This window comes from Schistocerca americana, chromosome 1, assembly GCF_021461395.2.
Source record: "Schistocerca americana isolate TAMUIC-IGC-003095 chromosome 1, iqSchAmer2.1, whole genome shotgun sequence".
NCBI classification, from domain to species: Eukaryota; Metazoa; Arthropoda; class Insecta; order Orthoptera; family Acrididae; genus Schistocerca; species Schistocerca americana.
The window spans coordinates 944,247,291-944,319,379 of NC_060119.1; the positions used below are offsets into that span (position 1 = coordinate 944,247,291).

At 42.5% G+C, this 72,089-nt stretch overlaps 1 long non-coding RNA gene across 1 annotated transcript; it reads right to left on the reverse strand.

Annotated features, from left to right (window-relative positions):
• Positions 1 to 7,009: 7,009 nt before the first annotated feature.
• Positions 7,010 to 23,511, reverse strand: LOC124593799. The gene is made up of 2 exons (XR_006978148.1): positions 23,435 to 23,511; positions 7,010 to 7,590 (listed from the first exon to the last, which is right to left on the reverse strand). It is a non-coding gene; the product is annotated as an uncharacterized LOC124593799 (long non-coding RNA).
• Positions 23,512 to 72,089: the final 48,578 nt, after the last annotated feature.

Sequence of the window (72,089 nt, forward strand, 5' to 3'; positions counted from 1 at the left end):
TGTGATTTAATTACTCGTTATTCAGTTAATCGTCATTTAATTTGCTGTTACTCAATCGATGCTTCCAAATTAATTGTTCAGTTAATCATTAATAGATTGACTGTTATTATTTAATAAGTTTTCTCATTGATCGTTGCTTACTATTCAAGTAATGATTACTCATTAAGTTAACTATTGTGTTTGTCTGGTCCATAACGCTAACAGTTGTATGACAGTATGTGCGAATATAGCTCCCATCATTGACACACTATCTCATTTATGGAAACAAAGTGGCTTATTCAAGGCAAATCTAAGGCATCGCTTAGCAACACCTAGTCTCCATCCACATAACTTTATGTTGTCATCTGGGTGAGAAACCTGGAATTGCTCAGGTATTTATCTACCAGGTGATCAAAAAGTCAGTATAAATGTGAAAACTTAATAAGCCACGGAATAATGTAGATAGAGAGGTAACAATCGACACACATGCTTGGAATGACATGGGGTTTTATTAGAATAAAAAAAAATAATAAAGTTCACAAAATGTCCGACAGATCTCTTGCGCGCGTCGTTTGGTGATAATCGTGTGCTCAGCCGCCACTTGCGTCATGCTTGGCCTCCCAGGTCCCCAGACCTCAGTCCGTGCGATTATTGGCTTTGGGGTTACCTGAAGTCGCAAGTGCATCGTGATCGACTGACATCTCTAGGGATGCTGAAAGACAACATCCGACGCCAATGCCTCACCAAAACTCCGCACATGCTTTACAGTGCTGTTAACGACATTATTTCTCGAGTACAGCTATTGTTGAGGAATGATGGTGGACATACTGAGCATTTCCTGTAAAGAACATCATATTTGTTTTGTCTTACATTGTTATGTTAATTATTGCTATTCTGATCAGATGGAGCGCCATCTGTAGGACATTTTTTGAACTTTTGTATTTTTTTGTTTCTAATAATACCCCATGTCATTCCAAGCATGTGTGTCAATTTGTACCTCTCTATCTACATTATTCCGTGATTTATTCAGTTTTCAAATTTATACTGACTTGTTGATCACCCAGTACATCTGTGCCTGAGACTTTGTGCACATTGCATTTATTTTTGACTTATAAAGATTGTTTTTATGCAACACTTGAATTAGTATCACTGGGGATGAGAATGAGCTTGTTGCTTCACTAACAGGGAAAAGAGCGACAGAGAGTTGGCCAGGCAAAAAACAACTGACACCAAGGTCCAAGCCCAAAAAACTCAGCGTCTGGTCTTGTGCGTTGTTTGCGGCCATAGCATAACGTAAGCTCACGGGGAATTACTTACATTTCTTAAAGCAAAATGGTAATTTTTTGTGAACAAGCAGGATTCAAGGTACAAAAAACTAGTTCACCCGCGTCACTCCCCATAAAAATTTCCGCTTCTATGGTGATACATTGGAGAAAAGTAACTTTAAGCCTCTGTGAGTGAAGGGTTCCGAGAGGCGAGATAATGCGTGATGCTATCGATGAGGAGCTCCCAAAGAGTAAGTTAAAGCCTGATGTTCTCTAGCTGCAGTGAGTCTCGCCTCACGATCTTCATTGGATTTTTGAGACTGCATAGTTCTCAGTCTTTTGGCCTTCCTGATGTATTCAAAAAGACTTGAATGTTTTCTAGGAATTTTTATTTGTAAAAATTGAAATAAAAATGTAATGAATAGGCACCCAAATCACAAAGGGAACTTAATAAATTCGGTTTGCTTAGCATAACTAACACTTGGTTTAAGAATCATGAAAGAAGGTTGTATACATGGAAGAACCCTGGAGATACTAAAAGGTATCAGATAGATTATATAATGGTAAGACAGAGATTTAGGAACCAGGTTTTAAATTGTAAGACATTTCCAGGGGCAGATGTGGACTCTGACCACAATCTATTGGTTATGACCTGTAGATTAAAACTGAAGAAACTGCAAAAAGGTGGGAATTTAAGGAGATGGGACCTGGATAAACTGAAAGAACCAGAGGTTGTACAGAGTTTCAGAGAGAACATAAGGGAACAATTGACAGGAATGGGGGAGAAAATACAGTAGAAGAAGAATGGGTAGCTTTGAGGGATGAAGTAGTGAAGGCAGCAGAGGATCAAGTAGGTAAAAAGACGAGGGCTATTAGAAATCCTTGGGTAACAGAAGAAATATTGAATTTAATTGATTAAAGGAGAAAATATAAAAATGCAGTAAATGAAGCAGGCAAAAAGGAATACAAACGTCTCAAAAATGAGATCGACACCAAGTGCAAATTGGCTAAGCAGGGATGGCTAGAGGACAAATGTAAGGATGTAGAGGCCTATCTCACTAGGGGTAAGATAGATACTGCCTACAGGAAAATTAAAGAGACCTTTGGAGATAAGAGAACGACTTGTATGAATATCAAGAGCTCAGATGGAAACCCAGTTCTAAGCAAAGAAGGGAAAGCAGAAAGGTGGAAGGAGTATATAGAGGGCCTGTACAAGGGCGATGCACTTGAGGACAATATTATGGAAATGGAAGAGGATGTAGATGAAGATGAAATGGGAGATATGATACTGCGTGAAGAGTTTGACAGAGCACTGAAAGAACTGAGTCGAAACAAGGCCCCCGGAGTAGACAACATTCCATTGGAACTACTGACGGCCTTGGGACAGCCAGTCCTGACAAAACTCTACCATCTGATGAGCAAGATGTATGAAACAGGCGAAATAACCTCAGACTTCAAGAAGTATATAATAATTCCAATCCCAAAGAAATCAGGTGTTGACAGATTTGAAAATTACCGAACTATCAGTTTAATAAGTCACAGCTGCAAAATACTAACACGAATTCTTTACGGACGAATGGAAAAACTAGTAGAAGCCAACCTCGGGGAAGATCAGTTTGGATTCCGTAGAAACACTGGAGCACGTGAGGCAATACTGACCTTACGACTTACCTTAGAAGAAAGATTAAGGAAAGGCAAACCTACGTTTCTAGCATTTGTAGACTTAGAGAAAGCTTTGGACAATGTTGACTGGAATACTCTCTTTCAAATTCTAAAGGTGGCAGGGGTAAAATACAGGGAGCGAAAGGCTATTTACAATTTGTACAGATACCAGATGGCAGTTATAAGAGTCGAGGGACATGAAAGGGAAGCAGTGGTTGGGAAGGGAGTAAGACAGGGTTGTAGCCTCTCCCCGATGTTGTTCAGTCTGTATATTGAGCAAGCAGTAAAGGAAACAAAAGAAAAATTCGGAGTAGGTATTAAAATTCATGGAGAAGAAATAAAAACTTTGAGGTTCGCCGATGACATTGTAATTCTGTCAGAGACAGCAAAGGACTTGGAAGAGCAGTTGAATGGAATGGACAGTGTCTTGAAAGGAGGATATAAGATGAACATCAACAAAAGCAAAACAGGGATAATGGAATGTAGTCTAATTAAGTCGGGTGATGCTGAGGGAATTAGATTAGGAAATGGGGCACTTAAAGTAGTTAAGGAGTTTTGCTATTTGGGGAGCAAAATAACTGATGATGGTCGAAGTAGAGAGGATATAAAATGTAGGCTGGCAATGGCAGGGAAAGCGTTTCTGAAGAAGAGAAATTTGTTAACATCGAGTATAGATTTAAGTGTCAGGAAGTCATTTCTGAAAGTATTTGTATGGAGTGTAGCCATGTATGGAACTGAAACATGGACGATAAATAGTTTAGACAAGAAGAGAATAGAAGCTTTCGAAATGTGGTGCTACAGAAGAATGCTGAAGATTAGATGGGTAGATCACATAACTAATGAGGAAGTATTGAATAGGATTGGGGAGAAGAGAAGTTTGTGGCACAACTTGACCAGAAGAAGGGATCGGTTGGTAGGACATGTTCTGAGGCATCAAGGGATCACCAATTTAGTATTGGAGGGCAGCGTGGAGGGTAAAAATCGTAGAGGGAGACCAAGAGATGAATACACTAAGCAGATTTAGAAGGATGTAGGTTGCAGTAGGTGCTGGGAGATGAAAAAGCTTGCACAGGATAGAGTAGCATGGAGACCTGCATCCAACCAGTCTCAGGACTGAAGACCACAACAACGACCACAACAACATAGCAAAGAATGTAAATGAAGTCCCTTGAAAGAAGCAAAAGAAGTGTTAAATTTCTAACACACGCGGTGAAATCAGTAAATTCGTATATACTAGCCAAGTAAATTATCTGTTAGTGTGTATTCATGAATATAAGATTGTGGTGCTTAATGATATCACTGACTAAGCTTCCCAAAATACATCTTGACACTAAGTTAAAAATCCCTAAAAACGCCATCGATTGGTTCTTTGGTGTACTAGAAAATTAACAGCGCTTTCTGTTGGTTCTTTGGTGTACTACACTATGAAGATTAAACGTATAAACCAAAACTCTGGGCATTCGATTTTAGATAAAGTGTTAAATTACGATACCTTTCTTCCGTGTTATGATTCTGATTAAATAAAGCCTCTATTTTGCCTCAAGCTAAGCTTATCTGTGAAAAACCCCATGAAATTTTTTTTTATGTTTTTGGAGATAGTGTGTTCAGACAGATAAAGACACACGATGGTTTCACAGTTTCACCATTAGCATAGAATAGATACAGATATGACAAAATGATGTGATTGCTCATACTTTCCAATGATTGCTGCAGAAATTTTCTAATTATCAGTGTAGCACCCTGACGTTTCAATCATTAATATGCCAATTACAAGAACATAGTGAAAATATTACCTTCTTTCACTGTAGCTTTGTGTCTTCGTGGAACAACTCACAACTAAGATGGTGAATCATTGGCAACATGTGGTACGCTTAATGACCACCAGATTGCACCTATTTTCAATATGGACAGAGAAACTGAGTTGGCCTATTGACAGCAACCGTACCCTACTATGTGGCCACTGGAAACAGTTAAATCATTAGCAGTCTAAGGGTATGCGTATGGTGCGATTTAAAATGAAACGGCCACATGAAACGAATTGTAGGAATGACAGATGCTGGACTGACGTTCCTTGGGGACAATCGTAGTCCACCCTTGAAGGAGACAGTTTACATAACCTTCATATGACCGATACTTCTGCTTCTTGTTTTGGGACACTTACCTATTAGCCTTGATAAAAGTTTGTAAGCTGCGCGCTTTGCCATGGGGTGGTTTAGCAAGTGCGAAAACATTGCTGAAATGCCCATCCAACTCCAATGGAATACGGTACAAGAGAAGCGTGTAGTGCATCACGTCATGGGTTACTAGTACAACTCCGAGAGCCTATGTTCTTAGAAAGGTCAATCAGTATCTTGCTTCGTGCTACATATGTTTTGCTAAAAGAACGTGAAAGTAAAAGTAGGACAGGTATGAGGGCTCATTGTGATATACGAAGAACCCACTGTCACATAGCCCAAGGCGGTTGTGGAATCTAAATCTCCTTCTACACGATTACTCTGCAATTCAGGGTTAAGTTCCTGGCAGAGGGTTCACGGAATTACCTTCAAGGTATTTCTCTACCGTTCCACTCTCCAACATCGTGCAAGAAAAAAAGCACTTAAATTCTTTCGTGTGAGCTTTGATTTTTCCTATTTTGTTACGATGATCATTCCTCCGTTTGTAAGTGGGGCCAACAAAATATTTTCAGACTTTGAGGAGAAAGTTGATGATTGAAATTTCATGAGAAGATCCTGCCGCAAGGAAAACCTTCTTTGTTTTAACGATTGTCACCCCAATTTGCGTATCATATACGTGGCCCTCTCTTTCCTATTTGGTGGTAATACGAAACGAGCTGCCCTTCATTGAAATTTTTCGATGATCTTCGTTAATCCTACCTGATGCGTATTCCACACCACACAGCAGTACTTCGGAAGAGGGCGGACGAGTGTAGTGTAAGCAGTCTCCACACATATTATAAAAGTGCATATGTGTGTGTGTGTGTGTGTGTGTGTGTGTGTGTGTGTGTGTGTGTGTTCCACATCACCTTTTAGACCACTGGACCAATTTCAACCGAACTTGGTACAAATATTCCATCCTGTCAGGCAACGATCGTTGTGAAGATAAGAACCACCATCCCCACCTAGTTTGGATCTGGAGATGTGACATCGTAAGTACTGAGATGCGTGAAAAATTGCCGCTATGCATGTCTTCTAAATTTATTATTACTTTGCTATTAACTCCATTTGCAACATATTTTCTGATAGTATCGAAACGTGCTGCTGAATATACCTACACGAATATGTTATTGCACAATATATAGTTCAAAAGATACATGAAAAAATGCTGCATCATGCGTAAGCTGCATGCTGCAGCGGAGTCAACTTAAGGAAATCCCTGACTCCTGGGAGAACGTTGACAGCTTTCAGCTGTGAAGTGCAAACGGCTACGGGCGAAAACTATAGTTGTCTATAGAGCTATAAAGAGGCGTTGTCATAGAACGCGCGAAACAACTGCTCACAGCCTACATGAACTGCCTGGGACAATATTTCTTAATTTGGATACAGTACTTACACGTCTGTACATTATGCATATTTCTTTGTACACCTATTTCATAATTTCAATGGCGTTTTCACCAATAGGCGGAAATGAAATATTCTGGATACTTCGCTATTAACACAGTTTTTTGTTTTGTTTTCGTTTCTAATAGAAAACTGTGTAATTTTACCACCAGGAAATACGTTTCTTGCTTCCGCTTGGTGTTACCATTAGTCCATATTGAGGAAAAGTTGAAAGAAAAGTCTATTCCTATCTACGGGAAACCAGTTGCAAGAGCACAGGGATGGAAAGCATGTGCCTGGAATGACAATCTTTCATACTGAAATTACGGGAATTCCATTATGTCCACAGTGTGTGTTCCTTAAGTTTTACGACTCCCTCTCCTGAGAAGAAATGTTATTACTACGATTCATCCATTGTAGGTGAACGTTGCGAGTGATTTCCTCCGAAATAGGGCACGATACAGTGCAGCCAGCGGTACTAGACGCACACTTCTTTTGGCTGGCGTCTTGAGTTTGCCCGACTGCTGAAAATGCGAGCGACACTTCAAAAGGATAGCTAAAACAATATGAGTGTTGACAGTTTACTTTATTCCAGAAAATCTTTGTGTGACTTACTTTTGCTTTCTAATGGAAATAAATTATATATTATGGTACATGCATTACTTGGTCAGATGTCTTAATAAAATGTTGTAGAGATTTTTCAGTTTCATATGAACAATTATCTCTATTACATGCGAAAAGTTCTGTCGCTCTCTGTATAAAATCTAGTAAACTGCATAAATAGGTACAATCAAAGCATTACCACTGAACAATTACTGGAAAACTAATGTATCCCTCCGCTGTTACAGAGCATATGTAAAAGACTGATGTTATTGAACAAATTGTACTCAGAACAGAATTTCTTCTCATAAATACGAGCTTAGTATGCTCGTACACTGAGACATTGTCTTTCATGGTTTCACAATACCCAAACGAACAACCGTTACCGAATTACATAAATTTCTGTGTGGTACGTTGACTTTACGTTATCCGTCTCTTGGTCTGAGGTTCCTCAAAAGGGTCTGTTGTGCATCAGCCGGTTCCGCTGTGGTTTCAGTTCTTTTTCGAATCTCTGCAGCGTAGAAGGCGGCAATCACCAGGATGGATAACTGAAACACCAGAACAAAAAGGTTAGCCACACTGTTAGCAGCAGAAGTGAAATTTGACACATATCCTAAGTTAAATAAATTAACTATTAATAGTATTGCATTAACTGACGGTTCCGTTGGTTCTTGAGAGAATATTTTATATATTATCACTGAAAAAACACTTGACACTGGTGTGTTATCCTACAGTTTGTATGACGTTACTCTTGTGTGTCTTTTCAGTAATGTTAATAACATTTATAAAAATATTACGAATTCGTATTCACGAATTATTAAGCGAAGTAGCACCTCTCCACCTTTATTGAACCGCTTATGAAACGAAGACTCACGGATTTTGAAGCCTGTTCCACGCTGCCACAGTTTTTCTTAAAGTTCAGACATAATGAGCATGATAGAAATCTTAAAAAATTAGTTTCCAAGACAGGAAATCATTCACTTTGATGCTATTCATGTTCTCGACAGCACCACTCTGCAAACGCAACACATCACTAACACGTATTATCTGTCAAAATACATATGTTCTTACATAACCAAGGCCACACTTTGTAAACAGTGGCCAGTTACCAGTGATACCTGGAACATCCAGTTAGAAGTTGTGAGCTGATATTGTGGAGAGGGACAGCTTCCCGTCTCCATAAGCACACACAACCACACAACGGTGGTTCACAGATGGTTAAAAAAAATTATTAGTATCCTCCTTACAGAGCTCCAGCATCACAATTCCAGTGTATAAATTGTAAATCTATAAATAATTAAAATTTGCTCTCTGTATCACACGAAACCCTTCCACATTGCCGGCCGAAGTGGCCGTGCGGTTAAAGGCGCTGCAATCTGGAACCGCAAGACCGCTACGGTCGCAGGTTCGAATCCTGCCTCGGGCATGGATGTTTGTGATGTCCTTAGGTTAGTTAGGTTTAACTAGTTCTAAGTTCTAGGGGACTAATGACCTCAGCAGTTGAGTCCCATAGTGCTCAGAGCCCCCTTCCACATTGTGATAGATATCACAATATTTGACCGTCTACTGACCATACTGGTGCCGAAACGGAAGATGACATAGCAGACTGAAATCCTGAATTCAGTTTTCAGAAATTTTTTCACTACTATAGTAAAACCTCTCCTTTCAGTCAAGGCATTAGCCCTGAAATGGTAGATATTGAGTAAATTGTTCATGGAATAGAAAGTCTACTAAAACGGCTTTTCAGTGAAGGGATCTTGAACGGATGAGATAGCCATAAATTGCTACACACGTCAAGCAAGAGTACTTGCTCCCTTTCTAGCAGATTAATGGAGCATTGAAGAGTATCGAGTGACAGGAGCAAAGTGCAGGTAATTTCTGTTTTCAAAGAGGGTCATCTGACAAATCTTCCAGCCAATAATGCCATATGATCATTTCTTTTTTTTATAGCTGAAATCATTCTATTGCATAATTTTGGGAAACTTTTATGCTCACATATGATGACATTTTTGCAGAACGAAACTTCCATGGATAGACATCATCATGGACTGAGGAAAACAAGATCTTGCAAACTTCAATTCGCCCTGTTCATGCATGAGACTCAGAGCGAGGTAGGCAACGGCGGGAACTCCAGACGATATTGTTGCCCATAAGACATTTGCAATGCCAGAGGACTCTATCGAAATGCGGACATACTTGCAAAGTATCGTCAGTTGGTGTAAGGACACCAAGTTGAACATTAAAAAAAATGGCAAAAAGTTACTGGAAACCATAACAATAACAAAATACCTATAATTACCCGTCCAGAGCGATCTAAAGTGAAATGATCACATAGGTCATAAGTAGGAAATGGAAGTACCAAGCTGAGATGGATTGCAAAGCCTTAAGGAAACGCAATTCATCCATGGAAACAGAGGGACACACGTCAAGGTAAGACAGTATCTGCTTTGTTTCACAGCGTACAATCTAGGACAGCCTCAACCCCTCTGTCAGCAATCGCTGGTTCGAGTTGAAAATACTAATCAGCATTCATCAGTAATCACCTGAATATTGCGACAACAATTTTAATCAAAAATAAGTTCAGAACCAACGACTCAATCCGGCAGAACACCTGAGAATTTGAAATGCAATCCATTATTAAGGAAAACGTCTGATAGAAAATCATCACATCTTGTGTAGAAGCTAATAATGACTTTTGTTGCACATACAGGCTTGAGTAGTAGTAGTAGTGGTAGTAGTAGTGGCGGCAGTGGTGGTGGTGGTGATAGTTGAGGTGGTGGTGGTGGTGGTGGTAGTACTAGTATTAGTAGTAGTAATAGTAGCACTATGCCTGTTTTGGGCCAGTTAGAAACGTGATAGTCCCACTACCTGGGCATCCTGATGCACTTTGACCTTGAATGCGATCATAAATTTTCAAGGTTATCACATTGTTATCAGTTACTTAACTGCATGTTCCATAAATCAGTTGAACGATTCTTTTATCTAAATGATGTAGAATGAGTCAATTTACAGGCTGTGTATATGTTCAGTGGGTTAACATTAATGAACACACTATTTTTTTAGTGCTACTCATTCTACTACATTGTCCAGGACAAATGATTTTAACTTACATCCAAAATTTGCTCTGTGATCTGTCAGACGTTTTATGTTATTGGGCAACAGCTCACAGATTTTTCTGCATATTGAACTCCTTCCTGTGCCCCTGATTGCTTTAATAGTGTGAAATTAAGGTCATTTTTTTGCTCTAGTGTTCTAGATATGGATCCCAGCATTATTTTAAAATTTCGATGGACTGTTTGTGACAAATTTCATTAGTGAATAAAGCAAATATGTACACTCCTGGAAATTGAAATAAGAACACCGTGAATTCATTGTCCCAGGAAGGGGAAACTTTATTGACACATTCCTGGGGTCAGATACATCACATGATCATACTGACAGAACCACAGGCACATAGACACAGGCAACAGAGCATGCACAATGTCGGCACTAGCACAGTGTATATCCACCTTTTGCAGCAATGCAGGCTGTTATTCTCCCATGGAGACGATCGTAGAGATGCTGGATGTAGTCCTGTGGAACGGCTTGCCATGCCATTTCCACCTGGCGCCTCAGTTGGACCAGGGTTCGTGCTGGACGTGCAGACCGCGTGAGACGACGCTTCATCCAGTCCCAAACATGCTCAATGGGGGACAGATCCAGAGATCTTGCTGGCCAGGATAGTTGACTTACACCTTCTAGAGCACGTTGGGTGGCACGGGATACATGCGGACGTGCATTGTCCTGTTGGAACAGCAAGTTCCCTTGCCGGTCTAGGAATGGTAGAACGATGGGTTCGATGACGGTTTGGATGTACCGTGCACTATTCAGTGTCCCCTCGACGATCACCAGTGGTGTACGGCCAGTGTAGGAGATCGCTTCCCACACCATGATGCCGGGTGTTGGCCCTGTGTGCCTCGGTCGTATGCAGTCCTGATTGTGGCGCTCACCTGCACGGCGCCAAACATGCATACGACCATCATTGGCACCAAGGCAGAAGCGACTCTCATCGCTGAAGACGACACGTCTCCATTCGTCCCTCCATTCACGCCTGTCACGACACCACTGGAGGCGGGCTGCACGATGTTGAGGCATGAGCGGAAGACGGCCTAACGGTGTGCGGGACCGTAGCCCAGCTTCATGGAGACGGTTGCGAATGGTCCTCGCCGATACCCCAGGAGCAACAGTGTCCCTAATTTGCTGGGAAGTGGCGGTGCGGTCCCCTACGGCACTGCGTAGGATCCTACGGTCTTGGCGTGCATCCGTGCGTCGCTGCGGTCCGGTCCCAGGTCGACGGGCACGTGCACCTTCCGCCGACCACTGGCGACAACATCGATGTACTGTGGAGACCTCACGCCCCACGTGTTGAGCAATTCGGCGGTACGTCCACCCGGCCTCCCGCATGCCCACTATACGCCCTCGCTCAAAGTCCGTCAACTGCACATACGGTTCACGTCCACGCTGTCGCGGCATGCTACCAGTGTTAAAGACTGCGATGGAGCTCCGTATGCCACGGCAAACTGGCTGACACTGACGGCGGCGGTGCACAAATGCTGCGCAGATAGCGCCATTCGACGGCCAACACCGCGATTCCTGGTGTGTACGCTGTGCCGTGCGTGCGATCATTGCTTGTACAGCCCTCTCGCAGTGTCCGGAGCAAGTATGGTGGGTCTGACACACCGGTGTCAATGTGTTCTTTTTTCCATTTCCAGGAGTGTATTTGTGGTGGTCTGGCTCTTTGAACAGCGACCTACAAGATGTCCATGGACGAGCACCTCATATTATCCTTACTGGTCACTTTGGTACAATCAGCACTCTCTTTCTAAGTGGTGAGTTACTGCAGAAAATCATTCTGTAAGACACTGTTTAGTGGAAATATGTAAAATATATTAGGAGATTAATTTGTTTGTTTCCAAGATTAGCAATCTCGTGAAGAGCAAAAGTAGCTGAACTTCATTGTTTGAAAAGTTCTGTAATATATTTCCTCCAGTTCAAGTTTTTATCAATACATACAGTCAAAAATTTGATGCATTCTATCCTATTTGCTGACTCTTGTTCATATGCTATATCAGTTGCTGGTATGACTCCATTTGTTGTGCAGAACAGAAGTGAATATAGTGTGTTTTTCAAAATTTCGAGAGAGCCCACTTTCTGAGAACCACTCAACCCATCTTTGAGAAAATTCATTTACAATTTCTTCTGTTGTTTCCTCTGAAGGGATTCTACATCTACATCTACATCCATACTCCGCAAGCCACCTGACGGTGTGTGGCGGAGGGTGGATTGAGTACCTCTATCGGTTCTCCCTTCTATTCCAGTCTCGTATTGTTCATGGAAAGAAGGATTGACGGTATGCCTCTGTGTGGGTTCTAATCTCTCTGATTTTATCCTCATGGTCTCTTCGCGAGATATACTTAGGAGGGAGCAACGTACTGCTTGACTCCTCGGTGAAGGTATGTTCTCAGAACTTCAACAAAACCCGTACCGAGCTACTGAGTGTCTCTCCTGCAGAATCTTCCACTGGAGTTTATCTATCATCTCCGTAACTCTTTCACGATTACTAAATGATCCTGTAACGAAGCGCGCTGCTCTCCATTGGATCTTCTCTCCCCCTATCTGGTACGGATCCCACAATGCTGAGCAGTATTCAAGCAGTGGGCGAACAAGTGTACTGTAACCTACTTCCTTTGTTTTCGGATTGCATTTTCTCAGGATTCTTCCAATGAATCTCAGTCTGGCATCTGCTTTACCGACAATCAACTTTATATGATCATTCCATTTTAAATCACTCCTAATGCATACTCCCAGATAATTTATTGAATTAACTGCTTCCAGTTGCTGACCTGCTATATTGTAGCTAAATGATAAGGGATCTTTCTTTCTATGTATTCAGAGCACATTATACTTGTTTACATTGAGATTCAGTTGCCATTCCCTGCACCATACGTCAATTCGTTGCAGATCCTCCTGCATTTCAGTACAATTTTCCATTGTTACATCCTCTTGATATACCACAGCATTATAATACCAGCATCATCTGCAGAAAGTACCAACTCTGCTTGGTGAACGTTAAGTTGAAAGTCATTCACATATACAAGGGGTAGGAGTGGACCCAAAATTGAATACTGTAGGACTCCATTTGTGATTCCTTCCCAGTCATTAATATTTTCTATCCATCCAATATTGTCTGCCTCAATTAGTGCAACTTTCTGCATTCAGTTTGTTAACTATGATTCAAACCTGCTGTATATAAAGCTTTCAACTCAATAAAATTTGAGTTTTTCTTAGAGAGTAACATGATCTAAATAATCAAACGCCTTGGAAAGATAAAAAAAATACCAGCTGATGATGATTTATTATTTAAGACTTGTTCTATTGGAAGAGTGAATGTATAAATAGAAATTTGCCAAGCAAACGTCCTTGAAGCCAAACTGAGATATGCTAAGTAAATTGTTTCTACTTCACTGTGAGACTATTCCTGAATACATTACTTTCTTCGAATATCGTGGAAAAAGATGTGAATAAGGAAAATGGGTAGTAATTACTCAAGTCTTTGTTGTCACCTTTCTTATGAAGAGATTTAACAACTACATATTTTAAGGGGCTCCGGAAAGGCTCAAAATCATGAAAAGCTCAATTTTTACTTTTTTGCGTTTTCTGAATCTGCAGACTATTACCTTTTAATAGATATATAATTTATTCAATTCTGAAGACTACAACTATTTTTAAATTTTTTTTGAAATGTGTTCTACATGGGCATGACCCACTGTGGCGCTGTTAAACTGCTGTCAAATGGTGTTATTATTAACGTTCGTGTTCATCAGGTACATTTTAGTGATGTGAGATAAAGTATGTGTTGTGGCTAACCTGTGATGGTTCAATATATATCGCTGGTGTGATTGTCGATTGTTTCATGTTTATTTACTCTGTCGTTATCTCGAAAATATTCGTAATTAATTCTGTTTCTTGAGTCTCTGTTTTGTTGAAGTATAATAAAGAGTAAAAGTACAGTTATTATAAATCCTCTGAAGGCTTTTAAGAAAAGGAGAAATGTTGGAAAGCCAAAGGTATGTGTTATTACTGTAAACAATAAAGACGATAACCAAGTGAGTGAACCTAACCTCTCAAGTACACCAGCCCATAGCGGTCAAAGTGGGAAAGAAAATACTTCACAGAAGAAGCTTGGTTCAATGAGTGAAAACTATGAATGTTTTATGGGCGAATCGGATGTGAATGAAATATTTGATATGTCGGTTCTCAAAGGAATTTTTTCAAACTGTGTAAGATGTATTCATTGTAGTGAAGTTGGTCTGGAACTCTCCATAATAAAGCACGTAGGACTTGCTAGTGAAATACAACTGAAATGTGATAAGTGTTCATACATGACCACCTTTTGGAACAGTGTTGCAGTAACTGCAACTGAAGAAAATGGTAGCAAAATCTACGAACACAACAACGAGCGATGCTTGCTTTAGACAAGGAACGCCTTCGGGCTGCAGACAGGGCTGTAAAGAGTCTAGAAATACAAGCAAGAGTAAACAGGAGGAGGAACAAGAGGAAGCTGGAGGAGGAGTTTGCAGAGGATGAAGATAATCCATCCTATGGACCTGGAATGCACTAAAAAGTTAATCCAATCTTTGTCGCTCGATTCCCAAAACTTTTATTTTCTCATACTAATTACATGTTTTCTAAGGATCTTCCAAACATATTTGTTTCAAACTTTCAGTAAATGTTACACAGTACCTTCTGCATAATTTAACACAGCCTTTTCCCAAAAAACTATATATTTTTGAATATATAAATAAAAAATTTCAAAAAATGTTGTGAATTTCCATTACAATTGAAAAAAGTCATCTTTAATAACTGAACTAAAATTTTCTAAAATCCCTGTGTTAAGTTGTAGCCCACATTCCAATAAATAATCTGTAAAAAGTTCAACTTCCTACCTCAAATACTTTGTGAGGAAAGATGTAATTTATAAGCGTTATTTTAACATTGCAAGTATAGGGCGTTCCGGAGCCCCTTAACCTGTCTGTAAAGAATGCATCCATCAGTGATGTATCACAAACATCACTAATGATATTACTTATTGTGTTGACATAATTTTTCAGAATTCGGTCTGTAATTCCATCAGTGCCACATGAGCTTTGGTTTTTTAGAATTTTTATATCTCTATTAATTTCTAGTTGCTTCATGTTTTGTGGAATTACATTTTTAATATATTCTCTTGCTTCTTCAACTGAAACATTTAATCACATTTTTGCTCCAACATTTGGAAAGTGATTGTTGAAAGTACTCACAGCTTGTGAATTATCAGTCACACATTGTCATTTAGCTTAATTATCACAATATCTTGTACACTGACTCGCTGTCAAGTCTCCTGTTTGACAATACCCAATATAGTTTTAATCTTATTATCTACGTTATTAATTTCCATATGTTCTTCTTGACATTTTAATGACCTTTCTTAAAATATTACAATATTTTTGTAGTATGCAGATAATGTCAGATCTGGACTTAGTATGGCCTTTATATAAATTTATTTCTTCCTCTTACATTTTTTCTGTTTAGCAAAAGTGACAAAAAGCAGATTTCAGGGAACTTGACAGTTCAACAGAAAAGTTTTATCTCAAGTACAGATAGAGTTGAGGATCAATGGACAAAGTTCAAAACCTTCGTACAAAATGCATTAGATGAGTATGTGCCAAGCAAGATCATAAGAGATGGAGAAGATCCACCATGGTCCAATAATCAAGTTAGAAAACTGCTACAGAAGCAAAAGGAACTTCACAGCAAACATAAATATAGCCAAAGCATTGCAGACAAACAAAAACTACATGAAGCGAAATGTAGTGTGAGGACGGCTATGCGAGAGGCGTTCGACGAATTCAAATGTAAAGTTCTATGTGCTGACATGGCAGAAAATCCTAAGAAATTTTGGTCTTATGTCAAAGCGGTAAGTGGATCAAAACAAAATGTCCAGACACTCTGTGACCAAAATGGTTCCGAAACAGTGGATGACTGACTGAAGGCCGAAATTCTAAATGTCTTTTTCTAAATATATCTCACAGAGGAAGTAGTTCCTTCTCTAGATTGTCGCAAACATAACAAAATGGTAGATATCGCAATAGATGACAGAGGGATAGAAAACAATTAAAATCACTCAAAAGAGGAGAGGCCGCTGGACCTGATGGGATACCAGTTCGATTTTACACAAAGTACGCGAAAGAACCTGCCCCCCTTCTTGCAGCGGTGTACTGTAGATCTCTAGAAGAGCATAGCGTTCCAAACGATTGGAAAATGGCACAGGTCATCCCCATTTTCAAGAAGGTAGGTCGAACAGACGTGCAGAACTATACACCTATATCTCTAAAGTCGATCAGTTGTAGAATGTTGGAACACGTATTATGTTCGAGTATAATGACTTTTCTGGAGACTAGAAATCTACTCTGTAGCAATCAGCATGGGTTTCGAAAAAGACGATCGTGTTAAACCCAGCTCGCGCTATTCGTCCACGAGACTCAGAGGGCCATAGACATGGGTTCCCAGGTAGATGCTGTGGTTCTTGACTTCCGCAAGGCGTTTGATACAGTTGCCCACAGTCGTTTAACGAACAAAGTAAGAGCATATGAACTATCAGACCAATTTTGTGACTGGATTGAAGAGTTCCTAGATAACATAACGCAGCATGTCATTCTCAATGGAGAGAAGTCTTCTGAAGTAAGAGTGGTTTCAGGTGTGCTGCAGGGGAGCGTCGTGGGACCGTTGCTATTCACAACATGTATAAATGACCTTGTGGATAACATCGGAAGTTCACTGAGGCGTTTTGCGGATGATACTGTAGTATATCGAGATGTTGTAACAATAGAGAATTGTACTGAAATGCAGGAGGATCTGCAATGAATTGACGCATGGTGCAGAGAATGGCAATTGAATCTCAATGTAGCCAAGTGTAATGCACTACGAATACATAGAAAGAAAAATCCTTGATCATTTAACTACAATATAGCAGGTCAGCAACTGGAAGCAGTTAATTTCATAAATTATCTGGGAGTAGGCATTAGGAGTGATTTAAAATGGAATGACAGTATAAAATTAATCGTCGGTAAAGCAGATGCCAGACTGAGATTCATTGGAAGAATCCTAAGGAAATCGCATTCGGGAGGACGACGGTTCAGTCCCGTCTCCGGCCATCCTGATTTAGGTTTTCCATGATTTCCCTAAATTGCTTCAGCAAATGCCGGGATGGTTCCTTTGAAAGGGCACGGCCGATTTCCTTCCCCATCCTTCCCTCACCTAAGCTTGCGCTCCGTCTCTAATGACCTCGTTGTCGATGAGACGTTAAACACTAATCTCCTCCTCCTCCTCCTCCTAAGGAAATGCAATCCGAAAACAAAGGAAGTAGGTTAGAGTACACTTGTTCACCCACTGCTTGAATACTGCTCACTGGTGTGGGATCCATACCAGATAGGGTTGATAGAAGAGATAGAGAAGATCTAACCAAGAGCAGCGCACTCTGTTACAGGATCACTTAATAATCGCGAAAGCGTTACGGAGATGATAGAGAAACTCCAGTGGAAGACTCTGCAAGAGTCTCAGTAGCTCGGTACGGGCTTTTGTTGAAGTTTCGAACATACCTTCACCTAGGAGTCAAGCAGTATATTGCTCCCTCCTACGTATATCTCGCGAAGAGACCATGAGGATAAAATCAAAGAGATTAGAGCCCACACAGAGGCATACCGACAATCTTTCTTTCCACGAATAATACGAGACTGGAATAGAAGGGGAAACAAGGAGGTACTCAAGGTACTCTCCACCAAACACCGTCAGGTGGCTTGCGGAGTATGGATGTAGATGTAGATGTAGATGTGGAGTGGTGGCCACCTGGTAGGAGAATGGCATCTGAGCAAAGTGGAGAATGGTGGCCACCTAGGGCAATTGGTGGTCATCCACAGATGGGATAGTGACCAACCCAAGGGATAATAGTGGCCATCCAAAGGTGGAATGGTGACCACCTAGGGGGTTTAGAGTCCAAAAATGGAATGGTGGCCATCTATGGGGATTGGCGATCACCCAAATTGGTAAATGGGGTCACCTGGGGGAGTTGTAGCTACCTAGTACGAGAATGGTGCCCACCCAGAGGGAATGGTGTCCATCAAACACAGGAATAATTGCCATTGAAAGGGGGAATGGTGGCTACCTGGGGGGTTGGTGACCACCCCAAGGGAAAATTATGGTCACCTAGGGAGAATTGTGGCCACCTAAAGGGGAATGGTGATCAACCAAAGAGGAGAAAGGTGGTCACCTAGGAATCGTGGACATCTAGTACAACGATGGGAGCCACCTAAGAGATTTGGCGAAGACCCAACGTAGGAATTATGGTCACCCAGGGGGAGATATGGCTACCTAGCAGGGGAATGGCGACCACCTACAGAGTAATGGTGACCAACCAAAGAATTGCCATGGAAAGTGGGGATGGTGGCCACCTAGGAGGATTGGTGACAACCCAAAAGGGGGATGGTGGTGACCAAGGGGGAATGATGACCCTCTAGTAGGGGATTGGTGGCCACCTGAAGGGGAGTGGTGACCAATCAAAGAGGAAAAATGTGGTAACCTAAAAATGATGGCCATCTAGTAGAGGAATGGTGGCCACCTAAGGGGATTGCTGCCTATCCAAAGGAGGAATGGTGGCCACCTAGGGGGACTGGCGCCCACCCAAAGGAGGAATGGTATCACCTAAGGGGAATGGAGAACAGCCAAAGGGGGAGTGATGGCCAGCTAGAAGGGGAATGGTGGACACCTAAAGGGGTGATAGTGGCTATCCAAAAGGGGAATGGTGGTCAAGTAGTAGGAGAATGGTGATCATCCAAAGGGGAATGGTGACCAACCAGAGGGCAGAGTAGTGAGGGTCTGATGGGAACCAAAAGTGGGGATGATGGTCACCTAGCAGGAATGGTGACTAACTGAAGGAGGAATGGTGACAGTTCAGAGGGGGATGGTGGTCACAGTGGCCACCCAAAGGGGAACGCTGGTCACCTAGGGAGAATGGTGGACACCCTGTAAATTGTGTATCATTTTCCAAAAAGTATACTTCTTTATGTTTCACAAGGGTAAAATATACACTCCTGGAAATGGAAAAAAGAACACATTGACACCGGTGTGTCAGACCCACCATACTTGCTCCGGACACTGCGAGAGGGCTGTACAAGCAATGATCACACGCACGGCACAGCGGACACACCAGGAACCGCGGTGTTGGCCGTCGAATGGCGCTAGCTTCGCAGCATTTGTGCACCGCCGCCGTCAGTGTCAGCCAGTTTGCCGTGGCATACGGAGCTCCATCGCAGTCTTTAACACTGGTAGCATGCCGCGACAGCGTGGACGTGAACCGTATGTGCAGTTGACGGACTTTGAGCGAGGGCGTATAGTGGGCATGCGGGAGGCCGGGTGGACGTACCGCCGAATTGCTCAACACGTGGGGCGTGAGGTCTCCACAGTACATCGATGTTGTCGCCAGTGGTCGGCGGAAGGTGCACGTGCCCGTCGACCTGGGACCGGACCGCAGCGACGCACGGATGCACGCCAAGACCGTAGGATCCTACGCAGTGCCGTAGGGGACCGCACCGCCACTTCCCAGCAAATTAGGGACACTGTTGCTCCTGGGGTATCGGCGAGGACCATTCGCAACCGTCTCCATGAAGCTGGGCTACGGTCCCGCACACCGTTAGGCCGTCTTCCGCTCACGCCCCAACATCGTGCAGCCCGCCTCCAGTGGTGTCGCGACAGGCGTGAATGGAGGGACGAATGGAGACGTGTCGTCTTCAGCGATGAGAGTCGCTTCTGCCTTGGTGCCAATGATGGTCGTATGCGTGTTTGGCGCCGTGCAGGTGAGCGCCACAATCAGGACTGCATACGACCGAGGCACACAGGGCCAACGCCCGGCATCATGGTGTGGGGAGCGATCTCCTACACTGGCCGTACACCACTGGTGATCGTCGAGGGGACACTGAATAGTGCACGGTACATCCAAACCGTCATCGAACCCATCGTTCTACCATTTCTAGACCGGCAAGGGAACTTGCTGTTCCAACAGGACAATGCACGTCCGCATGTATCCCGTGCCACCCAACGTGCTCTAGAAGGTGTAAGTCAACTACCCTGGCCAGCAAGATCTCTGGATCTGTCCCCCATTGAGCATGTTTGGGACTGGATGAAGCGTCATCTCACGCGGTCAGCACGTCCAGCACGAACGCTGGTCCAACTGAGGCGCCAGGTGGAAATGGCATGCCAAGCCGTTCCACAGGACTACATCCAGCATCTCTACGATCGTCTCCATGGGAGAATAGCAGCCTGCATTGCTGCGAAAGGTGGATATACACTGTACTAGTGCCGACATTGTGCATGCTCTGTTGCCTGTGTCTATGTGCCTGTGGTTCTGTCAGTGTGATCATGTGATGTATCTGACCCCAGGAATGTGTCAATAAAGTTTCCCCTTCCTGGGACAATGAATTCACGGTGTTCTTATTTCAATTTCCAGGAGTGTATATAAGGCACACATACAAAGCTAAACTGAGTGCAGCATATTTGAAAGTGGGGAAGCGCGCTGTTATTGGTTGTTTATCGATTATAAAAGACCGCTGGAACTTTTAAAATACCTCTTTGCACACTGTGAATCATATTAAGGAAAGGAAATGGATCTGACACAAGCTTATGAAGGAAATGTATACAGCTTGATAAAACACCTAAGGCCAAAGTATGTTTAAAGAATCAGTTGCCTATCACTCTCAGTAAGAAAAAAATAATTTTCTTTGTTGTTTCGAGATATCAACTCTGACATTGTTTTTGGAGATGTCACATCTTTCTGTTACCGTCATTGGTCGTCTCGCGAGTGTGTATAAACAAAGAACGTTGTTGTCCAGTTTCAGTTATACATCAGAGTAAAATACTTTATTCCGTCCTAAAACCGATCGTCTTTTTCCTTCCCTGCAAATATTTGTTTGCCTTTCGGGTATGTTGTGTGTATCACGTATTTTTATTACATGATGGTGTTATTTAATACTTTGACTACTGTGGACGAGTTAATTTGTCTCGCTCCTGCACTCCCCAGGTGCAGAGGACGATTTAAACACAGCCTTTGGGTTTTCCTTAACCGCTATTCACTTGTTTACATGTCTCGTTCTGTCGACGCTCTCACTGCTGCAGTTGTGTTACTTCCGTATCTCGGTGAATAAAAAAGTTTCGTGTACTTAACATGCAGTATACATGCTTCTTTGTGTGCGATTGTTGTGACAACATAATTCCCGATGCGCATGTTGTGGAATTGGGCACACTGTGTGTGTCCATCCACCGCATATAAAAACCAATATCTAGAGAACGCAACGAGATATCGTCCTGCTATCAATTTTAAATAAAATCTCGACATCTTTTCTACGTTTCATACACAGTAACGTATGAGCTAAACTCAGTCATATGAAAAGTCCACACAGTGCGTTTTTATCTCTGGAAAATGTTTACAATTTCTTGCAATGCTTTACTTAATTTAATGCAGCTCAGTATCCTTGATGAGCAACGAAAATAAAGTCAGTCATTTATCGAGTGATGATATCAGATGGTGATATGCGCAAAAGTCAAATTCTTTTTCACCAAATAGTTTCCCTAAAATTGAATGATAAGTATTTCATAGCAACTGGCAGGCCCACATGGACAGAACTGAACACATCGCATGCGACTCTCTACCGGATGTATAAGATAACCAATATGTTGAGAAGAAAATTCTATTCTCACTTTTAAACAATATTTCGATACCTTATCTGCATTTCATATGTACGCTAAAATCAATCATATGCGAAGTCCACACAGTGCATTTTCACTTCTGCAAATTCTTTAACACCTCATGCTATGCTTAACTTGATTTCATACAGCACAATAACTGTTAGGAATAAGGGACAGATATTTAGTCTGTTATCGAGCGAAAGTATCATACTTTAAGATTGGAAAAAAATAATATTTTTACCTAATAGTTTTCTTAAAATTGAAAGATAATTATTTCGTAGCGTCCAGAATGCCGTCTATCAGCAGAGGTAGCAGCATTAGGCGAGCAGTACAGCGAGGGAATACAGACAGCATGTCTGTAGCAGTCTAAGGGGTAATAGTTGATTACAGGAAATGAAGTCTACAAACGGTTTAGAGACCCTTGGCACTATAGTTCTAGTTGCAAATTGAGTCGAAAGTTGTTATTGTACATAATCTCCAGTGGGTCTGATGCATCTGTAATAATAGCAGTAATTGTCAACTGTTACATTTTTCGAGTGATACATTATCTTTGTCCATCTTAAAATTGTGCTTGAGAACAGTATAAATGTGGAAATAATTAATCTGAGGGTGTATTGTGACTTCCATCAAGAATAGGCACCATTAACTATATTCAGACTGACAATTTGCTTGTGTGCTTGTCTGCTTTGTGTTGTATTTTAACTAATATGTGTTTTGTGCAGGTATAACGCTGGTCAGATTATTTTTACGACAGCAATTCTCTAGGTCTAACTTCTGATGTCAACTGTCAGTTTATCATGTTATTTGTAACTATTTGCACATGGAAATAGCACTGGAATACTTCCTTCAGAGCTGACTGTTACGTTTTAGTCATTAATTTGACGACTGTATTTGTATCTAGAAATCAGCATAATAAACTTCATCTGTCAGTGAGCACTATTTCTAATACTACACCATGTTTGATTGAAGAGAGGGAGGAGGGAGGGGAAAGTTTATGTTTAATGTAATTTGACATTTTTTTACACATCGCCTTAGTATTACTCTCTGGTTGGTTGGAAAGATGAGGCAATAGGATTTTAAATTTACCATTAAGATAATTGGGCTATTTCCACCAACTTGAATTCTTAATAATGTGCTAAGATTAACTGGAGGTAGGAGTATGGGAGAGTGGAAGAGGGAGTTTTTAATTTTTTATTAGTGCAATTGGGCTATGTCCGCCATCTTGGATGTTTAATACTGCACTGTGATTGGCTGGAGATAGAGAGAGAGGGAGGGCAGGAACTTGGAGGAGGGGGGGCGTGTTTCATTTCCAGTTATTGAGTGATTGATTCTGTTGAATGATGTCATGAGTTCAAGATCACTGATGACGTCACGCACGACCTCCATGATCATGTGATGATCACGTGATTACCTTGAAGGTTAATGACCACGTTCAAGGTCAATTTCGGTCCAGAAAGTAATTTGTACTCCTACTGGCACGGATGGGACTGAGCTAGTAGGGAGAGAAGAGCGTTGTTCAGATCGTATGCTTTTATGGACGAGAAACGAAATGAGGCTGCGCTGCAGGGTAACCAGGCTGACCGTGGCAGCAGCGGCGGCGCCCGTGACGGCGGCGGAGGTGGCAGCGAGGTCCCCCAGGGCGTCGGCCAGCGGCTGCGCGCACCCGCGCTGGAACACCGCCTCGCAGTGGCCCTGGTGCGGGCCGGCCGGCACGCAGCACGACGTGGGCAGCCGCGTCGGGTCCACCGCGCGGTAGTCCCCGGGGCCCACCGCGGCGCAGCACTGCAGCTGCACACAGCACACAGCGACTCACTTCACTCACGTTCTTAACGACTTCACTCAAACACATCTTAGATCGCCTGCCCTGCAAAATGTTGTTTAGAGCTCGACAAGAAGAAGAAAAATGGTTCAAATGACTCTGAGCACTGTGGGACTTAACATCTGAGGTCATCAGTCCCCTAGACTTAGAACTGCTTAAACCTAACTAACCTAAGGACATCACACACACCCATGTCCGAGGCAGGATTCGAACCTGCGACCGTAGCAGCAGCGCGGTTCCGGACTGAAGAGCCTAGAACCGCACGGCCACAACGGCCGGCTCGACAAGAAGACACCCCAATTAGTAATATACAGGGTGTTACAAAAAGGTACGGCCAAACTTTCAGGAAACATTCCTCACACACAAATAAAGAAAAGATGTTATGTGGACTTGTGTCCGGAAACGCTTAATTTCCATGTTAGATCTCATTTTAGTTTCGTCAGTATCTACTGTACTTCCTCGATTCACCATCATGATTTCATACGGGATACTCTACCTGTGCTGCTAGAACATGTGGCTTTACAAGTACGACACAACATGTGGTTCACGCACGATGGAGCTCCTGCACATTTCAGTCGAAGTGTTCGTACGCTTCTCAACAACAGATTCGGTGACCGATGGATTGGTAGAGGCGGACCAATTCCTTGGCCTCCACGCTCTCCTGACCTCAACCCTCTTGACTTTCATTTATGGGGGCATTTGAAAGCTCTTGTCTACGCAACCCCGGTACCAAATGTAGAGATCTTCGTGCTCGCATTGTGGACGGCTGTGATACAATATGCCATTCACCAGGCCTGCATCAGCGCATCAGGGATTCCATGCGACGGAGGGTGGATGCATGTATCCTCGCTAACGGAGGACATTTTGAACATTTCCTGTAACAAAGTGTTCGAAGTCACGCTGATACGTTCAGTTGCTGTGTGTTTCCATTCCATGATTAATGTGATTTGAAGAGAAGTAATAAAATGAGCTCTAACATTGAAAGTAAGCGTCCCTGGACACATGTCCGCATAACATATTTTCTTTCTTTGTGTCTGAGGAATGTTTCCTGAAAGTTTGGCCGTACCTTTTTGTAACACCCTGTATATTGGAGTTTCTTACATCCTCTTGCAGGCGTGCCCCAAGGCTCTGTCCCTTATTTTTTACACTGCTTCCGTAATTAAAACAGTTCCTTTTGACCATTATCTTCAGAACCATTTAATTCCCATTTACTACATACCAAACAGAAAACACATAAAGGTAAGATGTGTTAAGTATATTTTTTGATTCGTCAACTTTACTCGATATTTACAGAACACTGAAACAAATCATCTCCTGTGCAAATTCCGCTTATATTTCTGATCTCAGCTTATCATACCACTTCCGATGTCACCACACTGAGCACTATATATATTTTGGATTCAGCAAACTCGACTAGAATCACCGTTACCTTTTCTCTTTAATGCCTAATCTTGATGGCTGCAGCGCTTATACAAACATATCCCTAAGACTTAATATTCATTTACTCTCCATTTATAATTCCACTGGAAAATACTTTCAAGTATAAAACACATCTACATTTTCCTACGTTCGTTATCAGTTATTGCCTATTATATTCAGCGAGCTACCTTCACTACTTACCAGGAGTTAACCGACACACCTGTTTTATCCCCTATAATATTCGTTGTCACGTCTTGCATCTTACTGTTCGGAGCTTCTTTTGTCACTCCTCGTCCCCAAGATTATATACGTATCTTCCTGTCGCCACAACATCAGCAGTTATCAACACTCACATGAGTCCCAAACTTTACGTTTCACACGTAACCTGCCGCTAATATGAGCTAAGTAGACTTCTCCTTAGCGGCTTCATTCTCAACAAGTAGCTGCTGAGATACCAGTATGCGCTATAGTTTCACTGCCATCATCGCCACTACTCGAAGACATCAGATAGCAGTAGACTATCACAGAGTCACCTGCAGTCGCACAAATGTTAGCTCCACCAGACGCACCCTATGTTGGACTACATTGTCTTCACCATTTCAACAGACTGACCACATTTCAGGTAAAATACATCGTTGCCACATATACCAACAAAACAACATCCTCAAGGACCCTGTCCCAAAAAAGTTCCCAGAAAAGACTTACCACCGACACTAACTCGCACCCTCTAACGAAGAGAAACTTAGACGAATATATCATCATCATACCAATTAATGCTGCCTACTACACCCTCCCAAAAAAATTATTCTACAGAGCATTAATTTTTCTAATTTTGATTTGACCCATAATTTCACATCTCATAAACCGTAACCTCTGACATTAAAAACTCCAACTCTAACCCAAATATATCCCGTACTCTAAAGAGACTCAGCCATCACAATTTCCTCAAGTCCTGATCTCCACTTTTCTTCTTGTATAATCCCTGGCCTAACCCTAGGTCCCTTACTTTCTTATTCCTTCTCGGTCCCCCAAAGTCCAAGTAGTAGCTACATACACTCGGTAACTATGCCTGACCGAGAGATGACAATGGAGCAGCTTCAGCGAGAATATAACTCTAACCAGACCCGACAAGTTCGCCTCGTTCACAGTTTCAACTGGGACTCTACATTCACATATTCATCATCACTGCATCAGGTTTTCATTTGCATCATTCACGTTTCTTTCTGTTTTTCAATGCTTTTAATATTCGTGTTTTAATAAAAAATCCTTACATCTGAAAACCTTGGTTCTGGCTCTTTCACTACTCCGTGGTAAAATAAATTGCAATAACATTGGTTCCAGTCCATACTGGGCACCTGGTACAGCAACCGGTAATGAATTTCTTGTATAATCCCCAACCTATGCCCACATGAGCGAAATGCATCATCGCCAATAAATAGATAAAAACAATTTGCAAACAAAGCTGTCTTATTTCAAGGAATTCAGTAAAATCTGTGTGCTCTTTCTACTCAGAAGATGGCTACACTTAGCAGACACAGCTATCAGCCGCAGTCCTATGTCCTCCATTTAGCAAAAAAGACTAAAAATGTCGTCTGTTGGATGCCCTGGAAATCTACAATCATCTAGCCCAGAGTTCTAACTTAATATTAAATAAGTAAACGCACCTCAATGCCTATGATAATTCTAATTTATTATTCGGTCTCAGTTACACATTTTTAATTAGATTATATGTTTAGATCACTCCGGATCATCTTCAGACCTAAGTAGATGCGTCAGCACCTGTCTTGTTTACTCATAACGATGTGTTAGAACAGGGCTTCCCAACCTTTTCAGCCGGCAGACCCCTTCTTCAGTCGAAAATCCATGGCGGACCCCTAGTCAGTCAAGAGCACAGTAACTTTAAATTTCAGAGTGAAACTCAGGGGAACTGAAAGCTTCTTAATGCAAGTGCCATGGTCCCAATGACTCCACCCCCCCCCCCCTTCCCCCCACCCCCCCTCCCTGTAGAATCAATAGCCTTTGGTTTAGAGATGAATGAAAACAGCTTGAAATTAACGATCCAATTTGAATTCCCACTGCATCCAGACACTTACTAGTGGATTTACTCCCTTTGTTCAACACACTATAGCCTGATTAAAATTACTTGGTAATTGAAATTTCACACGATGGAGCTGTCTTCCTCCAAGAGCAATCAACGTCACGTCTAATCTGTTCGCTGTTGACAAGCTGACGCTTATCGTCTGTTCACTTCCACTATTTGGCTACTGTTGTCCAAGGAGCATGCATATTTCGTAACAGTCGTGTGTGGTTTTTCGTGAAATCCGAAGAAAAATGTTCAAATGTATGTAAAGTCTTCCTTTGGTCGTCCTCCCTCCTCATTCATTTCAACTGGAAACTTCCCTTGTTGTGAAGGCGATGGAGAAACTGCACCATTCTTCAATGATCCTGACTTCAGCCACCGATCCATGTTAGAAGTAACAAACTGGTCAAAAATCGACTTATGAAATAGGTAGCGCACTGACAAAGCAAGTTTAACATTTAATGATGCCTGGGGCCACATACGTGCCAGCGAGCACTGTGATTGGTCGACAAAGCTCGCTCCGCGCATGCGTAAAAGGTTTCAGCGCATCTAGCTCCGTGAGCCGACGCACAATCGATCCCCGTATTGTTGCGAAACAGTCGATCAGAGAAGCCGCATTCTCCGGCACTAAACTGTGTATACGTTCTCACTTAGGAAACGCAAAGGCTGCTTGCGGATACGACCTGAAGTAAAAGTACACATATTTTTCTCACGAAAAAAAAATTGTGATGAATTTGATTTTCACATTTTTACTCAATAACTTTACTCATTATTTTACACGATATGGTGAAAGGTGGCCGGTGACCCCCTAGAAAGAGTCGGCGGACCCCTAAGGGGTCCGCGGACTACAGGTTGGGAAGCCCTGTATTAGAATATTCTGTATTTAAGACTAAATAGTTATGGTTTTATTTGTTTCCACTGGGTTCGATCGTTTCGAAGGATAGTTACGCTTTTAAGTAGATTTTAAAAAAATCTTAGGGCACCAGCATTCCAGGAGTATTTCACCACCAGGGGAAATAGCGAGCCAAAAACTTGTGTAAACTTCAACAAATGTGCATGTTGATGTGAACAGCCGTCTTAAGATGAACTTGTCAGTTCGAAACTAACTACGGTGCTATAAACGTAAGCAAATCTGTAGTGGCTGGTTGCTGTCCTCTTCTTTGAAAGAATCAACCTAGACTGTCCACTCACACTGATGTGACCAGCTATCAAATTCCTGAATAACCAACTTTTGCAGCGCGGACCACTGCGAGACGTGCAGGAAGAGGGTCAATGAGGTTCTGGAAGGTACCCACAAGGGTGTGCAGCCTTTCTGGTTCCAATGCCATGGTCAGCTGCGCTAGGTTTCTCAATTGAGGATCCATGAGACGAACAGCCCGGTAGAGGAGGTCCAAAAGATTCTCCAATGGGTTTAAATCCGGTGACTTTGGTGTCCAGGGAAGTACTGTAAACTCATCTTGTGTGTGTGACACGTTGCATTGTCCTACTGATAGGTGCCATCATGCTACGGCCAAACAAATTGCATGTAGGGATAGGCATTGTCCCCAAGGATAGATGCGTACCTGTGTTGATTCAGTGTGCTTTTCAGAAAGACTATTCACCAAGTTAATACCACGAAAACATGCCTCAGACCATTACGTTCCCTCCTCCGACCTGGACCATTCCAACAACTGTTGCAGGCTATTTGCTTTCTGAAGCTTCACCCCTGTCATCAACGGTCCTTGGTGCACCACAGTCGCCTTGCCACCGGTGTTGGACAGCGCCGTTTTGCCAAGCATGATATACTTTAACCGCGGCGGCACACAAACAAAAAAATGGCTCTGAGCACTATGGGACTCAACTGCTGAGGTCATTAGTCCCCTAGAACTTAGAACTAGTTAAACCTAACTAACCTAAGGACATCACAAACATCCATGCCCGAGGCAGGATTCGAACCTGCGACCGTAGCGGTCTTGCGGTTCCAGACTGCAGCGCCTTTAACCGCACGGCCACTTCGGCCGGCGGCACACAAACAGTTTACAAGCTTAACCGTTTCGGAAATGCTTTCACACTTGTCCTGAAAGCCAAGGATCATGCCCTTTTCGACGTCTGAAAAATCATACCTTTTCCACATTGCGATAATGACTGTACTGTTATCAGCGTTCCCCTGACACTCTTTATATAACTTTCATTGCTAGTGCTGCCACCTGCCGTCTGTGAGTGGTTACTGCGCGTCGACGACGAACATAGGCGGTGGTCACATTAATGTAACTGGACTGTGTGTATTTTGTACACTGGTGCGGTCTCAAAAATGTTAGTTTTCGACAAAATAGCATCTATCTTTTACTTGGTTTCTGTATCACTTTCCATAACGCCTCTTCTGGGTATTCGTCATTGCTCTTGTCTTGTCTTCGTCTTCTTTCTTTGTTTCGGTCAACTAGGGTCCAGTTTTTGTATGTCCATCATTTTAATTGGTAGTTTGAGGCACTTCCAGTCGTTCACTTCCGTAACTAAATGAAAAAATGTTAAGTTTCTATGGGACCAAGCTGCTGAGGCCATCGGTCCCTAGGCTTGCACACTACTTAATATAACTTAAACTAACTTACGCTAAGGACAACACACACACTCATGCCCGAGGGTGGGCTCGAACCTCCGTCGGAGTGAGACGCGCGAACCTTGACATGACGCTTCAAGGACGCGCGGCTATCCCGCGCGGCAATAAAATGGAACACCTACAGCCGTCCTTATGATGTTATTTATTATATGGCTATCAGTTTCGGTACTTCAGTACACCATCTTCAGGCCTTAAATCCCGCTGAGGGGGTTAACTACAAACGTATACCCGATTCCGTCAGTGGCTAACATCTATGAACCGGTCTTCGCAGGCTACCTGTAACAACGACGTTGTGTTCCAACCATATATCATTGTTCCAGTCTAACTGTAGAGCTTTTGAGAGGATCTTGTAACAACGACGTTGTGTTCCAACCATATATCATTGTTCCAGTCTAACTGTAGAGCTTTTGAGAGGATCTTGTAAGTTGTTACGAAGAAAGAAACGCAGTAGTTCACGTCTGGACTGTCCTCCTTATGTGATGGATGAATTACGGCAGAGATCCATCCACGTAGATGTTTTGCGCTTTGCAAATCTCTCGAATAACTCAATCAGTTTACCGATTGCCTTATCCCCTGCATGCTGCCACAGCTCAGTAATTATTTGATGTTCATCCGGTGCATTGTTATTTTTTAGTGCTTTGGATGATCTTCCTGATTGCTGCCTTCGAAGGTGGAGACGAGTCTGGTTAGATGTTTGGACTGTTTTCATAAACGAATGCATTCTGTGGTGCCTCACAGCTGAAGAAACAATCAAAATAACTTGCTAGAATTAGCAGTTATCTTCGGCGCTAGTTTCTCTTTAGAATCTTTGAACTTTAGGTTCGGATGGTTGTATTTGTTCAGATTGTGCTAGAAGGTTTTACAGAAGTCACGTCTTGTTTTAAGTCTTGTTCAGTCTTTACCAGTTGATGCTTATGAAATGCCTTTAGAAAGTTTACCCTGTTAGCTTCATTTTTCTTCCGTTCCATTTCTGCCATGCAATCTGTTTTAGTTGTACGGCTGCATCACATTCCTTTTCCCACCAAACATTCTTTCTTTATTTCGTGAGTGGGGAGACAGTCTCCTTAGCTGGTCTGACTATAACCTCTTGCACTTGTTTATAGTTTTCCTGATTTAAAGTTTTCAATTTGGGATTATTGGTTGCTCCTTAGTTTGTCTTTGTCGAACTTATAATTTTTTCGGGGAGTAACCTTCTTGGTATTGCTTGGAATTAGTCTAACTTTTACCCTCGAAAGGAAGTCATCCGAGTCTAGACTGGCATTTGTCACAATCTTTACGTTCTGGATCTCTCGTTTCGCTTTCTGAGCAATGGCGACATGGTCAATTTGTAATTCATCGAGGGTGGAGTTTGGAGCGTCCAGATCTTAAATTTTCTAGGCAGGTATTTGAAAGCAGTTGACTTTAGAACGAGACTGTATGCTCTGAATACCTCCACTAATCTCTCTCCAATGCGGTTGGTTCGCCAGTGAACTGAGTAGTTCCCAATAATTTTCTGATATTTCCTTTCCTCATCAAACTGGGCAATGAAATCCCCAAGCAGAATGATGGTGTGTTTATCAAGTACCAGAATGCATCTATCCGTTCCACGTCCATCTTATTCACCTGAATGATTGGCGCATGTACGTTCACAATTGCGTAAATTCTATTTTCAGACCTAAAAGAAACAGCAGAGTAGTGTTAGGGTAGGTGAAGTCCATAACCGAGTCCAAAATCTTCCAGCTGACAATAAACGCTGTCTCCGTGTGGAATGGTTTTTGTTACATGTTTGTAAGCCTTGCCTTCGAAGATTCCATAACCTTGGGACTTGAAGTAACGTTCGTTGGTGCGTCTTGTTTGCTGAATTGCCGCGATCAGTATCTGATATCGGGACAAGTCATCAGTTACTTGTTTCAGTTCTTCAGTCTTAACAATGGAGTTTGTGTTGAAAGTAGCGAAAATGTTCCGTCATTTGTACCTTTTCTTTTCCAGGGTCTTCGATACCACCGAACATGTTTGTACAGATTCCCCATAATCCGAAAGTCTGCTTCCGTCGTTCAGGACGACGGTTGATTGCTTATCATCTGGGGTAGTAGCTGCTGCTGAACTTTCCGTCATGTTTGTGACAGTTGAAAAACTGTACGTTGGGGCCAGAGATGTCTCACACCGACCAAGATACGGTCAACTCTTACCTGGCATTAATTTTATTTTATGCGATTGTTCATTTAATTTAAATGGTTGTATAGGCATTGTTTATTTACTTTTAACAAATGCTTCAAATGGCTCTGGGCACTAAGGGACTTAAATTCTGTGGTCATCAGTCCCCTAGAACTTAGAATTACTTAAACCTAACTAACCTAAGGACATCACACAAATCCACGCCCGAGGCAGGATTCGAACCTGCGACCGTAGCGGTCGCATTGTTCCAGACTGTAGCGCCTAGAACCGCTCGGCGACCCCGGCCGCCTTACTTTTAACATTATTTTATGGTTTATTTCCTTTGTATTTACTTCCTGTTTGAATTTAACATTTTTAATTATATCACACCGCTGCATTGTCAAAGATGGCACTTGTGACAGTTGCTCTGTGTTCGTACCTATCTCTCGATGTTTAACATCTCTTTCAATGTAATTCACGAATACCGTACCCTTTTTGACGACGACAGTGAGAGTCTGATAATGACCTCGTAAGCCGAAACCCGGTTAGTGAAATACATTGGTATTGTAGAATGTATTCAATATTGTGTTTATTGTGTTATTCCATCGAAAGAGTACTTTGGAACGCCGTAGGCGGTGAAGGATTGGTATTATGTGACCCTCACGTAAGTCACTACAATGAAGAGTTGTGTATCTGACAGTCCATTGAATGGAATTGAACGCAGTGAGATGGATCGACGTAGAGACGTGGCATAGTGGCAGAAAAAAGCTATCGTCTTCGGATGTACCCATAATCGCAGTGCAAACGAAGTTCCCTGATTTGTTGGTGTATCAGCCTTGTAACAGGGAGTAAATATTGGCTGCACTTACATCATTTTCATCAATGAATAGGGACGAATGTCACGCCTCGTCAGTGACAACTGTTTTCAAATCCGACAGGGGTTGTTATTGTTAGTGAATGTAGGTGGACAATATATCACAGAAACTGAAAAATAGCCGACTGGAGACTTGTGGTGTGGTCCGATGCGTCACGATTTTGCTTCTTTTTATGTTTCGAGTACGCCGACTGCACATGGAGGCGTTTAACCCTCCGCTGGGCACGTGGGGGTCATTTGAGACTCCATACCGCTTACCCTTCTTGCACTTCATTGTTTACTGGACCTGAAATGTTCATGGTCCCTGACATCTCTCTCGTAGTTAATATCTAAATGACTATAATGCATAAATACCATTACTTAACTATTTCTTTATTTTATGATGACTTAGTTTAGGAGTCAATGAAAATGGGCACTTGGGGTCTTCAAAGCCCCAGCTGGTTTAGGTAACTCACTGTTGCCAGAAAATGGCAGAAGTTTGCAGAACTTATTAACAATGATGGTTATTCAGTTGTTAAGCTTCAGACAGCATTGTTGATGCGAGGGAAGTGGATGATGGCCGGCTGCATTAGGTAAGCAAAGTTTTCATTTTCAAATCTTACAGTTTTGCACACATGTATGATGTTATTCATATAAAGAAAGAAATGTCTGGTCATTATAACGTAAGTCAAAAATATGAAAACTGTGGGAACTGTAGGTAAAACTATTTTCTTATAATTCAGGTTAGAATTCAAATACAGGATTAATTTTTTGTTTAGGATTGATGGAAAATTTGTTCGGGCTGAACAAGCTGATAAGATTCTTCTTCAGATGTGGGATGATGCTGATGTCGATAATGAAAGTATTTGTGACCTGAATGATGATGAATATTTGCCCTCAGATAGTGAAGAGAAGGAAGGCAGTGATGTAATGGAACAGAAAAAGGTAATGAAGTTGACGTGATTCACAGTGAAGATGATGTAACCGTAAGTAATGACAACACTATGAACGATTATTCATCGGAAAAAATGGAATGATTTGGTACAAAGAGCTTCCAACTAACTGCCAAACTCCCTCTCATAACATAATTCGTGGTAAACCCGGTCCTAAAGTGGTACCCCCTGGTTCAATAAAAGAAGCCCTAAAGCTCCTAATTACCCCAGAAATAATGTCCGTCGTGGCAAGGGAAACTAGCACAGAGGCTAGGCGAATGTACAAAAAGTGGAATGAAGACTATCCTAGTAGTACACCTAAGGTATGGAAGGAACTACTCATAGATGCGGAAGAATTCGAGGCGAACTTTTGAGTGAACAGTGGAACGAACAACATGGCAGGCCTATTTTTAGAGGAACAATGCGCCTAAAATGGTTTCAAGCTAAAACACTTTTTCTCAGATTTGACAATAAGGAAAAAAGGGAAGATAAGAGGATTCATGATAAATTAGTTGCATTTAGAGACATCTGGGAAACGTTCATTTCACAGATTTCTTCCATGTACAGTCCAGGCTTTGACATAACTGTTGGTGAATAGCTTGTTGCGTTTAGAGGGAAATCCATTTCGACAACACATGCAAAGCAAACCTGCTAAATATGGTATAACACTGTAGTGGGCTTGCGATTCTAGAAATGCATTTCCACTGAATGGGCAGATTTATTTGGGAAAACAATAGGGCCAACAAAGAAAAGTAAATCAAGGTTCCAGAGTCATAAGAGATCTAACTGGAAAATCATTCAATAAGGGCAGCAGTATTATAGCTGACAATTTTTTTCAGTAGCTCACCTCTAGTGAGAGAACTGCTGGCGTTGAAAACCACCTTTGTCGGAACTCTAAGGAAAAACAAGATTGTAAATGCTAAGGAGATGCAGCTACATCGTTCGAGAGACGTAAATTCCTCGGTGTTTGGATTTTCTGATTCCATGTCACTAGTACCATATGTACCAGAAGAAGTATCAGCAGTTATACTTGTCTCCTCTCTTCACTCGTCACGAACTGTATTTGGTCACGTAAAGAAGCCAGAAGTAATAGAGCATTACAGCAAACATAAGGGGGTGTTGACACGATGGATCAACTTGTGGGCACCTACAGCGTGAAACAAAACACCAAGCGCTGGGCTCTTGTACTCTTCTACAGGGTGTTACAAAAAGGTACGGCCAAACTTCCAGGAAACATCCCTCACACACAAATCAACAAAAGATGTTATGTGGACATGTGTCCGGAAACGCTTAATTTCCATGTGATTTGAAGAGAAGTAATAAAATGAGCTCTAACATGGAAAGTAAGCGTTTCCGGACACATGTCCACATAACATATTTTCTTTCTTTTGTGTGAGGAATGTTTCCTGAAAGTTTGGCCGTACCTTTTTGTAACACCCTGTATAATGTGATCGACATTGCTGGAATCCGTGTAATGATTATATGGCTGCATCATCACCCATGAAGCCTGACTTCAAATCAGAAGAGGCGGTAGTTCCTGCTGCAGTTAGGACAACAGCTTGTGCATCCTCACATCAACCGAAGACTACTTAACAGGAGGTGCCTTCAAAAGGGAGCAAAAAGTGGTCTTCTTGCTCTTGGATATGACTATGAGCCTAAAGGTCTCAGTACACCTGTGAATCACCAGCCCACCAACAAAGGACAAAGGTGTTCTTTGTGTCCAAGAAACTGAGACCAAAAATAAAAACAATTTGTAACCACTGTGGAAAATTTCTATGTGATAAAAATAAGCAAGTGTGTCGTGGTGACATGGCCATTTCTGTCATAGTGAAATTAGAACAGGTATTTCATTGTACTGAAGTTTTCATTTTCTTTTCATTTTTGTTACGTTCTCTATATAGCAAAAACTGATAAATGAAATATATTAGTAGTCTTCAAAAAGATAAAATAAAACGCTACGTCCTGATAATGTTTAATATGTAAGAACGTAAGTTGTAAAAAATTAAAGATGTTATTATAACAAAAAGCAACGTAAAAATGTGCGCAAATTATATAATGATGTATATTCTGCCGTACAATATAAAAACAAATTTTCATCAGTTATATGTGATAGACTAATAATAAAAACAGTGTAGAATATAACAATTTGACATTACAACAAGAAAACAATGACAAAGGCCAACACAGATAAAGTGCTCCAGTCAAATGAACTGAGGTCTTGAAAGATCCCAAGTGCCAAGTCATGTAACTTTTCTAATGTGCCCAGCGGGGCATTAAGTTGCAATGTGTTAAGTTTGTAGCACAGGCCAGAGGTGGTTGTGTGATGATTTGCAGGTGTTCTTCGTATCGTGACATGTGCCCATGCGTTCAGGGTACAGCAAAAACGAATCGCTGTGTTCAACATTATTGACAATATAGCGTTATTTTTTCTCGCAGGGCACAAAAGATAACGTGGACACAGAAACGCCTCAGGTGGATTCTAGAGGCATGGAAAAAGGTCTTCTGAACTGATGAGTCGAGTTACCCTCTTACATACGCCGATAACAGGATACGAGCACTTCAGAACGACATGAGACGATGCAACAGGGACCCTTAAGTTTGGCCATGGAGTGTTCTCGTGAGGGAGACTTTTACATTGGGTGAAATTGAGCCTTCAATACACCTGTTTTCATCTTTCATCCTCGACAATGCAGGACTCTACAACCCGATGAAGAGTGTCCGTTTGTTCATCTGCAGCACCTTGCAGGCAGGTCTTGGGCGAGACATTTCACCACTGCCACACTTCCAAATAGTGTCAATGTTGTTTGTAAATGCAAAAGAGGGTGCTTATGAAACCTTTCAGATCACGCTCAGTCCTTCTGAGCAATTGTGATATGCCAGCAAGTCTGACCCTCGCGCCTTGTATGCTACTCTGATAAATCTCCTGTAGTTGTGAGTGGCGGTTGAGTAGTCATGGATCAACATGGCCCTCTAGGCTTTCCGTGGGCTTGTGACGGTCATTGCATGTTACATTGTCAGCATTAGAACTATACTACGTAGGTTTCTCCAGTTCAGTTGCTCTTAATTGTGTATCTTCGCATATTTGAAAACATTCCGACATTAAGCCTCATGTACCGACTTCCACTGTCTTCACAAAATTTAGTTCCAGTCTGCATGTGTTCTTTTATACTAGTTCCCAATTAAACCAAGAAAAGTAGAGCAGCGTTTGATGAGATCAACATCACGTAGTTTATATGTCTAGTGCTCCTCATAACGTAAAGTTCACCTCTGTTCTACAATGTATTCCAATCACTTCTGGTATGGGTTTTCCATTATAAATATTACTTCAAAAATTTGTAACGAGGTAAAATAATTGCATGCTTGGATGGCACTTGATTTTGACGCCTGCCTTCCATAGTCAATGTGCTATAAATTTCGCCGTTTGAGAACATATTCCATAACTTCTCGTCACCAATTCCTCTGCACATCTTCCAAACTCCATGGAAGCTCTGACTCTCAAGATGGATTGAGACTAGTATCCTGTGAGCCAGAAAAGATAGAAAGGGAAACGAAAGACGAGTTTAATATTTGAGTCAGTCTGTGAGGCATTCTGGAAAGGTACCCAGTGTTAGCTCATAACGTGCGTAAATCAGGTGTTAGAGTTCGAGTCCTGTTCCGTCACACAGATTTGTCACATAGTCTACACAGAAGAGAAAAGAAGATGTAATTGCAGTAACTAGTTTTTTTATTGAAATAGGATATCCACATTTATGATATTTGGGTGTAATGATTCGGCAACAGGGCAACAAGACAGATACGCAACTTACTGTGAAATATAAGTGAACCATTATCTGTTTTGCATAGAAGTTAACTATAGGTTAAGTCTATATTTGAAACGTTTGCTTCGCATATGATGCATGTAGTCAGTCTCCAAATTCTTTTCAGAGAGCTATCTCTGTCTGTGCTTCGTAGTTGCTTTCTTCAGTTCGCTTAAACGACTATAGCTGAACAAATGAATGAGCGGCTGTGCACGTTTACAGAAAAGCTTGTTCACTGCTGTTCCCTAATGTGAGAAGTTAGCGCGTGATTGTGAAGGATACATCCTCACATGTCTCAGACTCCACTTTTTTTTTTTTTTAACAGATAATCCTGTTTTCCTGATTACCAGTTAAATCGCTATCGGTTGGGCCCTCTGCGAACCACTATCTAATCTTCAAAATACGCATCTCGGGTTTGTCTCAGAATAATGTTGTGCAAGTCGGTCAGTATTTCATCAAAGCAACTGTTATAAATTTTCAGAAAGGTACGTGGGATACTGTTGCAAGATGCGGCGTCAGACAAGTCTGAGAAGTCACACTGTCTTATCTTTATTTTTGTGACGTGGCATTGTCGAACACTTACTGATCACAGAGATACTGCCAGGAAAACTTCTCTTGACGCGCTGTGACATATCGTGAGAAGTTAATCCTGTGATATAATCAATTAGCGAAGAAATTTTTATATTACTGTTTTAATTTTTATAGTGCTTCAAAATAAAATATAGAACACTCTACAAATTTTCTTGCAATCTTCGAATTATGTCGCTGGACCTTCCGTGCTTTTTGAATTCGATAGATCGGCTCCGCCTCATTTCAGAAGGTTCTCTCGTTTTCCCTGTTAGTCCGCAAATCCGCTTTTCCGTTTTTGTATGTCCTTGTCGCACAAAACCGAGCTAGCTTTCATTTACACTTTGTTCTGTACTTACGTAGGCGTATGATAATTCTAAGATCCGTTTACTTCAGCACGATCCAATTGTCATAATAAAAAAGTTACTTTGTAACTCACTCTCATCCCGTAGCATTCGGATACATGTTATCGCTTCAGTTTCAGCATTGGATGCTAATAATAAACACATTTTCGGCGTTGAAAACGGTCATGAAGAGTGATACGTACTTTGATAAGAGAACCCGAGATATTACTTCATATTGTGCTAAATCGGAAGTCGGCTATGGTCGGAGCTGTTGTTACCTGCAGATACGCTTAAGTTTAGAAGTGAACGCCGCATGTCCTTACATTGAGTCGTTTCCAGGCTCAAATATCACTCTAAGAACTTTATGTGACAAGTCAGGAAGTTAGTAACTCATGAATGATCCAATTAGAGCGGCAAATATGGCCTCTTTCCGCGCTGATGTCGACAGAAATGCGTCATGCCATGGTCTGCACGGAACACCAAAACCGCTGGACGGCCACCCTGATTCATTAGAGCTAAACCGTCGTCCGTAACTCACGGCTATTGCTTTGGTCTATGGTGTCCCTACAGGATTAAGGGGAGGTGACGTGAGGGACCCGGGCACCGTCATGCCAACAAGAGTGCTTCATCGTTGTTTCTCATTACTCCGCAGAGATGAGGTGGTGCACTGTGTTGCTGAAGGTACAGGTAGCCAGTAAGGTGACGTAGGAGCACGAAATCTCGGGCCAGCAGATTTCTGAGCAGTTCGCCGACAAGAGACCTGTCACGGACTTCTGAGAATCCCATGTAAACTTCCTCCACACGAGAATACCTCTACCATCTTCATAAACTGTTACATGTTAGCTAGGGCAATGCATCACATTTTTGTTTCCGGCATACTCGTGCCCTATGACATGCTTACACCAGTACTTATCGCTGTTCGGCAGTCCACAAGTCCTTCGGGTGTCCAGTGGCATCGTCTCTATACTCAGCCGATTTCCTTACCCATCCTTTCCCAATTCAAGCTTCGAAACGTGGGAAATAGTTACCAGGACAGACATTTTATAGATGATGCACTCATCTCTAATGAATTACTATCTGAAAAATAACTTTGCAAATATCCAATGAGATCTTGAAAAAATATCAAAGTGATGCTAAGATTGGTAACTGGTTTCATACACTGACGGAAATAAATTGCTACACCAAAAAAAAAAAATTTATGTGGAATAACGAAATGTCAGTAATGCATTTGTCTAGGTTACATATTTAAGTGATTAACATTGCAAGATCACAGGTTAATGTAAGCTCGAGAGAAGTCACTGAAAATTTGAAATGCTGGCACACTACTAACCGATGAAACTACCAGAATGTTGAATGTAAACAGACAAACGTGCATGCTTTGTGTTGTACAGGCGCCGGAAGTCAGTTTGTGGGATGGAGTTCTATGCCTGATGCACTTAGTCGGTAAATACAGTAACGTTTAATGCTGGTTGTGGATGACTCTGGAGGTGACGTTCGATGATCTCCATATGCGCTCGATTGGAGACGGATCTAGAGATTAAGCAGGTCCAAGGCAATATGTCGACACACTGTAGAGCATGTTGGGTTACAACAGTGGCTTGTGGGTGAGTGTTATCCTGTTGGGAAACACCCCCTGGAATGCTGTTCGTGAATGCCAGCTCAACAGGTCGAATCACTAAACTATTTGCTGTCAGGGTACATGGGTTAACCACGAGAGTGCTCCTGCTGTCATACAAAATCGCACCTCAGACCATAACTACTGGAGTAGGTCCAGTATGTCTAGCACCCAGATAGTTTGGTCGCAGGCCCTTAACTGGCCTCCTCCTGACCAGCACACAACTGTCACTGTCATCGAGGCAGAACCACCTTTCATCAGAAAGGACCTCCACCCTGCCCTCCAATTGCCTCTCCATTGATACCGCAGAAGTCGCAAATGGTGGTGATCACTGGAATGAACGCTGCGGGGCATCTGGCTCGGAGCTGTCCTTGAAGAAACCGATTGGCAAGAGTTCTTTGTGTCATTGTGGTGCCAACTGCTGCTCAAATTGCTGCTGCAGACGCATTATGATGCGCCAGATCCACACGCCGAACACGATGGTCTTCCCTCTCGGTAGTGCCACGTGGCCGTCAGGAGCCTGGTCTTCTTGAGATTGTACATCCTCGTAACCACCGCTGCCAGCAGTCATGTACAGTGGCTACATTCTTCCCAAGTCGTTGTGCAATATCGCAGAAGGAACATCCAGTTTCTCGTAGTTCTTCTACACTATCTCTTTCAAACTCAGTGACATGTTGATAATGGCATCTTGGTCGCCTTAAAGGCATTCTTGACTAACATCAGTTTACTATGTCAATTCTCAAAGGTGACTTCTCACGACCGTTACAGCGTGTATTTAAAATAAACCTGGTTTGCATACTCATAGTGACACTGCTAGCGCCAATCTCATGCGACTGGAGCGAAATTTGAATAAACACCATCTTTTAGATGTGGAAACACCCCACAATTCCTTCTTGGTGTCACGATTTTTTTCCTGTCAATGTATGATGCGAAACGTAAAACTGTACGCTTCACAAAATGCTGAAACGTAGTATCCTATAATTAAAACACTAATGAGTCACAATTGGAATCAGTTATTCTGTACAAAAACGTGGATGTAAGAATTCGTAGGGAAATGAAATGGGATGATCACATACAGTAGGTCCAGTCGTAGGTAAGGCAGATGGCAAACATCGACTGACTGGCGGGGTATGGGGAACATGCAATAAGTAAATGAGGAAAGACAACTTACAAATCACTTGTGCGTCCTATCCTAGAATGTTGATCTAGTGTATGGGACCTATATCTAATAGGACTGACATTGGATATTGGTCGTGTACAAAGAAGGACAGCAAAAATAGTCAAAGGTTTGTTTGACTCACGGGATAACTTCATGAAAACGTTGAAAAACCTGACTTGGCAGACTCTTGAAGGTAGTACCAACTATCCCGCGAAAGTCTACTTGCGAAGTTTGAAGAAGCAATATTAAGTGAATAACCCAGAGATGTTCTTCAGCGCACTACCTAGGGCTCCTGTACGGACCGTGAAGACAAGACTGGACTAATTACAGCACCTCACAGAGTCCTTTAAACAGCCGTTCCTCCAGTGATCCATAAGTGAATGGGACGGGAAGAAATCATGACTTGTGACACCTTGCAAGGTATCGTCTGCCACGCACTCACAGTTGTTTGTGGACTATCTAAACGCAAATGTAGATGTGGATGTAGAATTCAGTACATGCTGGCACACTCCCACGCTAGATTAGAGATTTGTCGAAAACCACATAACATGATGGTACCCTCTTGCTAATAGGACATCGTTCTGGCAGGTGGTAGAGGTACTCTGCGAAAGGGGATATTTACAAGGCATGAAATGGAGCTCCTGGTATACCTTAGACCGTCTCTTGTCGGCAACGGCACAGGGACCTACTGTTCGGTGATGGGCATCCGTTTGTTCGTCTACGGCGGCACGCAGGCGACATGCACCTTCAGCAAGACAGTGTAGCACGCCACCAGTCTCGAGGCGTTTGCAGAATTTTGCAAGAGACATGGCACAGCTTCCGCGGTCTCCCAGGTCACCTGATTTCAAGCCTACTGCGAACGACTATGCTGCCATGGAGCGACATGGGCGTGCCTTGCACCGGTTCCGACCGATTTTTCATGAGTTGTGGGTGGAGGATGGGGACTAGGAATGACAACAGCTCATCAACACTCACTCTCCTTAGAGGCCACAGCACGGCGCGTTATCGCCGTTATCAAAGTGAAAGGGGGACGCGAGGCACAACACTTTAGCAGGTGTCTTTCTTTAAGTCAGCACCTCGTGAGTATACGTGCTATTGTGAAGGTGAACGCCTCACAATAAGCTAAAGCAAATTCTGTGAACGTATCACTATAGTTTCTTGTGCAGCTTTCGAAGAACGTGATGCGCCACTATCTAGTAACGACAAAAGAGATTCCATCTACCGAAGAACAAACTGTAACCAAGAGACAACTTTTTATTGGAATAAAATATATCGTAATATATGGTAGAATATTTTACTAACTGACCTACTACCCTCGAAATATAATGCATCTACTATTAAAAACGTACTGGTGAACCCACTATATATGAGAATTGTACCACAATCGCAGCTCAGCATTAAAAAGAAGAGTCGAATGTGAAAGCCAGCATTTTCATGTTATTCTAATGGTTCTAATTTATCCAACGTAACTATCATATCATGCAGAAGCTACGGCTTAATTATTTTCGTTAATAATAGAGTCACTGAGATTATTAATTTGGGAAATTTTTGGTTCAACTATGTATGTTTATGTGTCAGAAGTTTTATACATCATACAATGAGTAACTGTATTCTCTCAGATCATGAACATTTTGCAACTACAGTCAAAAAACGAAAGTATCTAAGCGGAGCAGACACGGTAGGGGGATGACCATAGTGAGAATATAGGCTGCAAATGGGGAAGCCCACTGAGGTAAGGACTTTGACAAAGAGCAGAGTATTATCACACAAACTCTATGAACGTGCTACTCGGCGCTGAATGGCTGGACGTCCATGACTCTTCACACAGCGTTGTCTGTTCTGTAAAGTAGAATAAGTGATGATCTGTGGCAGCTCTGCCGAAATGAACGCTGGTGCACGCAAAAATGTTTTGGAGCATACCATTCATCGTACATTGTTGAACGTGGAGCTTCACAGCTGACCACTCCTACGTGTTCGCATGTTGACCCAACGAATCGTGAATTACGATTATAGTGGACAAGGAACCATAGAAATTCGACCGTCGATCAATGGAGACGTGTCGCCTCTTCGGGCGAATCACATTTTTAGCTACACTAGGTCGCTGGTCGTCTCAACAAACACCGTCATCGAGTTGAACGGTGGCTCACGACGGACGCAGGCTGGTGGGAGAAGTATTATGCTATGGAAAACACTCTCCTGTACTTACATGGAACCTGCTGTAGTAATCGAAGACACGATAACAGCTGCGAACCACCTGCATCCTTTCATGCTTTATGTCTTCCTCGACGGCAATGTCATCTTTCAGCAGTATAACTGTTCGTGCCTCGGAGCCAGAACCGTGCTACAGTGATTTGAGGAGCATTTTAATGAACCCACGTTGATGTCTCAGTGACCAAATCCGCCTGATGTAAATCCTATGGAACCCATCCGTATCGCTATGGGGCGCCATCATCGCATACGCAAATCAGCAGCCCATCATTTACACAAATTACGTGACCTGTACGTAGACACACAATGACACTTACCTCCACAATCCTACCAACAAACTGTCGGAGCCCTGAAACTCAGAAACATTCACGAACAAACAAACTATTAAGCGGATGGCCGTAAGTTTTGGCTCATCAGTATACATACATATTTCTCTCCACAGTACAGTGTACGATGGAAGGTAATTCGTTCAACATAAATGTTTTGAGTCCTTTGCCATTCGGTTGTGAAACCTACCCCAGTACGACCGGACGCAAGTGGTCGCGGAGCAGAAGCCTCGTCGGACACGGGCGCGAAACCCTAAGCAAAAAGGTATAGAGGGACTGGCACTCTACATGCGCGCACACAAGAAAGAATGCATGCCTACGAGAAACTAAGCGCTGATTTGCAGACTGTCGCCAATCACTGACAAGTCGGCTAGCGCGCGAATAGCTTCTTTCCTATTCTCTCACTTTCGTCATGATGGCCTGCTATGTTCTAGACCACTAAAGTTTCACAAATATGACGTACTGACAAAGCAGCAGAACTGCAGAACAGTCTTCTGTAAATTTCTCCCACAATGTTTAGCAAGGACGATATTCTGTTTAATTTCATTGAAGGTTTTCGCTACAACTACGTATGGTTTGTTTTTACGTGTTACATTCATAGCAGCACATCTTTGAATCGGTCTCTGCTGTTCCGCCTGATTGATAAGCATTCTGTTATGCCCCATGATAATACCCTCGGCGGACACTGAAAGTTCGTCCAAGATCTACGTGGGTAGTCCCCAGAAGCCGAACCACCTGTATCAATGACCAGTAGAATGCCAGCTTGGGGAAATACTGAGTGAGTTGCGGTTATTGCAGCATGCGGGAACGACCGAGCGCCCAAGTCTGCAAGGGAAGCATAATGACATCATGGAAGCCATGAGATACCGTCATACTAGTGGCAAAGAAGAGTGTCTTGGTACAACGCAGCCGGCCGCGGTGGTCTCGCGGTTCTAGGCGCTCAGTCCGCAACCATGCGACTGCTACGGTCGCAGGTTCGAATCCTGCCTCGGGCATGGATGTGTGTGACGTCCTTAGGTTAGTTAGGTTTAAGTAGTTCTAAGTTCTAGGGGACTGATGACCACAGCTGTTAAATCCCATAGTGCTCAGAGCCATTTTTTTGGTACAACGCAACAATAAGCATTCGCTGTAAGTCTGTCTTTATACAGATGGTTGCGGGACCTCGGCTGTTCAATATAAAATGTCGAATCAAAACACCTTAAGCTGTCTGGAAATTTAAATGGCTGAAAGTGTTTTGATTCGACATCGTAATATGTATTCAGGTGCCAAACCTGCTAAAAAGAGCTTCTGAAAGATGAAGTGGTGAAAGTTTGAAATCCGCAGCAGAGCTGACAGCGAGGGAAAATCAGGTCACATTATGTCATAGCCATCCCCAGCGCTGTAGAGCGAACCGGAAGTGCCTACATAAATACGCTGTTCTTCTTAACAAATGTGTGATTATTGAGTGCTGATTCCCGACTGCACAGTCAGTAGTCTCAGCCCTTCTGTCAGCTGCAGCTATGCAGTGAGGGGACGGGGGAGGGAGGGGGGGGGCTATGGAGGATCTTCACCATGCCTAGCTATCTTCGATCGTCTACGTACCCACGAGTCCAGCTGGAAGGAAGCTACTGCTGCCATCTGCACTGCCAACTTCCGAGGCAACACTGATGGGGCTCGGAGGCCACTGTCACCATGCAGAGCTACAGGAAGCTTGAGCTGGATGCTCTCTCCATCACCCACATTCGAGAGGGGGGCCACTGCTGCTGCCCATCCCAATCCTGTGGCAGACATCGAAGCTTCCGGCTCCTGTCTCCTAAAAGAGGGCTGAGAGCCGATCCCCGCGAGCCAGCGAATACCTTAGGTGGACCTGGGGCGGGCCTGACTCCTGAGTGCAAATATCCGACCTCAATGAGTGCACTTTGAAGATCAATACATAGGGCTGGAGGCCGCAGGAGTCCACAGGTCGTCGGCCGCTCTGTGACGCAGCAGCCGCCATCTGAAATTTTGCTGCGCTGGCGGGTACTGGAAGACTAGCCCATGCTGACCTCCGCTGCTGACTAGGCGCTGTTCCTCCAGCCTGGCTGAGCCGCGACGCTTTGGAAAACAATCCAGAATTACTGCCTAATAAATGTATTATTATCAGTGCTGTTTCCTTGGCGCTCTCGAGTGCAACTAGGTCCTAACGAATGTAGGCGTCTGGGACTGGACCTCTGTAATTCGAAACATAGGGGCAACACTCTGAAATTGGTCGTACTGGCACGTTGTGTGCAGTTTACATTAGAGATGCACCTCAGTTTCCATAAAATTTACACGTTCCACTCGCCTTTCTCACTTCTGGCTGTCGTTCCCCCTCGTATCACTACGTGGTATTAATACAAAACAGTTATATGTTACGATGCGTTCCAGAAGTTAACTTATGATATTTGTAATCAGAGCCTATCTAGTGCTTGGTCTTTATTTTAGCATCGTCTGCATTTATCCACATTTTAAGAGGCTTTTCACACGTTACAGCAAGTATAAATATTATCTAAGTCGTTCTGCACTTAATTATTCATCGAGTGTCAACGTAAACATCCTTAAACGAGAACTGGCTGTCAGTAATGTCCTTAGCACTACATGGCACTTTAATATCTGATCTTCATTTCTTTCTTTTTACTGGTATGGCTATTCTTAAAAACTCTGCAGGTGAGGAATATGTACAGGGCAATGAATCGGCTCTGAGTGGTGAAAGACTGATTCCTCGCAGTCGAAGAGTCTTCTAAATGTCATGACTGATAGTGCCCCTTGCCAGATAAGATGCCTTTGTGTACTGCTGCCGTGACTCACGGACTGTAGCTCTTGCGACAACCTGCCCCACTTGAGTAGTGGCATACGTAAATTGGACACTAGCCTACATATATTTCTTTCCTGTAATAAATTTCTCAGGATCTGCCCGTTGACAGCAAGAATTCTATAATATAACAATCATGCAGTTTACACGAAAATGAAAGAAAATGTGAAAAGAATAAAATTACTTCACTGTCATCACAGACAAATCTCTGAGTAACGAAAATAGGCAACATCAGATACTCATTTCTAATCGACTTCATTTTTATGCAAAGTACATGTAACAGTTTAAATCGACATTAACTATTTGGAGACATAGAGCGTATTATTTAACTACACTGAAGCGCCAAAGAAACTGGTATAGGAAGGCGTATTCAAATACAGAAATATGTAAACAGGCAGAATACGGCGCTGCAGTCGGCAACGCCTATATAAGGCAACAACTGTCTGGCGCAGTTGTTAGATCGGTTACTACGGCTACAATGGCAGTTTATCGAGATGTAAGTGAATTTAACGTGGTGTTATAGTCGACGCACAGGTGATGGGACACAGCATCTCCGAGGTAGCGATGAAGTGGATATTTTCCCGTACGACCATTTCACGAGTGTACAGTGAATATCAGGAATCCGGCAAAACACCAAATCTCCGACATCGCTGAGGGCAGAAAAAGATCCAGCAAGAACGGGAGCGACGACGACTGAAGAGAATCGTTCAACGTGATAGAAGTGCAACCCTTCCGCAAATTGCTGCAGATTTCAATGCTGGGCCGTCAAGAAGTGTCAGCTTGCGAACCATTAAACGAAACATCACCGATATGGGCTTTCGGAGCCGAAGGTTCTAGGCGCTCAGTCCGTAACCGCGAGACTGCTACGGTCGCAGGTTCGAATCCTGCCTCGGGCATGGATGTGTGTGATGTCCTTAGGTTAGTTAGGTTTAAGTAATTCTAAGTTCTAGGGGACTGATGACCACAGATGTTGAGTCCCATAGTGCTCAGAGCCATTTGAACCATTTGAGCCGAAGGCTCGCTCGTGTAGTATTGATGACTGGACAACGCAATGCTTTATGCCTCACCTGGGCCTGTCAACACCGACAATGGCTGTTGACTGGAAATATGTGGCCTGGTCGATCGAGTCTCATTTCAAATTGTGTCCAGCGGATGGACGTGTATGAGTATGGAGAAACCTCATGAATCTATGGACCCTGCGTGTCAGCAGGGCACTGTTAAAGCTGGTGGAGTCTCTGTAATGGTGTGGGGCGTGTGCAGTTGGAGTAATACGGGATCCCTGATACGTGTAGATACGACTCTGATAGGTTACATATACGTGAGCATCCTGTATGATAACCTGCATCCATTCATGCCCATTGTGCATTCCGACGACTTGGGCAATTCCAGTAGAACAGTTTGACACCCACACGTGTAGAATTGCTATAGAGTGGCTCCAGGTACACTCTTCTGAGCTTAAACACTCCCACTGGCCACCAAACTCCCCAGACATGAACATTATTGAGCACATCTGAGATGCCTTGCAACGTGATGTTCAGAAGAGATCTCTACCTGCTCGTACTCCTACGTATTTACGGACAGCCCCGCAGAATTCCTGGTGTCAATTCCCTCCAGTAATACTTCAGACACTAGTCACGTCCATGCCACCTCGTGTTGCGGCACTTCTGCGTGCTCGCAGGGGCCCTACGCGATGTTAGACAGGTGTACCAGTTTCTTTGGCTCTTCAGTGTATGACGGTAACGTTACTGAGTCAGAATGGGCTAGTGGTTCTTTGGAGTTGATTTGTGAGGAGAATGACAGTAGAGGAAAAGTGATCAACAATAAGCTTGGAAATTTCATTGTAATTTGGGGTTTGCATAGAAGTGACCAGCGCTGCATCGTTAGAGGTTGAACAGGTTTTAGTATGACTCCACCCTGTTGACCTACAAGTACATCGCGTGTTTATTTATGGTGTTTTCCAGTCATCTTGAAGTGAACAGATGCTGCTGCTGCCTGGTCACGCAGAAACCACACATAAACCACATATTGAATAAACTCTCGGAGTTTATTGTCACATGGTTGCTGAAGTTTCCACCATGTTTAAGATTTTAACATAGTGAATACAAAATCTCCGATTCTCTACATGCCTACCGTAACCTCTTAATGCCAGAGTAGTTAATTATGTTGCTTCAAGGACCCAGACAATTGAATAGCGGGAGCATTTCTTCCTAAATAAAAGCACTCATCTCGTAATCATGAAAAAGGTATATGAACAGTTATCGCCAAGAAAGTATGGGCTGTGAGTGTTCAAATTTTGTCAGTGTTCAAGAAACTGTAGATGCAACTGAACGTGTCAAATTCCAAAAAGTAGCTTCTACAATTTCAGTGAACCGAATAGTCGAGCAAGTTATTCAAAAATCTGTAGAAAAGTAAAAGGTCCAGGTGAAGTGGGGAAAATCCTTTGATGAAGAAGAAGAGTCAGAGGCTGTGACTGATGCCCTTCTCACTCCCCCCCCCCCTCCCCCCCCCCAAAAAAATCATCCCATCCCAGTGTGCAACGAAAAGGATAGAACGGCAGATAAATTCTGCTGTCAGAAGGACGCAGCACAAAGCTGTCAATGATTCCCGTAAGAGACGGATGTGCACTGGAGCTGTGACTGTTACAAATACAAGGAGCTCTTATTGTCTATACGGGACCGAACGAATTATTGTCTGGACGGCGATCCAGACATAACAACAAAGCGAATACTGGAAAGCTGTACCCCGTTTCTAAGCGTTTCTGTCTACAGAAAATGGAAAAATAATGATCAATTCAAATATTGCGTCGCTCCAGAAAAGGGTAATAAAGATTTAATTAGCAGTTGTTTTCAAAAATACTCAAATTTCTGGGTTCAGCAAGGTGGATAGTACGACGTAACACCTGTAAGGTTCTACAACGAAATGTAACTAAATCAGTTGTGACTGTAAAAGAACAAAAATACGATGGCATGCTGAAAGTAATGCTTTCAAATGTTTCATGGAAAAACTCTTAAAACTTTTCAAATAAAACAACATTTATTAATATTTATCCTTCATGTCTACGTATTTATTTCTGAATGTAGTCACCCTGGAGACAAGCGCATTTCTCTCAACGAGAGGCCAGTTTGTTGATACCGTCACTGTAGAAATTTTTGACTTTGTTGGCGCAGCCACAACCTCACCTCTGCTTGCAACGTTTCATCACTATGACATCTCGAAGGCGTTCTTTAAATTTTAGGAACAGATGAAAATCGGATGAGACCAAGTCGGGACTGTATGGAGGATGATCGATTACAGTCAGCCCAAGGCGTCGGATTGTTGTGGATATCGCAGTGCGTGTGTGTGGTCTGGCATCTTCATGCTAAAGGAGCATGTGCTGCATGTATGGACGAACTCTTCGAATTAGAAATCCGATTACAGCACGCTGTTTCTCAAACGTCGACAAAGTTACGTTTCACACCATCATGTTACACGCTACAACTTGGAGCCCTCTAGCGACAGAGCGTTGAAAATAAGTAGGCATGAAGAATAAGGAATTATAATGTTAATAACGTTCGTGTTATTTAGAAAGCTTTAAGAGTTTTCACATAACAAACATGGAGGCATGACTTAACAGCACGCCCTCGCACCGTCCATGTACATGAAGGAAAGCAGAATAGGTCCTCACCTCTTCCGTTCTGTGTCAATGTTATCTGGTTTGAAGAATCATTCTACACTGAGTTCAAACATTAAAGGTCTACTTTGGACTATGACAACCAGCACGTATTCTGGAAACTCCAGTCATGTGAAACGCAACTCGCATTCTTCAGGTATGTTACTTAAATCCAATGGACAGATGTTGCAATGTGTTTCCTGACTTCCAAAACTTTTTAATCGGAACGGAAACTTAGCCTTCTTTATAAGGTACGCATCTGGAATGAAATTACTTATCCATGAGTGAACGAACAATTCTGGTGAGACGAAACTGACGTGTCACTGGACGGAAATCGTAACCGCAATGTAAAGATTTACAAACTAAATATTGCAATAGATAGTGATTTTATAACCTTCATCGATTTGGCGACAAATACTGGATGAATATCAGAACTGAAACGTGAGTAGTAATGCGCCGGACGCAACACAGAAACGTATCGACATTTAAGTTAAGTTTGTTGGTACAGCAACGTATCTATGTGTTCTGAAAGATAGCCTGACGGCAGCTAAGGCAAGAAACGGTTAGAGTTCGGATTTACTTAATAGCACGTTTTGTATTTGGTACCGGAACTGTAAGTCGTTAATTTTCATTGGACATAGGTGGCGCATTTGTCACCTAACAATGGTACTATGCATAGATAACTGAGTTTGTGTGATGGAGTGCATAATTATGACGTGCATGAAAACTGCAATTGGTTGTTAGCATGAAATAAATACATGCACAGATTGAACTGGTCTCGGTTAAGTGGCATGTTGAACACAGTATATTTGTATATTACGGCAATCATATGACTCTGTCGCTCACCTAAATGCCGCCCTCCTGACTCTCTTCTGAACTCCAGCCCTACCCCCCCCCCCCCACCCTTTTTTTTATGTATTACCCATTTTCAGTGTTGTTCTGCATCTCCATAGACAGGTCCTCCACATTGACGTCTCGCTAACCTCTCAAGCTTTCACATGTAGGCTCTTACTATGTCAAATACTGTCCTATACGTAGTTATTCCTGTTTTAGAATTGTCAGTCTGCCATTACTCATTCTCCACAACAACTGTTTCCTCCTACAGCGATACAATATCGTTACTATTTCGCTTAGCAATCCTTTCTTCGCCTTCAGAACTTCCTACAAGCTCGTTGAAAATGGAAAATAACAAACACTTATCTTCATCAGGGATTATTTGTGTATTCCATAAAACGACTGAGAAGTATTTGTTTCTAAAACTTGTGGGCGTGACACAGTCTGTACAGTTCTCAATTGGAAACCTGTATGTTGCTAGTTAAGCCGTTGCCTGACAGGAATGTTCCTTTTGAGGTAAGTGTCGTTGCACCTGTTTGCCTCCCTAATGAAATTAGCACGTAACGTGAGACCTTAGTCGCACTCTGTTCAAAACGACTGACTTTGGACTAAAAATCTTGTTATGTTGCACAATTACATCTCGTTCCAAGTACGGATATGAAAGAGCCTTATCACTGATTTATCTGAGACTGTAGTTTTAAGATTCTGTGCTTGGGCGGTGAGTTAGATAACAAGCAAAGCACAAAGATCTCAAATACATAACATACACTGAACAGTGGAAACCGTCGTTATATTAACAGCTAGTTATAACATGGCGCGCGAACTGCATACCTTTCGGAGCATCGAGAAACTGACATGCATATGTCATTCGTAATATTGACATGGTACATTCCAGAAGATTGAAACGTAAAGTGCGATTTTCCTGGGCAGTAAAAGGCATCCCCATTACATCGTCGATTAAAGGCTTGTTCCAACTTGACCTCTTTGAAAGCAGTCGCTGACTGAATATCACTTGTTTTTTGAGGAGTACAAGTTACCAAATAATACCAAGATTCAGTTTTGCTGAAAATACACACTCTGACGAAAAAGTGAAGACCAAGAAGACGAGGTCGGATGTCAATATGACATCGCACACGTACACATCAGCGTGTATGTAAATAATAAGAACTGCAATGTTCTGTGACAAGCAGAATGGCCACCAGAAACCTTTAGTGATGTTCATGAACTCAGTGAGCCAATCCATCCCACTGATACCACAATTCACCTTAACAATCCCTCTGTCCAACTCCCACGGCTGAAGACATTAGCAAATTCATGACAATCGTCCGCAAAAACATCCACCATTCCAACGTCAACACACCCTCCAACAAATCTCCATTGCTGACCACTTCAGCTTCCATCTCAGCACCCAAACAAGCTTCCTACTGCCACACCTTCTCCCACACCCAGGTCAACTTCGTCTTCATTCGCGTCAAAACCCTTGTTTCAACTTCCTCTAGTCGTCACCCTCACAAACCACTCTTATCTCTTGTACTACAGAATACTGTACAACATCCGCTTCCTACCCACCAATAAATATCTTTTAACTGATATCCTGTCCCAACACAACATACGTACCTCTATCCTTAACAGAACGTTCGCCCAACCCTATTACACTATCTGAGCCTCTCCATACATCGTCCACCACACAGGTAACCCCCTTCCCCTGACCACCACAAGAACATACCTGTTCAGCCACAACCCTTACACATTACTCTCACCAAACACCTTATCCGTACCCTCTTTTTCCAAGCCCTTACCATTACTTGTGCCACGATCTACATCCAACCTAATCACCGTACCCCCTATGACTTCCTCGCCCACATAGACTGTTCCCTTTCCACCTATGTTATTTGCACTGACTTCTCCATCCATAGTAGGTGCTCCAAAGAAATTCAGCGTTGGCGTCAGTTTATTGACTCCCTGCAAGGTGACATTGTTCCCATCCCACACCGCACCTGCCCTGAAAGCAACACCACTCCTCATGTTGTCCTATCATCTCCCTATATTCTTGGACGCCACACTGCAGAAGTCGTCTATGTGATTGGAAGTGACAGCCTACCTGTACTCCTCACCATCTCCTAAACACAACCTCATTCCCATGCACTCCATCTCAATCTCAATCTCCATCCAAGACCACTCATGTGCCAACACGAATGCCTACTAGGAATCCACAGAAACCAGATTGGAACCATCCTATAATCTTCTAGCAACCTGACAGTATCTCTCATGCCACATCCTTCTTGCAGCAAACCGTATCAGATGCTATATACATCCAAGTTCCTAGCAAGACCATATATCCTCACTGTCTCATCCTCCCCCACAAGCACATTTCTCCTCACAGAATCCTGTCACTTATACTACTCTTTTTTGTGGATTCAGAACTGTGATGTATTCCCACACCACAGGCAAATGCAGAGACACACTAGGAATTTATCAAAGCAGTAAGCTCTGGGACTGACGCCAGACATTCACGATTCAACAATACAATCTCCATTAACTTCGCCATTATCTCTTCCAAGTACTGGAAAGCATTCCAGAGACTCACTGGCAATAACCCCTTACCTCACTACCTGCTACTCCACAATAACCATCCCTTACCTCAATCTGAGGAAAGGTGAGCACATTTAATTCTGTCTCTCTGACACTATCTCCATTCCTGGTGACCTTCATTTTGATTACTAATCTTCCCTACCATCCACGAATGCACAAACACCACTATCCTACGCCTGGCTCCCAGCTTCCAGTGCTTGGACAATGTACCATAAACAGGCTTAAATACACCATTCACAGCACACAACATAAAACTATACTCCACAAAAAACGGAACACTTCCCCCAGGTCATGACTGCATTACTTACCAACATCTCACAGAATGCTCCCTCTTCTGTCTGGTCATCCTTGAAACCCTTTACATCACTATCCTCTCCACAGGTAACTAACCTCAACTACGAAAAACCTTCAGAATCCTACTTTTCCACAAACAGCACAAACCTCACACTGATACCTCTTCCTGCCATCCCATCTGTCTCACCTCAGTGTTTAACAAGATATTTCAATCCATTCCCTCCCGATACATCCATCAATAGCTAGAGCTACACCACCGGCTTCCCATTAACCAGTGTGGTTTCTGTCCTGATTTTTCCTCTGTTGGCCTGCTCCTGCATCTCACACACCTCCTATCCCACAAGCTCAACTCCTGTAAATTCGCTGTTTTTGTCTCCCTCCACCTGAAGAGAATCTACGAACTTTTATGGCATTCCAGTCTCCTTTCCAAACTCCAGGCATATGCGCTTTCTATTAACTATCGCCCATCCTTTGTCACTCTTAACAATACCAGTTCCATTCTTTTCATCCCACTACACTCCGTCCTCGCTCCTCTCCTTCATCTCTTCTACACTGCTGATATGCTACAACCACCTCCATCAGTCCACCTTCTTCAATATGCTGATTACACAACGTCCCTCGCTCTCTATTCTACATCCTAGAACTCCCAACGACCCCCACAATTCCACCTCAATCAATTTCCCTCCTGATGTAACTAATGGCTCAAGATCAACCCCTCAAAAACACAGGAAATAGTTACTGGACGACACACTTGGACCTTCCATCTCCATGACTTCTACCTTACCATTTATGACCACCTAGTCAGTCAACTAATACACTAAAATGTCATGGTCTAACTCTCAACTGGCAACTAATGTGGAAACCTCACCCGCTAACCATCCAGCGAAAAGACCGCAATAGACTAAAACTACTAATAGGCCGAACTTAGGGTCTGTACCTCTTGACTATTCTTCACTATTCTCTACAAAACCCTGACTGACCCATCCTCTGTTATACAAGTGTTGCATGTATCTCCACCCCAGCAAAGTTCTATATGACCCTCCAAATGCTGGGATGCAATGCATTCTGTCTCGCTTTCCACATCTGTTGCCCGTCCCCCACATGGACCTGCTACCACCTAAAAGCATTCCCACTCTCCCAACCTTCCTGAACACCTCCGCATGTCATATACTATTCGCAAAATAGATTCCAATAAACCCATTGTCTCCCACTGATCGCCAACCCTGGTATGCTGCCATGGCTTTACAGACACGTCCCACCATCCCTACACCAACACGCACTCCGTATCGCAACCCAATCCAAACAGACAATCAAATCCGCTCCGATATTTATCCATTCTACCAATTATAGGTTTTCCCACCTATTTCCACTTCACATCAGGGCTCACACCTCTCTTCTCCCTCTCCATTTCACTCCGTCCCTTCCTCCCTGTGACATCATGGCCTTGGCCTTCTACCAGATGCATCCTTCCTTTCCACCTTTTTCAATATTCACCTTAACGCCTACCGTCTTTCTACAGATGCCACCTAAAGGCTTACAAAATTTATACCACAATCTCCCTGACGGTTAATCTCTCCACAGCTTCTTCACCCAGCGCAGGTGGTTCAAATGGTTCAAATGGCTCTGAGCACTATGGGACTTAACATCTATGGTCATCAGTCCCCTAGAACTTAGAACTACTTAAACCTAAGTAACCTAAGGACGTCACACAACACCCAGTCATCACGAGGCAGAGAAAATCCCTGACCCCGCCGGGAATCGAACCCGGGAACCCGGGCGTGGGAAGCGAGAACGCTACCGCACGACCACGAGCTGCGGACCAGCGCAGGTGCTTCAGCTCTCTAGTGAAAGTGCATTGCCCCTTTTTAAAGATCGTCGCCGTTTCATATTAAAGCTTTAAATGTCTATTTTGTGATTCTACCTTTACCTGTCAGACATTTTGTATCCTTTCTAAATTTGAAACGAATAAAAGAACTCTGTTTATTGGCAACCATCTTTACGTTGTATTTTTAAACATTTTTAAATTTTGCATCCATAAATATGTTTTATCATTTATTTCCCGTAAATACTGTTGGCTAAAGAGCAGGATATTGCACCGTTGTGAGCCCCTGCCCTCCCCTCCCACCACCCTCCTCCCCGCGCGTATGGGGTGAGGGAAATAAAATAACAAGAAATAAAAAAAAAAGTTCGTGTCTAATGTTCATACCAGGCCAGGTAAGGTGTATAACGAGCGTGAAAAGCGTCGGTTGTTGAGTGATCACTGTGAAGGGCATTGAGAACGCTGTGTATTCGTATGAGACAGTGTTTGAGCACCTGACAGTTTAGAAGGGGTATCATTGTAAGTCTCCATTTGCTCGGCCGATCGAATCATGCATACTCGCCGTCAGGGTACTGGTCGACCATGTCTGACCACCATAAGGCGGGACTGCAGTATTGTGCACCAAGCATATCGTCAACTCTTCACATCTACACATGCCATCCGATAAGAAGTAACGTACTCTGGAACATTCTGCGTCGTCCCTTACCATTATTCGGGGACTAGCAACAGCCGGACTCGTGAATTCTCGTTTCATGCCGCAAGCTGCCGTTCACAATATATCAGAAATAGCTGCGTTTGTGGTGGTGCCGCAACCAGGAAACGTGGACTTCTGATGAGTGGCGTCGCATTGTCTTGAGTGATGAATTGTGATTCTCGATGCTCCTTGAAGACCAGATCCCAAGATCTGTTTCCGATAGAACGTGTAAGAGACCAGCAAGTACGTCCCACTCCAAATATCCACGATGTCAAGGACCAGATACAACAGCTTGCCTCAGGAGAGGATACAACGGTCAACCGAAGAGATATTTTCGATCTTGAAACTTTATCGAAACAAGAAAACGCTCACTGCTGATCAGACTGCTTTACTACGTTGATGCAAAGGAGATAGAAAACGCTTCATTTCTATGCTAGGAGGAAAAAAATCATTTTAGTGAGTTAAACAGATGGCGTGGCTGTTCTTTTTTGACACTGCTAAATTGTTAACTGAATTTGATACCATTTTCAGTGGCCACCGTTTTATGGAGAACTTTTAATATGATTAATTATTAAAAAATAATAATTAATAAGTAAATAAATCAATTAATTAAGATATGGTAAAGAGATTTTATGTCGGATTTGACTGGTGGATTGAGACGTCGAAGGTGCTGCCTTACGAATGTTAGAGTCTAAGGGGACGTCCCCCACACTCTAGGTGAGATGTTACCTTAACTGTAGGGGCTGTTGGTGCCGGAGACCACTTTTCATGGAGCGATAAAGAACACCGAAATTGCTCGCCCAAACATGTACAGGAAAGTACTGTGTGTATTTTTAGCTATTGCAATAATATACGTAGACTAGAGGAGACAGTTTAATCACATACTAGAATTCTACTCGTTAAAATACAGCTTTTTTTTAGTATTCGGTACCTCAGTCAGTAAAAACGGAACCCTTACAGGATCACTTTGTTGTCCATCCGCCTGTCTGCCTGTCCGACTTTTAAAAACTCTTTTTCTCGGGAATGGGTGGATGCATTTAGTTTAAATTTATATTACATACTAAGGTCCACAGTCCTTTGGCGGTGTGAAAAGTTGAAGCTTGTAAGTCAATGGAGTCAAAAGATACGAGCATTTATGTCACGTGTTTTAATATTCGCAAAATCACTCATCAAAACATATAGGGTACTTCCCATTGGCCTAGAACCATGAAATTTCGTAAAAAGCAAGAAGTTAGAGTACAACCAAAGGAAAAATTCGAAAATTGTAAATTTGTAATTATATCACACGAAAAAAAATTTGTCCATTGTTATCCGACTCTATATCTGTTCATCCATCGGTTAAGACATCTGTTTCTCAGGCGTGAGTGGACGTATCAAGTTGAAATTTATGTCACATACTAAGATCTATAGGCCCTTTGTAATAAAACAAATGTAAGCTTGTAAGTCAATGCAATCAAAAGATACGGCCATTTATGTCATATTTTTATACTCGCAAACTCACTCGTCAGAATCTTGTAGGCTACTTTCCGTTCACCTAGAATCACGAAATTTGGGAAAAGCAAGGTTTCGCAATACAAGTAAAGGAAAAAATTTGAAAATTGTCCATTCGTAATTATATCACACGAAAAAATATTTCTTTCGTTATTTTTTATCCGACATAAAACTTGAAATTAAAGCAATCGGCAGTTTTGCATTCAGGCTGACTGGGTCGCTATGGTAAAAGTCGAACATCAGGCAAGGGAATGACTTTATTGCTCATATGACCCATTTCGGAATTTGTCCATCGTCAGATATCCAGAATTGATTGATGCAGGTACGAGGGGCGTTTGAAAAGTCCGTGCAAAAATAAAAAAACTACTTACATGTTTGGGGTAAACCTTTTTTATTTTTCGACGTAGTCTCATTTTTGACTTATACATTCGTCCAACGCTGTTCTAATTTGTTGATCCCTTCCGAATAATAGGAACTGTCCAAGTCTGCAAAATAGCTATTAGTTGCTGTAATCACCTCCTCGTTTGATTAAAATCTTTGTCCTGCTAGCCATTTCTTCAAACTGGGGAACAAATAGTAATCCGAGGGAGCCAACTCTGGAGAATAGGGGGGATCTGAAACGAGTTGGAAACCTATTTCCATTAATTCGGCGACCACAACTGCTGAGGTGTGTGCTGGTGCATTGTCGTGATGGAAAAAGACTTTGTTGCGGTCCAATCGCCGGCGTTTTTATTGCAGCTCGGTTTTCAAACGGTCTAATAACGATGAATAATATGCACCTGTAATAGTTTTACCCTTTTCCAGATAGTCGATGAGGATTATCTCTTGCGAATCCCAAAAGACAGTCGCCATAACCTTACCGGCCGAAGGAATGGTCTTCGCCTTTTTTGGTACAGATTCTCCATTGGTAACCCATTGTTTAGATTGTTGTTTGGTCTCACGTGAATAGGAATGTATCCATGTTTCATCCACAATGACGAAACGACGCTTAAAGTCCTGCAGATTCTTTTCTCAACAGCTGCAAGCCATCCCTGCAACACTTCACACGATTCCGTTTTTGGTCAAGCTTGAGCAATCGCGGAACCCATCTTGTGGATAGCTTTCTCATGTCCAAATGTTTATGCAAAATGTTACGTACCCATTCATTAGAGATGCCCACAGCACTAGCAATCTTACGCACCTTAACTCTTCTGGCATCCATCACCATATCATGAATTTTATCAATGGCCTCTGGAGTCGTGACCTCCACAGGGCGCCCAGAACGTTCAACATCATTTGTGCCCATATGGCCACTCCGAAAATTTTCAAACCACTTATAGACTGTGACTCTTCAAGCTTTCCCGGCGGATGTGTTGTAAATAGTCTTCACGGGTTTGCCGCCGGATCACGTTGTGCAAATTCCACAATATTTCCTCGGAGCAACTGTCCGACAACTTCAGGTGGATCAACCTTGCTCGTGACTAGGTACGACTGACGGTATCTGCACACCGACGCCCCGTTCTTAGAACACGCGCACGGAGAGTGCGCAACCGAGGAAGTCGCGCATGGGCAGTGATTTGCCATATTCAAACTCCTTCTGCCGAAAATCGCAGAGCGGCTCTCTCACGCGTGCGCCGTGCGCTGTGCGCTACGTCTGTCAACAGTGCTGCCAGACGTTACTCACCAACGGCCGTACTAGGCCAGTGTTATGACGGGTCTGTTATCGAAGAATCTTGATTTTCGCGTCGTGATTTAATAGCAGCCAATGCAGGGTTCAAGGCTGTGCTCAGCTGAAATCCCGTATCCTTGTTGATGAGATTATTGGCTGTACGGATATGTATTGCTTCCTTAATGACGCAGTCCCAGAAAGAAATGCCGGGGACAAAACTGTCGTCTTTTCATAAATCATACAATGTCCTGTATTCAGGCAGTGTTCCGCAATTGCCGACTTTCCCGGTTGACGAAGGCGTGTATGACGTTAATGTTCATCATAGCGCTCTTGTACTGAGCGGCATGTCGGGCCTATATACGCTGCCCCACACTGACAAGGAATCTTGTACACACCACATTTCCTGAGTCCAAGGTAATCCTTAACCGAATTTAACAAGTTTCACAGTTTTGCAGATGGTTGAAAAACACACTTAATTCCGTATCTTCCGAGGACTCTTCCGATTCTTGACGACATGGCACCAAAATACGGCAGAAAGGCCAAATTGGTGGGTGTCTTCGTATCTTCATTCTGCTCCATAGATTGAACTCGCCTGGGCCTGAATGCATTACGTATCTGTCTCTCAGAATAACTGTTTTGTCGGAACAAACATTTGTCTTCAAATGTTGTATTTCACTCGACGGGCTCTCAGGATCAGATACCACATGTGCTCTATGAACTAACGAAGCTTTGGCCTGCAGATATAGATCTGTATGCGTTGGCTTGCGGTAGACGCCGTGTCCCAAGGTTCCATCTGCTTTCCTTCGTACCAAGACATCAAGAAAAGGTAAAGTACCATCTTTTTCCACTTCCATTGTGAAGTTTATATTCGGATGGAGCGAATTCAGATGCTGAAGAAACGTAGATACATTATCAAGTCCATGTGGCCACACCACAAATGTACCATACACATAGCGCAGAAAACAAGGGGGTTTGAGAGTGGCTGACTGTAGTGCATTTTCTCCGAAGTCCTCCATAGTTCCTGCATATAGTAAATTAAAAAGTGATCCGACGGGTAGGATCCAGAGGAAAACTGTGGAACTCATCAGGAAGAGCTCGATTCCAGCGAAAGTCGCTAAGTGTTTGCGTCAACAGGCTGCAGTTCTCCCTAGACTCTACGGCCTACCCAAGATGCTTAAGAATGGGGTGCCTCTCCGACCCATTGTAAGTAACATAGGAGCACCTATTTATTTTGTTGCCAAATGCCTGACATCACTATTGGGACCTCTCGTAGGCAAGTGCGACCATCACATTCGGAACTCTGAAGATTTCATAGGTCGCCTGAAAACCCTTAGATTGCAATCATCGGAACTGTTAGTAAGTTTCGATGTTGTGTCTTTGTTTACAAAAGTGTTCTTGCAGGACTCTTTGGAGCTCATTAGCAACAAATTTGAGGAGGACATAGTAGCATAATTCAAACACGTGCTTACTTCAATATACTTCTTATTTCAAGACCAATTTTTTGAACAAGTGGACGGTGTCGCCATGCAAAGCCCTCTGTCTCCTGTGGTGGCCAATATTTCTTTCGAAATTTTTTTTGATATCAATAACTGGCAACGCTGTAGGAGGGTAAGATGACCTTGTACCTATTTTTGTGACGAGCGCTGTAGTCATTTCCACTCCTGTTCCACTTGCAAGTAGAGTGAGGGAAATACGTTTTTCACACAGTAAGCAAGCGGAATCCAGGACGTGCCGCGTTTATTTCAGCAGACTTGGGTGGCAGTCTGGGACACTCCCACGGCCTGCCTGCCGTAATCTGAAATAGCGGTTTTCGGGCGTTAATCCCCTACACACGGCCGCAAACGTGCCTTAGCTTCCAGGTGCCCACTTGGGATGTGACAAGTATTTATTCAGCATGTATATCAACAGGAATCCTCTCTTTTTTGTTTCCCATAAAATGCGAGAAATTCCGCACCACCTCAATAGAATTTCTGTCCGTCCAATACTGTTTCTGTATGTTGTCTCATCGTGTTGCCGCTGCCAACCGACCGCGTGGTGAAGAGATGCCGGGGCTGGATTTCAGTTAAGTAGTTTTAATTCGACATGGTACCACGGTATTTATGGTAATGTTGACTGTGCCTTAATCTGGCATGTTATAGTAACTTTAGGCTTATGAAGAAGACTAGGTTAATTTAGCCGAAACCTAGTAAAGACCAGAAAATTTGCACAACTGAGGCTGATTATTAAAAAAAAATTACTGTGTAGTTTTTTTCACTCGCAATACTTGTGAGGTACCATTCTCATATGTGTGAACATTAATCAAAAGCCTTTACTTAGTTTAAAATAAAACCTCCTGTTCTCGTGAGCATAATTAATCCTACAAGATTCACTTATTCACTTTCTGATTTATTTATAATTTATGTTTCTCTAATTTTCTTTTCTACTACAATGTGGTTAGAGATTATTTCTGTGATTAATGTACGGGTTTTAAGGCGTCAGTGGACGACTGACCCTTTAGACATAACGACTGGTCCAGCCAACAAATAATTAGGACTTGCATTGCCCACACAGAAAGCGGCCTATAAAACCACCTGTGTGCTCGCAGCACTTCAAAGCGTCATAAAAGTGAGCAGCAGTTCATCCGGTTTGGTTTCTTTTTTTTTTTCTTCTTTGTAGGACAATATTGTAGTAAGCGGTAATAGACTGTAGTATTGTGTCTGAGAACAATGGCGTGTACTATAGGTTTATGTCGACGTGAATTTCTAGCGAATGTGAAACGCCGCATTTATTCGCACGTACGTGGAATTCTTCTGGACAGACATAGGAGCGTTGTGATATGTTACTGGCATATTCCTCTTGTGGCAGTAATAGCGGTGTGCTGGTATTTAGCAAACTCGTCAAATGCAACAGAATTTATCTCTTTCTAACGAAGATCAGCTGGAGACCTATACGGTGACAACTGGATTGTGATGGATGCGAGATATTTCAGGGGATAGTTGCTTATAACAGATTCCTTCAAAACATTCTCCCAAATAGTGAAAATGTGCAGCATTTTTCATTAATATAATTATTCGTTTAGTTTTCTTTTCTTACACTCATTTATTTTTTTATGTCCGACTAATTAAAATTCTGAAAAAAGTAGGGGTAAGCTATAGGGAGAGACGGGTCATATACAATACGTACAACAACCAAGAGGGAATAATAAGAGTGGACGATCAAGAACGAAGTGCTCGTATTAAGAAGGGTGTAAGACAAGGCAGTAGCCTTTCGCCCCTACTCTTCAATTTGTACATCGAGGAAGCAATGATGGAAATAAAAGAAAGGTTCAGGAGTGGAATTAAAATACAAAGTGAAAGGATATCAATGATACGATTCGCTGATGACATTGCTATCCTGAGTGAAAGTGAAGAAGAATTAAATGATCTGCTGAACGGAATGAACAGTCTAATGAGTACACAGTATGGTTTGAGAGTAAATCGGAGAAAGACGAAGGTAATGAGAAGTAGTAGAAATGAAAACAGCGAGAAACTTAACATCAGGATTGATGGTCACGAAGTCAATGAAGTTAAGGAATTCTGCTACCTAGGCAGTAAAATAACCATTGACGGACAGAGCAAGGAGGACATCAAAAGCAGACTCGCTATGGCAAAAAAGGCATTTCTGGCCAAGAGAAGTCTACTAATATCAAATACACGCCTTAATTTGAGGAAGAAATTTCTGAGGATGTACGTCTGGAGTGCAGCATTGTATGGCAGTGAAACATGGACTGTGGGAAAACCGGAACAGAAGAGAATCAAAGCATTTGAGATGTGGTGCTATAGACGAATGTTGAAAATTAGGTGGACTGATAAGGTAAGGAATGAGGAGGTTCTACGCAGAATCGGAGAGGAAAGGAATATGTGGAAAACACTGATAAGGAGAGGGGACAGGGTGATAGGACATCTGCTAAGACACGAGGGAATGACTTCCATGGTACTAGAGGGAGCTGTAGAGGGCAAAAACTGTAGAGGAAGACAGAGATTGGAATACGTCAAGCAAATAATTGAGGACGTAGGTTGCAAGTGCTACTCTGAGATGAAGAGGTTAGCACAGGAAAGGAATTCGTGGCGGGCCGCATCAAACCAGTCAGTAGACTGATGACCAAAAAAAAAAAAAAAAAATTAAAATTCAGGAAATCGAGCATCAAAACGAAGGCTGATCTTTTAGGAATAATAATGTTAAAAATTTCCAATACTTACTGAACATCAAACATTCTACTTCTGATTATCGACCAAATTAGAAATCAGTGTATCTGTATAATCTGACCTTTATCCTACATGATCTACGAAGTTTCGTATCCCCGTTCCTTCATTTCTTTTATGTTCAGAAAGTATCTGGTTATATTACAGGTAAGCTTGACAGCAACTGTGCTGTAATAACTACAGACGATTTTCGCTTTGGAATTCGACGTTGAACGCTCTTCTAGCCAGGAGTTTATTCATTTGTATTTTCTAGAACTGTAATGAACAAAGCAGCGTAGACCACATTCAGTTAACTGTTGTTACCGGTTCCACCCCAATTAGGCCATCTTCGAATTAACATTAAAATAGAGGACTGTTCCTGCCACATTCATCTTAATCGATATGGAGACACCAAGGAAAACCTAAATCGCGTTGACAGGATGTGGAGTTTAACACCCACTCTCCCGAATGCTAGTCCAGGGTGCTAACCCTGAGAAACGTCACACAGTGTATGGTGTTGTAATACATCATTTCCTATCCGCCTGGCCGGCCGGTGTGGCCGTGCTGTTCTAAGCGCGTCAGTTTGGAACCGCGTGACCGCTACGGTCGCAGGTTCGAATCCTGCCTCGGGCATGGATGTGTGTGATGTCCTTAGGTTAGTTAGGTTTAAGTAGTTCTAAGTTCTAGGGGACTGATGACCTCAGTAGTTAAGTCCCATAGTGCTCAGAGCCATTTATCCGCCTGGGTGTTATAGCCCTGTTTCGGTATCGTAGTCGCCTCAGCCACTTTCCGGACGACAGGGGAAAGGGAGTTTTGCTCGGGCTAAAGAAGCTGAGCTTGATTTTTCCTAATCACTATAAATCACTGACGTTTGTTGCCGACTAGGTTAGTTCAGGGAGAGACATTTCCCCGTGACGGCAGTTGCTTTCAAGCGCCAGAAAACAGGCACTATTGCGCATGCGCAGCTAAGATGACGTAGGAACCTGGCACTTAGGTGTTTGCTCTGCCCAGACACTTCTCATCCCATTTCTTCTCGGAATTATGTGCGTACTGGAGCAGCATGTGACCTTATGCAGTACTGTGACATGTTGTTCGATGGGGGATACAGAGTTACTTTAATCAGGACAATTATTTTATTGTAGCCTATCCAGAAAAGGAAATTCATCTTATTGCACTACAGCATCTTCCAGAATGAAAATTAGCGGTATGTGAATAATATCTACGAGATGTATTAGCATGGGACAAAGTATCCTTAAAAGTTGTTGGATAATACTTTTCTGATCCAGCACATTCCGGAAGTTCACACTGTAATAGATCACTTGTAACACCGAAAATGCAGATAAAATACCTTCTGCGCCATCCACAAATTTCGCCGTTTAATATCCATTGATAACTTGCACTGTACTTTTGATTCTGAAGCTGTATTCTGTATTACAGAAACTATATTTAATACGTAATCGATGTACTATTGTATTTATTTTTGACTGCATATAACCGATTGTGATTATAATGAAAATACTGTAAATTGTTGGGCAATAGCCAAGGGAACTTTACTGAAGTTATCGATTGCAACGTCAAAGTGGTAGGAGCTGTGCCGTTGTTTATCCTTGTGTATAGAGAATCTCTGTTTCGTTGCGAGCAGAGAGGAAGCAGAGCAGCTTGAGTGGCAGCTCCCGCCGACGCGTTGTGTCGCCATGCGCGCGCCAATGTAGACGCGCCTGATTCGTTAACCCGCGAGTATTGAGATCACGGTAGGGTTGGAGTGGAAAGGCGGAGAAAGCTACAATTCTAACTACTGCCTGTCCCATAATTTCTGTGGCTCTGTAGATGACCAGGGGTCTCATTGAATACCAGCAGCAGCAGCAGCGACAACGGCAGCTCAGCATTGTCGCCAGCTACATTCTTCGTCGTCCGCGGAGCTACAAGACCGTAAGACTGTTAAGTGAAGATATAGAAACGTAGGGACTTTAACCAGCTGATTTTCTTTCATAAAGTATAATTAACTTGAATAATAACTTGCAATAGTTAAAACATTTAGGGCACCTCTGTTCTCATTCTCCTCAGACATTATTATCAAGCAGGGTTCTTTTCCTTTCCATGCAATAACCAAGTGTCGTAAGAATATGAAAAGTGATTAACAATTTACTGCGAGTTTGTGTGTCTCTAAAGAACAGTTTCAGTATAAATTTTCTGCCACAGTAGCTGTTCATTCTTGTACTGCATAACAAAGGCTACTTAGAGTAAAATAAAACTTCACTGGCAAAACTAATAACTAAAGGTACTGCACAAATTAAGAGTGCGCAATTCCATTTATTCTGTATTTAGCTGAACGAGTGACTACTGCTGGCTTGGTATTTATTTTATTGTTGTTAATTTAAAAGTGAAACCAACTGCGCATTACCTTAAAGTAAATTCAGCTCAATCTGTCAATAATCGAAAGTAAATCGCTTGCCTTTTTCTAAATTTTGCATTACGTTACACTGATGTTACTGAAAGTTATTATTATTATTTTTTTTTTACATAACAGAGTTCAAGTTAAGCCAGTCACTGATTTAACCAGTAATTTGATTCAACGTTACTGTCAAATTTTAGTAGTTCAGAATAAGTATCTGCAAACTAAGTGCTTTCTGATTCATTTACGTTCTCTTGTGCTGTGGAAAAGCGTGACAACCTTTTGTTTCCATGCTAGTGATTATTTGCTTAAATTTCTTTGCCAAGATTCTGTAGATTCATTGCCCTAGCGGGCTGGCGACCGTTTAATTATCCTTTTTTTTTTAGCAAATCAGTGTTTTCTTTGTGTTATCAATGATTTTCGTTGTAAATATTACGTGGTACCCTTTTTTCCCCTTTGCAGTTCGTGAGCGATTGCACTAAATTCCACCCATTTCAAAGTTACCATCAATATTTAGTCTAAGTTTAGAATAGATCCTTCCATCAGAAGAGTTTGTTGCACACTTTCCTCCGACTAATAGGTATTACTTTTCTTCGGTAACGATAGCCTTACTCACTGTAAAATTTCATTAGGCATATGTGATCACGTCAGTAATATCTCAGTCCAGTAGGCCGATTACGTAGGGGGACGTTACACACTAACACTTATTTTTTTCTACTGTTCTAATATTTTCCTGGTGTGAGGCTCAGTTCACAGATACAAAACTGAACTGATCGCTGGATATCTTCAAATAGGCCTACTTAGAGAAACCGGCAAGTGCACATGTTACAGTGGAACAGAGCTGGGAAAAAGCTATAGCAAAATTGTGGGAATAAAGTGAAACACATGAATGTAATTGAGATACTGGTAACTATGAGATAATAAAACAATTGGAATTGAGCTGGGAAAAAACTGTAACAAAATTAAGGGAACCAAGTGAAATACATTAATGTAACTGAGGTACTGGTAACTATAAGATAAAACAACTATTCGTAATGTTTTATTTCGAGAAATATTATCCATGAAAGCCGCTTAAGGAAGCATTTGTTTGTTTTCTGTGGTGATGAGAGTTACTGGACTACTAGGTTTCATGTAAATGCAAACCGCCAAAACGTAGAAGCATTAAGTTTATGCGTAAGCAATGGCCCATCATCGAGGAATCATGTCACAATGACAGAATCTGGCATCATAGTACTATGAAAATAAATTACCAGTGTTCAAAATACGCATACATACAGAATATATAAAGTCTATTTGTGTTAAAAAAATTAGAGTTATACAGTGAGATATGAAGCGTAAATACGAAAATACTGCAAACACTGCTGCTGCAACAGCTTCATAAACGATACGCTGCGACGGTTAACATGGGTCACTTGGAGATTATCCCCACTAAAACTCAGGCAGCTATGCGTATGCGCGGATCTTGACGTTGAGAGCACCAGAAAAAAATTTCAGGACAGTTTCTAGCTACTTGCTAAGCGGTGCTCGACCAGCTAACACCTACACGCCCGGTTGCCAGAGTCGGGAGAAGTTGCAGCTCGTAAGCCTGCTCGGACGGAGCTTTTATGTCCTGCTAGGGGGCAGCACATGGCAGCAGCGCAGTTAAGTAATAACAGAGAAATGGCCAATGATAACGCCTACTTTTTGCTCCTAATTCCTGATTGGCTGAAAGATCGATATGTTAAACAATTTCGGCGAGCGTTTGGGAGCCCACCAAATGGGCGAATCTGCTGGCGGCCCTCGTGAGGGGCGGAAGTCGTGTGGGGCTTTCGTTGTGCATTTCCGAAGTTGCAAGCAGACCATCGTTTGTGATCAACCACGCTGCTGAGTGCAGTGCGGGAGACTATGAGAATTCGGAGTACGTTTCCGGACGCGGGGGTAGTTTTCTGCTCAGGAACCTTCCTGCTTTTCTCGGCGAGTGTTGCGTAATACTGAGCTTGGATATGTTAGGTGAAAAGAGATATGTCAGAGCATAGCGCAGAGCCAGTAGCCCACTGGGCGGTAGTATTTTTGGTGAATGAGTCCGACATGGATAGGGGTAATTGCTATCAATAAATTTCATTTGTTTCCACGCAAATTGGGAGTGCCTTGTTTCTTTTCCTATTGACTCTCATCTGAATTCCTGTTTTGTTGTGATTATCAGGGAGAGCTACTAACAGTTAGTTTCAGGTAACAACAACGCTTTTAATTATTTATGATTTTATTCACACCTGTTATTTTCTCAGCAACTGTGGTGCATATTTCAGAATAAAATTCAGTCATCAGTTCCACAATTGGGACAGATTAATCTGCCATCTTCAGAAGCCTACGAAATTTGGGATATTGTAAATCATCAGGACCTGGCCATGCACATATGTAAAGTAGTGTATTACAGAAATTTACTTGATATTGATTTAGCGGATGTTAATACTTCTTCGCAGAAGTCTAATGCCATAACATATTCAAAAACGTACATATTGTACGTGATAATTATGTACACAAACTGGTAACGTACAGTAAATGAATCACATTTATGTACATACCCAAGTTGTTGTTCTAGTAGCAAGGAACATACATAAAGGCCTGTAAAATGTATACCTAAGGTATATAAATGTAGTTATATAGACCTGCAGTGTATTATACGATTAAAATGGCTCATAGTTACACATAAGCTATTGCTGACATTATTAATATGTAAATGAAAAGTGCTAATTTTCACCATTTCATAAGAAATGCTATACAGTCGACATAGTGTCTGTTTTTCAGTGTAAGCTGACCATTCAACTTATCTTTGGAACATGGGTAGGAATTTTTACATACACTGATGCCCAAAATTAAGGCAACAAACGGAAATTTTGCAAGTTTTCATTAATTTTGCCACAAAACAGTATAAACAGGTGATAGTAAAGTAGAAACAATGTAAAGAATACAGGACGTAAACAACAGTAACGTGCATAACGCAAGACAAAAATGTTCTCCTTTTTTTTGCAACTACGGATTTACACACACATTCCGACAACTGACTACTGTGCAGAGTATGGGGTGTGACAACCTCTGGCAGCAATACAGTTCTGACAGCGACGGGGCATGCTGTGAATGATGTCATAAATCTCATGTCGAGGCAATAACGCCCATTCTTCCTTCAGAGCTGCTCCCCAGTCTTGAGTAGTGGCTGGTGGATGCTGACGTGATGCAGGCCGTCTCCGCAGTGCATCCCAGACATGCTCTATGGGATTCAGATCGGAAGAGCCAGCTGGCCACGCCATGCATGCAATATCTTCCGTTTCCAAGAAAACAACCACCTGTGCTCTGTGATGTCGAACATTATTTTCCGTCAGTACGAAGTCTGGGCCCACAACACTTCACATGAACCGCACATGAGGTCACAAGATCTCATTGCTATACCTGACAGCAGTTAAACCTTGCCGATTCACCTGCAGTTTCATGAAGAGCTATTCGGGTGGTCAGCATAATCCAAGTCAGCACCATTTGGGGTCCTCCTCGATATCAGTCTCTCTCCACAATGTTTGTTTCCCATAATCGCGCTCCACGTTCCCTTCAGAGCTGAACCCGTCGAGAATCACTCTCCAGACCAAATCGGGACTCATCTGTGAAAAGAACATTCGCCCTCGGTTCGACCGTCCAGGTGACATGTTGACGACTCCGTTCTAGACGTTCTTTTCTGTGAAGAAGCGTTAGACGTACACATACAGCAAGTCTCGGACAATAAAAGCCACTCTGCCGAAGCCTTCTGTACACCGTTTTCCTCCATACAACACGCCCAGTGAATGCTGTGAGGTCAGGCTCCAGTTGCCGTGCAGTGCTAAGGCGGTATCGTCGTGTCCTTACAGCCAAATAACAGCCTCTCTTTCTGATGTCACAAGTGGTCTGCCCTAACCTGGTCTTTTGGATGTAGCATCGGTCTCTACAAGCTGTCACCACATCCGTGAAACAACAGAACGACTCACTTTAAGCCATCAGACCACATCAGTCTGCGACTGTCCTGTTTCCATTCTTCCTACGCCTCTCAGAGAGTCTGGCTGGCGTCCTCTCTGTGCCATATTGCACCGTCTGTGACTGTGTACACAGGGATTGTGGATGTGGGACTACACGACAAATAGTACACTGGTTGATAGGTGCCCTGACGTCATCGCTTGCGTGGTTGTTCGTTGACCGGAATACCATCTTCCGTGCTGGACGCGATCCTATGGACATCTGTTCACAGTTAGTATGATTATACCGTGACTTAGACACAGGACGGGGAAATAGTGGTTTGTTTCTTTAATTTTGGACACCAATGTACTTCAGACTCATTGTGTTGCCCTGGTCAACTATGTGCAAAATTTCCGTATTAAGCAAAGAAGAGGAGGAAGAGGCTGTTTCTCTGGTTTTAAATCTTTGTGAAAAATTTTACTTGTATGAATTTTCACTGTTTTTGTTGAGAAAGGGGTTATGAAAGCGGGTCTTAAACGCCATCCCTGTCTTTGCTCTATAAGAACTCAGACATATATCATATTGAAATTTATATACTTTGATTTGAGAAATTTGTCAGTTGTACGCTTCTCATCTCAATATGTAATAGGAAATGTCCTGAGTGCCTGACTTGTCGTCGCGCAGTCCAAACAGCTAAGAGCAGAAATTTGTAATTTGGAGATGGTGTTGATGTTATACAGTAGGTATCGTTAAGAAGAGATTTTTCGAAATTCCATCCTTAATGGAGTGAAATTTCGGATGGAATTTTTTTGAAAATATGTCGCTATTAAGCCAATTTTGAAGCTACAGCTACGAAAATTCGTATTTGGTTTCTTGGGCATAAATTAAAATAAAAAAGTGTTTCTGCATTTTTGGAAATTCAACTCCTAAGGGTGTGAAATCATTGGTGCATTTTTTCTCAATAACTCGTTATTAAAGAACTGCTACAGCATTTTTAAAACTAAATCTATGAATATTATTGTTTGAATTCTCGGTTAGAAATAAAAAAGCGTGTTTCAGTGTTTTTGGAAATTTAATCATTAAAGTGGTGAAATAACGGATGAAAATTTATGTGAAACTATTTCATTAGAGTGTATCGGGGGGAGATACCTATGGGGCGAGGTGCCTTAAGCTGCCATTTCCGACGGATGGCGACAGATGACGACACCATCGTGTAGGGCACTCGCTAAATATAGTACCAGGTGTAGAAGTGTGAAACCGGAATTTGGTTGGAATAGTTACACGTCTGTTGTTTGAATCAATACTTTATCAAAATAATGTCCATTGCTATTTATACATTTCTCCTACCTCTCCGGCAGGGTATGAATGCCACGCCAAAAAAACAGTTCTTCTTTTGAAGCGAACCAGTCAGCGAGCCATTTTCGTACATTTTCGTAGAAACTGAACAGTTGTTCGCCGGCCGCGGTGACCGAGCGGTTCTAGGCGCTACAGTCTGGAACCGGTGACCGCTACGGTCCCAGGTTCGAATCCTGCCTCGAGAATGGATGTGTGTGATGTCCTTAGGTTAGTTACGTTTAAGTAGTTCTAAGTTCTAGGGGACTGATGACTTCAGCAGTTAAGTCCCATAGTGCTCAGAGCCATTTCAACCATTTTTGAACAGTTGTTCAGCGAGAGCGTGTTCCAGTGATGCAAATAGGTGATAATTGGACGGAACCAAGACTGGAGAATAAGCCGCATGCCCTATTATTTCCCAACTGAACGACTCGATCGGTTCCCTGACCCGTTTTGCTGTGTGTGACGGGGCCTTATCGTGGAGCAATATGACTTTGTGTTGACTTTTTCCATATTCTGGTCCTTTTGTTTCGTAATGATCGATTTAAATCGAGCATTTGCTGTTGGTAGCGATGAGTATTAACAGTTTCACCAGGTTTTAGCGGCACATAATAGATGACACTCTTCTGATCCCACCAAACACAGAGCATTGTATTCTTTCCAAAGCGATTTGATCTTGCAGTGGAT